Below are 71884 nucleotides of genomic sequence, written 5' to 3'. Positions count from 1 at the left end.
GAATGGCACCGTCGAAGCCAGAGGATGCTGCAGCTGCCCGGGCAAGCTTGCTGAAGTCGGGGGCACCCCCGATGTAGAGTGGTTCCTTCAAATTGAGCATGGTATGCGGCACCTGCAGAAGGCGCTGGATGAGGGTGTGCAGGGCCTACCCACTAGGCAGGGGCAGGTCTGAGTCCCAGACCAGGGTGCCCAACTGCCTGACACCCACACCCCAGCCCCTAGCTAACCAGCAGGCAGCATTAACCACACAGAAATGGTGGACAGGGGCCTTAATGGGGAGGAGCTACTCTAGGGTGGTGTCAGACAATGAGCGGTATGAGCAGCAGACAATACCTTGTGGGATTTCTGACATCCGGAGAGCATGGGGGTGCAGAGTAAGAGCCAGAGAGCAGGGCAGAGAGGAGACAGACCAGGCACAGGACAGACGAGAGAAAAGAGTTTTCTAAGAACTGGCATGGGGGCTGCCAAGCCCCCAGGAGGAGGAGGAGGAGGAGGCGGAGGAGCAGGGCAGGGTGGGGGGACACTTGGGCCCTCCGCACACCTCGGACAGTCACCGGGGACTCTCCCAGCACGCGGGGCCCATCACCCACACGCAGGGCACCCTTACGGCCATTTCTCTCCACCAAGACCCTAATCCAAGAGCCCAGGGCTATGGGTTCCTTGCTCCTGTGAGGAAGAGGCTGAGTGAGCAGGCTGTGGGCTCTGCCTACCCATTGAGTGACAATGTCAGGAGTCCCAACCTTACCCCTGTCCAGTCCCAGGCTTCCAGGCCCTCCCTGTGGGCAGCCCAGGACAGAGCCTCCAGCCCTCATGCTTGCCCACCTGATGACTGCTGCCCCTTTGCCCAGGTCATAGCAGAATTCCAGGTGCTGGTCATGCAGGGCCAGTGACACGAAGTCCCCTTTGCCATCGGTCTTTTGCCCATTGTACAGGAGCAGACCACTGGGTCCTCGGGCCAAGAACACCACCTCGAGGGCCATCTTCTCCCTGGGTCACGTGGGTCAGGGTGTCTCACTGCCCCTTCCCTACAGGCTGCCTCCCCTCCTCTGCCTCACCTACCCTACTGACCCCAGGTCTCTTTCAAAGGTGTGCAAGCCTCTCAGCTCCAGGTAGGAAAAGCCATGGAAGTCCGCCAGGAAGGGCTGGGCACTACCGTCCATCTCAGACACTGCAGAGGGAGGACAGGGCTCACTCAGGCCGTGTACCCCACTGTCCTGTCTAACTCGACCGAAACCCTCAGGACCCGAATCCCAGCTCTTCCTGGACCCGAAGACTGGGCCACAATTCAAACTGAACATTTGACCCTGACTTCTTGTCCCCTCCCGACAGCCTGGTGCCCCTACCTGTCTGGCAGAGCGTGCCTCTACGTCCTGCGGGGCACTCGCACTTGGCCCCGCCCTTGGGTAGCACGCGGCAGGGGGCTGCACCGTGGCAGGGGTTCGGCTGGCAGAGGCTCTTCTCTTCTGCACAGGTTGGGCCTGGAGGGAGATGGAGGTAAGTTCCAAGAAGGCAGGCCCCCTGACACCCGGTTCCTAGCCCTCACCCAGATCCCAGCCTGCCCTCACCAAAGCGGCCAGGTGGACACTGGCAGTGAAACATGTCGTCTCCCAGGGCCTGGCATGGTGCCCCACCATGGCAGGGGCTGGGCAAGCAGGTGTGCTCTCCACACTCTCCCACACCGGAGCTGCGGGACACAACCCCCTGCCAGGGGCCCAGCTCCAGGCGCTGATTGTTGACATCCAGCAGGCGGATCCAGCCCTTCAGGCCCACACCAACGGAGGTCCGCTCAGGGCCCTGCCACAGGAAGGGGTCAGAGTAAGCTCAGGCAGAGGCCTCCTTCTCGCGGCCAGAGTCACAGGGTTACAGTTAGGGTCAGAAGTCAGAGCTGCTCCATCCCATCACCCTTTAGACAAAGCGGCCAGTCCCACAAAGAGGACCAACCAGAGGGTGGGGCCGAGGTTAAAGGTTAGGACTGAAGGTAAGGGTCAGCCCAGGCCCTCCTCACTCTGGCACCAAAGGTAAGCCACCCAGATGAGACAGGGAAGGGCCAGGAGCCCCAGCTGAGCTCAGGGTCCTAGCCACACCCACACCATTCTTCTGTTCCTATTTGCTATCCAATGGAGGTTGCTCTTGTGGAGTCCCAGGCAAGATCAAGGTCAGAGACCCAGTTTGATGCATGCTCCACCCTCTTGCTCACACATCAGCCTGGTCCTCTGGGACTCCACCCACAAAGAGGTCGGTATCTAGGTTGAGGCCATCTGTGCCACTGGGGCTCTCGCCCAGAACTGGGGTCCCGCCATCCACAGACAGTGTGCCTTGGCGCCAATGCCGTGATAGTTCTAGGCGGTGCCACCGGCCTGGTTCCACAGGTACTGAGCTTGTCAGTATTGCTGGTCCAGAACCTGTGTCAAACCTGGAGACCCAAGCAGGTGCTTAGAGCACTGGCCTGGCTCCATCCACAGTCTGGTCAGGAACCACCCACAAATTCCTCCCTGGAAGGCCCTGGCCCCACCCACTGAGCATTAGCCCTGCCCACCCACCAGACAGTCAGGAGGCCCCACCCTCTCTGCACCTGAGCTAAAGGTGCCCACCGAGCAGCAGCGCCAGTGCCAGGAAGTCCTTGCGTTGCCATTGTATAGCAGCAGTCCCTGAGGCTACAGGGATCAGAATTCCAGCGCCAGGCGCAGCGTGTGATATGCACCGAGGGTGGGGAAGGCCAGAAAGGAGGTATCCCCAAAGGCAGGAACAGAGACAGAGGGGCGTAGCACTGCAGGGGATAGGGAGGGTGAGCTAGAAGAGTACCCAGGACCCTGCCCCTACCACCTCCTGCTGGTGGCTTATCTCTGCCCTCCCTCCTTGCCCCCATCAGCCTCCCTGTCCTTCCAGAGAGGTGGACAGAAGTGCCTACCGTCCTCAAAGAAGGTGCCTCCCCTGCCTGCCGGGCAGCTGCAGGTGAAGCCCCTGCCAGAGTCCTGGTCCTGGCAGGTCCCCCCATGCAGGCAGGGCTGAGAATCACAGGACCTTGGGTGTTGCTTGGGACTGGGGAGCAAAGGCTGGTGTCCAGCCACATGGCCGGGAGCTATGGTGGGGGGCCGGTGTGTGTGTTGGGGGGCCGTGGTCCTTCCAATGGGCCTGCTGGTGTGACTGGGGTGGACCCGAGGGGTCACAGAGGAAGGTGGTTGGCCCACAGTGGTAGCTCTGGCTGTGGCCACTGCAGCGGTGGCTCCTATGGTGGCTCCCATGAAGAATGCAGGAAACCAGTCTGTGGGGCAGGAAGTGGTCAGGGTCTGCAAGGAAAGGGGGCGGGGCAGTGGAGGATGGGAACAGACAAGGAGGCCCGGCCTGGTGCTCACCAAAGTCCATGAACCGCACGTGCTCTTGCAGAGGCCTCCTCACCACCAGGGCCCGGGGCCTGGAGGCCTGGATCTGCCGAAGCAGGGCCCAGCCCACGTCAGGTGCCCTGAAGGCTGTGGCTGGGGAAGAGGGGGTACTGAGCATGGCCTGGCCCTGTGCAGCCCCTACCCATCACCTCCTGGGAGAGACTTAGCGTGGGGATCTCACTGGGGTCAAAGTGCACATCCACAGTGGCATGGACTGCTCTGCCAGGCCCCAGGTCCCGCAGGTGGACACTCCGGAAGTCCTTTTTGAAGTCTGAGTTCCGGAAAAGGTCGTCCAACTGTGGGCAGGGAGTGAGTGAGGATACTGGGCACCGCTCAAAGCACTGAAATCGGTCCCCTTACACTGTGGGGTTCCTGCCCTGGCCCCCTCTGGGTCTGACCTGGGGGGACACCCCCACTTACAGTGCTCTCGATGCTCCTGGCTGTCTCCCCAAACAGCTCTGTCTTGGGGTCGGCCATTTTGGGTGTGTAGAACAGCTCTTGCCCCTCGACCCCCTCCAGCTCCAGCACGCCCTGGTACGCCTTGGTGGCTGTGGGAGAAGGGGCGGTGAGGCCCTGCCTGGTACCGGCCTGGTGCAGGCCCCTGGAGCAAGCCACATAGGGTACAGGGGCAGGTGGATGTTAGTCAGATGGTCATGAGGTTAGTGACCAGGGCTGGCGTCAGTTACCAGGCAGACTCCTCAGAGCAGTTGCCCCAGGCTTGCTTGCAAGGAGAGAGACGGGTTAGGTACACGGTCCTGGGCACGCACAAGTGTTAGGGCTGAGACCACACGTGTGCACATGGGTGCCGGATCCCCAAGATCTCATACACATTTGAGACCAAAGACCATAAAACCTGAACCCACCTGCTGCCAGTGGGTAGGAGCAGCACCCATGGCTGCCCAGGCTGCTCCTCAAGCTCCACCTGCCCTGCCACGCACTCACCAGGACAGTTGGAGCCCTCTGCGTCCAGTGAAGGTGTCTTGCCATCCGAATAGCAGCCCAAAGGTGAGTTGTAGCAGGAGGCTCTCTCAATGGGTGGTCCAGGTGTCACCACGCTGCTGTCCATGGAGAGTTCCAGTCCTAGGGATGCGAAGTCTGAGTCCAGCCACAGGTGGGAGCCTCTCTGGGCCGTGCCCCAACAAGCCCCTGCTCACTCCCCAGGCCTGTCCCATGTCCCAGAGCACCTGCTCACTCCCCAGGCCTGTCCCATGTCCCTGAGCCCCTACTCACCTCCCAGGCCTGCCCCACACCCCAGAGCCCTGCTCACCCCAGGCCCACCCATGTCCCCGAGCCCCTGCTCACCCCAGGCCCAACCATGTCCCCGAGCCCCTGCTCACCCCAGGCCCACCCATGTCCCCGAGCCCCTGCTCACCCCAGGCCCACCCATGTCCCTGAGCCCCTGCTCACCCCCAGAGCCCCCCCACTGGCCTCCTGGTCCCCACTTAGTTCCTCATCGCCACTCCCATCAGTGCTGCCAGATTCTCCAAAGGCAGACGCGGAGAGACTGGTTGCAGTGGAGGTTTCTATGAGGGGCATGGTCAGCGCGGGCCGAGCTGTGGTCTTGGGGAGGCTGGCTGTGGTCCGAGGTCGTAAGGTGGGTGGAGGGGTGGGCCGGCTCTGGGGGGTACTGCTGAGAGTCAGGGGGAGGGCACTGGGTGGAGGCAGCAGAGGCTCACTTGGCAAGTGCCCCGGGGCTGTCGTGGCCCTGGGGGTTGGGTGAGCGCCAGGAACAGCAGCCTCTGTAAGGAGAGGGAAGCTGGGGCTGGAGTCGGGGAGGGCAAGGCCCTCCTGTCAGTGCTGGGTGGTGGCTCCCAGACCCTACCCTGGCACGGGCCGAGGCTCTGGGTGAAGATGTCCAAGCCCTGGCGGCAGGCGATGGTCTTCAGTTGGCACTCGCTGCCGTAGGTGATGCCATCTGATCCATAGACCTGAGGCGCAAGGCAAGGGCACTCAGGCGGTTCCCCCACCCACTGCCCTTCACACTCTCCACCCTCACCTTGCTCACCTTGGTGGCACTGGCCTCTGGGCAGGTGAGGGCTGGGCAGATGCAGTGGGCAGAACCTGCCTCTTCCACACAGGAAGCGCCAAACTCACAGTGCATCTCCGCACAGGTCACCAGTGCTGAGGGATCTGGGGTGGACACAGAATCTCCACCAGCTCAGGCTGTCCCTCTGTACAGCAAACCCCAGGCCAGCCCAGATCTTGTCCTCACCTGCCTCACAGCCGGTGGGGTCCAGGGTGTGGCCATCAGGACACTGCCCACACTTGGGACCAGCAACGCCTGGCTTACAGGAGCACAGCCCAGTTATCTGCTCACAGTCATCCCGCATAGCGCCCCGGGGGTCACAGCTGCAGGCTGCGGGGAGGGGAGCCTGAGTCTGTACCTAGACAGTCTTCTCCACCTGCTGCAGAGCCTGCCAGGTGCAGTTCAGGCCAGGGTCTGAGCACAGGGATGGGGGTGGACAGGCAGGAGGACTTGACTGGCAGCCAGCCCTGGGGCCCTGTCACTCACAAGTATAGCCGCTCCGGCTGTCAGTGACAATGCCACGGAAGTTCCAGAAACCAGGCTCACATCGGTCGCACTTGAGGCCACCCACGCCTGGCCGGCAAGAGCACTGGCCTGTGGCTGGGTCACAGGTGCCTCCGTAGGAGCCGTGCGGGTTGCACTGGCAAGTGCCTGCAAGGGAAGGGGAGGGACAGGGTCAGCACAGTCACACAGCTGTGCCAGGCCAGGGGTGAGGGTACTCAGATACTCACTGGGGCAACCGGCCAGGCCCACACCCCGGGCAGCAGTGACATTATCCTGGCAGCATCCGTAGGGGGTCTGGGCACAGTGAGCAGCGGCTGCAGGCAGCAGTGGGGCCAAGGTGAGGCCTGCAGAGAGGGGTGTGGGGTCAGACTTGAGGCAGTGCTTATGCCCACCCCTCTGCCTCAACCTCCTCCACACCACCACTCAGCCTGACACCATACCCCTCAGGTCTGGAATCTGAGGCTAAGGCCCTGGGTGAGGCCACCATAATCATACAAGGACATGCAAGTGCCACATGTAGGACCCAGCACACAGGAAACATACAGGTCCACATACACACAGAATACCCAAAGTCACGGACACAGCCTGTGTGTACACAGAGCTATGGACACACAGATAAGTGTAAAGGCAGCACACACACATGAAGACGGACACGCACTCACATTCCTCCAAGCCATGAACATTTATATACAACTGTACAGACACATCTGTGAACGCGCATGAGCATACCGTGAGCACTCGTGTGTGACATGTGGCATTTACAGACCACTGTCAGTTCCTCCACAGAAGAGCAAAAGGGCCCAGAAGGTGCCCTGTGGTTTCCTGCTGCCTCCTGCATAGAAGCCTGGCCTGACCTGCAGTAGGTAGTTGGCATACGCTTGCTTTTATGAGGCAGGATCTCACTGCATGGCTCAGGCTGGGCTCAAACTCACAATCCTCCTGCCCACCCTCCTGAGTGTGGTGCATACTTTGACAGACGGACTTGTGTCCACAGTGCACGTATCAGTGCTTTATACTCAGAAGAACACACAAGACCACAAGCATACCACAGCACACATGGATGCCCACGTGCCTAAACCAGTGCAGGCATACACCTTTGAATATGCACACACAGAAGTGCAGAGGCTGCTGCACAAGCCTACAAGTATGTGCCCCGGCCCACTCACCACGGCAGGGTCCCTGAGCTGCGACGTACAACTCTCCTTGAGACTCGCACCTGGCCCTCTTCAGGTCACACTCACTGCCATAGGTGACCCCATCTGAGCCGCACACCTGGAGGGGTGGGGTCAGCGTGGGCAGCCTTGGCCCCTTCCTCACTGCCCCCCTACAGATGGGGGAGGTGGGGGCTCACTGGTCTCCTGAGAACACCCTGGCAGCTGAAATCGCAGATGCATGGTCCATCCTCTGAGTCCTCATCCCACACCCCGCCACACTGCCGACAGAGTTCCTGCTCACACTCGCTGTCCTCCCCAGAGCCGGAGCCTCCTGAGCCACACTCAGCTGTGGGGAAGAAGGGCAGTTCACCCACAGGTTCTCCCCTGAGGCTGGTGCCCCACAGCTCAGGCAGCTGCCCAAGCCTACCCTGCTCACAGGGCTCTGCCTGGGCTTCCTAAAGCTGTATCTGCTGCTGGCAGGCAGCCTCCCGTAGCTCACACGCACTGCGGTAGGTGACACCATCGCTGCCACACACGGGGCCAGGCCGGGGGCGCTCACAACGAAGACACACAGACTGCCTGGCTGAGCACACAGCCCCAAAGGCACACACTGTGTCTCCACAGGTCTCTGAAACATATGGAGCCAGCAGGGGTCAGCAGATTCAGCCGGAGAGCTGTGGGACCCTAGCCCGCTGGCCCCCATGGCCCCACTCACGACAGTGTCCAGCTGATGCCACATGCAGGCTTATCTGGTGCGTGCAGGCGTGGACATGCAGTTCACACTCGCTGGCATACGTGTGCCCATCAGAACCGCACACGGGTTGGGCTGAGGCCACACACTCAGAGGGGCACACACAGCGCCCGGTCTCGGCCTTGCACAGGGCTCCAAAACGGCACTGCCCGCATCGGTCTGGGGAGGGGGCTCTGTCACCACTGTGTCAGGAAGGCCATACCCCCCAGGCCTGCTTGTCCACTACTGACCACAGGGTCCTCTGCGGGCCACCCGGATATCCCGCCCAAGGGCACAGGCCATGGCCTCCAGCTCGCAGGTGCTGCCATAGGTGACGCCGTCACTGCCGCACACGGGGTCGTAGGCGCCTGCACACGCCTGCTGGCACTCGCATGCAGCCTCCCCATTCTTCACCGCACACGTCGCCCCGAATGCGCACTGCACCCCACGGCACGGGGACAGAGCCTGGTCTGGGAAGGACAGGGCACTCAGCCCACCTGCTACCCCCCATACTGGGCAGAGCCCCCAGCCCCACGCAGCAGGCCCTCTCCCAGGGTGGGGTGGTCAAGGAAGAGCTAGATGTGCAGGACATAGCAAAGAAAGGGACAGACACACGACAGAGGCAGATGGGGACACAGGAGCCTCCTGACTACCCACAGCAGGCCACTGACCCCGACCACCAGCAGCCCTGGGACACCCATGCATGTGGGGGCTCTCTCCAGGCTAAGAGGAGTCTGCACCCCAGAGTCACACCCAGGGCTGCACGGGGAGGAGGTGTCTGTCCACTTGCTCTGAGAACCACAAGGCCAGGCAGTAGCGAGCCACCCCCCCCAGCCGCACCAGGGGCAGACCTCGGGCTGTGGGCTCCTGGTGGGCAGGCGCGGCACCTCATCCTGCCAGCAGGTCAGGCTGGAAGACACAAGAGGAGGAGCCGAGAGGGAAGGACCGAGGAGAAGACAGACGCCGAAAGACAGACCAGAGAGATGGACAGAGGATTGACCCAGATGGTCACAGGGTCACTGCAGCCCTGGTCCCCATGGGACATGCTGGCCACTTCCCAGCTGCCTCCACCCTCCAGTGGCTCCTTGAAATCAACTGAGATCCTGCCTCTGAAGGGGCTGGTGACAGTCATGTCCCAAGAGTGAGGGACCCCGCCGCTGTATCCACTTCCTGCCCACCCAAGCAATCTGTACCCTCAGGCAGAACAGAGATGGGTGGGCAGACAGACTAGAGGACCTGCAGCCTGGACTTGCACAGCCAAGTGCAGGCCCATCTCTGACCGCCTCCCCACATATCCAGGCACCCTCTCGCAGCCTCTACCCTCCACACCCTGCACCCTCCCAGGGGACCCACCCTGGCTCAAGACCCTGGGAGGTGGGTGCCAAGGAATGAAGATGGCATGTGATGGTGGGCAAGGATTGATGGCAGGGACCACAGGGTGCTCACCACACGGGCCCTAGTGCCTGGGAGGGATGGCTCACTGCTGCCGGCACTCATCCTGCTGGCGCCAACAGTCGTTGTCATATGTGTGCCCATCCTGGGCACACACCGGTCTATGGCTCCATCACAGGTGACACGGTCGCAGGAGCAGCGGGGTCGGCCATGGCGGGACAGGCAAATGGCACTGAACTGGCAGTTCCCGGAGCACTGGTCTGGGGGTGGGCAAGGAGATCAGAGAGGCCAGAACCACACCAGCACCTCCACAGCAGGGACCCGACGGACACGAAGGCAGGGGACACACTGTGTGCAGGGGAAGCAGCCCACCTCCAGGCTGGCACTGGCCAGAGCGCACTTTCTGGAGGAGCAGACCGCGGATAGCCCCTGAGCGGCCCATGACGCAGTCGTTTGCATAGGTGACCCCATCATCCCCACACACAGGCAAATGCCAGGGAGGGCAGGTCTCTGGGCGCAGGAGCATCTCTGGACGGCAAGTGTGTGGGTTCACACGGCAGACGCGGTTCGTGTCAGCATGAGCTCCCTGGCAGGGGTCTGGGGGCGGACAGGCAGGAGTCAGGGTTATTGCCTCCACGCCCAAGGAGAGGAGCCCCACATGGGGCGGACACTCACCACAGGGGCCGTCGAACTTCCTAAAGATGTTCTCCTGGCGTGCACATGCCTGGCGCAGCAGCTGGCATTCACCGGGGTAGTCCATACCATCACTGCCACACACGGTGCCCTCCGGGGCCCCGCGGCAGGTCATGGGACACAGACAGGAGGCGGTCTGCCCATTGGCGGAGGGTGCTCAGGTACTGCCAAAGCTGCAGGTCACATTGGAGCAGGGGTCCGGGGAGCCTGTGGATGGCAGGGTGGGGTCACCCTGGCTGTCTGTCCACCTCCAACACCTGGCCCACCCCCCCGCCCACGCTGGGCACACTCCCTTACCACAGGGTCCGCGGCGGAGCAGGCGGATTCGCCGCTGCAGGCGGCACTGTGCACGCTGCAGCTCACACTCGTTGCTATAGGTGGAGGAATCTGAGCCACACACTGGCGCCACGACAGCAGGACAGGCGCTCTTCTTGCACACGCAGGAGGCCTGGCCTGGATCCTCTACACTGGGCTCACAGACCGTGCCAAAGCCACACAGCATTCCCCTGCAAACTGAGGTCGGGCACAGGAAGGGGTTGTTGAAGCCAGGTCCCAGGGCTGGGCACTGCTGCAACCCTCACAGGCACATCCACACCCGGGTGTGCAAGCATGTTCAAGCCCACGCATGGCCACAAGTGTCACGGACACTCTATTGTGTATGTTCACTGGGCCTGGCCCCCTGGATGGATCCCCTGCCAACCCAGGGACCTTTCCTCACTGGAGAACACTCTCTATACCCTCTACCAGGGGAGAGGGGCCTCCTGTCCCCACAACAGGACAAGCCACCCACTCCCATCCCACCTCAGCAGATTCCCCAACACACAATAGGAGAGGACCCCAGGCCAAGTCCGAAGCAAGCAGTCGAGGGCCCACTCTGCCCAAAGCCCTCTCCCACATCAGCCCCAGAGTCCATCTGGTTACCCCCACGCAGGCCAGGCTCATCCCAACTCAGGCCGTAAGTTTCTGGGGCCTCATCTGGGAGTGCCTGGGTGTTCCCCATGCCTGACCCAGCCTCTTGCCAGCTCCTAGCCTTCTCCCACAGCCCCTCCCAGGGCAGCTGCTCTGCAGAGCCTCACACAGCTGTTGGCACAGCTGGGCCTGTCATCGGAGTCTGCCATTTCAGCCCTTAGTTCTGCAGACAGCAGGGTGCAGCACACGCCCCATCACCATTAGGCCTCCACTGCGTCCCACCGTGTGGGCACAGGGAAAGGCTGGCCCTCTGTCACAGTGTACAAATAAAGAGAGCACGGGGAAACTGAAACCCAGAGTCATTAGGGATAGCCCCAAGTAGCCACCCTGAGCCCAGCACTGGGACTGGGGATAGGTTGGCTCCTTAGGTCAGTGTACCCATGGGGGAGGTGGGTCCATTAGGGGTTGCAGCTGCCTGGATCTAATAAATGTTTAATATGGCTCAATTATCATTAATAAGTCATGGTGTCAGGGCTCCCATCAACTCCCGCAGGTGGTGGAAATGTAGCAGAAGACCCCTCCCCATCTTCTAGGAGAGGTGCATAGCCCAGGAGCTAGAGCCAGCTGTTGCCATTCCAACAGCCCACCCCAGGCTTCCACCTGCCTGACCCAACCCTGGAAAGCTGAAAAAACAGAGGCCACAGCCTGCCTCCCCTGCCCCCACCCATGTTCCCATTCCCCCCACCTCACTATGCCTTAGTGTCCCTTTCTGTGAATGGGACAGTAGGACCTGCTTCCAAATGACTGCAAAGCTCAAGAGGCACCGGGCACAAGCACCAAGTGGAGGATGAGCTACACCTACAATAATGGATGGTCACCACCACTGGCCTCCTCTCTGTCCTGGCTCAATCTGCCTCAATCTATGTCTGCCAGTGTCCCCTCTTCATGCCAGGATGTAAGCTCCCTCCATTTCCCCTTCTCTCTCCTAGTGGCACATCCCTCTTTCTTGCCCAGGTTCCTTGTGACTCCCAAGCCAAGTCCAATAGGCCCATGCTAATGCCCAGCGGTGCTCTTGGGCTTCAGCTGGACCTGCTGATCAAGGTCTCCAGGGTTGAACCCCAGGGTCAAGGGCCCAGTCACCTCCCTGCCCCTGGGCTCCTTAGCTTCTGCTATCTGTGCCCTGGGCTTTCCCTCTCTCTGCACCAGGTCACCTGAGCCACCAGCTCTCTCCCAAGGTCCTGACCCCACAGCGGGGAAGAGCTGTTCTTGGGGAGCAGCACACTCCTCCCCACAACAACCTGGTTCTCACTCCACAGTCCATCAATGTTTCCACTATAAAGCCACAGTTAAGAGCACACCATGCTGGTCCCTACTTCTGTCCCCTGCCAGGACAAAGTAACTTCGCTTTTTCCTTGGTTTAAGGTACTGGGGATGGAACCCAGAGATACTTAGGCATTTTCACATTTCTTATTTTTGAGACAGTCTTGGTGAGCTGCCCAGGCTAGCCTTGAACTTGTGACCCTACCAAACTCCCCATAGCAGCTGGATCACATGTGTGACCAGCAGCTGGTCAGAGCAAAGTAACTTCTCAAGTTAATTCAGGAATCCCCACTTTCAGGATGGGCCCCACTTTGTCCCATGCTTAGGATGGGAGAGGGCCTGCTCCCTGGTCCCCTGTTGGTACCTATAGCATGACTGCCCCTTTATGTGTCTCCCTGGCCCATGGGACCAGGAGATCGGGAGGGCTGAAGATAAGTTTCTTGATTAAACTTTCTTGAGTCATAAACACAAAGTCGACCCACCCCCCCCACAGGCCCACCAGCAAGCACACACACAGGCACACCTGTGCACAGGTGCAGGCAGGGCCTGCCACAGCAGCCAGGCCCTCCTAGATGACCCACCCCCCCACAGGCCCACCAGCAAGCACACACAGAGGCACACCTGCGCACAGGTGCAGGCAGGGCCTGCCACAGCAGCCAGGCCCTCCTAGGCATACTCCTTCACACACATAATGCCCCTCCTCAAGCCCACTCAGCAGAAGAGAAAACTGAGGGCAGAGGTCTCCTGAAAGTCACTACTAAGGAATGGAAGAGCTGGACTCAAGACAAATTCAGGTGACATGGTTCCCTAGTGGGTCACCTCTGGGGGCCCCACCATGCATGCCCTGCTCATTCCCCAGTGGAAGCCTCTCCCTGGCCACTGAGCGTCCCACCGGAGCACCCTCTCGCTGCAGTGCGGAGGTGGAAGGACTTTTTATAGCCACAGATGCCGCTGATATATTTAAATCTCCTCCTGGTCTAGGGTGGGCTGGGGGATGGAACCACTGCCCAGAGCCCTGCTTGTGGCCACATGTGTGTCCTGATGGCTAGGGTGTGCACAGGGACTCAAGTGGGCAGCTTCGGGGAGGGTGGGTTAAATCGAGGGACTCAGGAGAGAGGCTGTAGACACTCAGGGCTCAGCCCCAGCCCAGTGCAGATTGGCTTCCTCCTTAGTCACCCCACTGGAGGACATGGAACCTTCCTGGAAGATGTGGGACCTGTCTGGGTCACAGCCTCCTGCCCCAGGCCAGAAGGGGGACAGTGGTCTGAGACAAATGGGATGTATCCACATCCACTTACCCCATCAGCCACTGGTCCCCACATTACATGCAAATACCAAGGGTCACATACCATGAAGGGGTGCTGCATTGCTCTGACCCCAAGGCTCCTGTGTCTCAGGAGAAGGACTGCAATCCCCCAGAAAGAGATACTTCAGAGGCCACAGACTCCCCTCCCACAGCCCAGGTGTAGTTGGACACAATACCTTTATTTTATATATTTATTTTTGTGAGATGCTGAGGATCAAACCCAGGGCCTTGCACATGCCAGGCGAGCGCTCTACAGCTGAGCCACAACCCCAGCCCAGTTTCATTTTCTTGAACTTATTTTTCCTTACAATGACTGTTTCATCTTTATATAGACCTTGATATTTTCAAAAGCTTTGGCAATCCGTAATTATTTAGGTAATTACTAGAGGCTCCTCCTTTTTCAAACTCGCCTACCATGAGATGACACCAAAATAGCGGCAGAGAACACCATTCTGCTGTTCATTTTGTGCCTAATAATTAATCTGCCTTGTTGGGTACAAGGGCACACATCTGTAATCCCCGCAACTTAGTTGGGAGGCTGAGGCAGGAGGATTGCAAATTGGAGGCAGCCTCAGCTACTTAGCAAGACCCTAAGCAGCTCAGTGAGACCCTGTCTCTAAACAAAACATAAAAAAGGCTGAGGACAGGGCTCAGGGGTTAAGCACGCCCTGGGTTCAATCCCTGGTACTAAAATAATAATAATAATAACAATAGTCATAATAATATAATACCTGCTTTAGTTGAGATCGCACCTGACTTAAAATTGCAGAATCACACACTTTGCATGACTGATTAGTATTTCCCTCTAGCACCTGCGATGTGTCACTTCATCATTCCAGGGACAGAAGGTGAGAGAAGAAGGAAGACAGGGGTGGAGAATGGGGGTATTAACCCAAACTCAGAAACAAAAAAAAAGGCCCATAAGAGAGGCTGAGGAATTAGAGGCTGAAAACACAAAGACACCCACACCCCAGGACCCAGGCTGCACAGTGGGGTCTCCCCTGTCCACCTCGGTGCCTGCAACCTTGCAGCCGGGCCCTGTGGGACTTCCACCATCAGGGACACGCCCACCTCCCCGTGATTGGCAGCTTTGAAATCCAGATCCTCCCCAAGGCCTGGGCTCGCGCCAGCCTGGGAGGTGGCCGGCGGCATCTGTCACGCAGCCCCCACAGCCTGGCGTCAGTCACAACAGAGACGGTCGGGTACTATCACCCAGCCTCGCTCGCACACCTCCACGGCTGCCTGCAGGACCCACCACGGTGCCTGTCGGGCCCGGAGGACAGGGAGCATGCGACAGGGAGCAGGCGACAGGGGAGGAGGGGACAGGCTTTTTTTTTTTTTTTCTTTTGGTCCCAAGGACTGAGCCCGAGGCACCAGACCCCTGAGCCTTGTCCCCAGCCCTTTTTTAGACTTTATTGAGAGACAGGGTCTCGCTGAGTGGCTCAGGGCCTCGCTATGGGGGCTGAGGCTGGCCTCCACCTGGCGATCCTCCTGCCTCAGCCTCCAGAGTCGCTGGGGGTCACAGGCGGCAGTGCCCACTGGAAGGAAGGCCCCCGGGGCCATCGAGGGAGCCCTGCCACCGTGCACACCCCCTGCCAGCACCTTCGCCTGGCTGCAGAGCAAGGAAGGTCCCCCCCTCTGGGGCTGACCACGTGGCCTTTCAGACACGTCCTGATGTGACCCAGCTCTGCGGACCGGCTCCTGTCCCTTGCTGAACCGCTGGCCCCCGCCAGCTGCCAGCGCCCGGGCGTCCCTTCCTCACACCGCGCCTCCGTGGTGTCCCGCCCCGCTGTCACCCGCCCACCCCGTCGTGCCCTGGGAGGCTGTGGATGGGGACCCCCGCCGTGGCCATGTCAGTGTCACCCCTGCCCGTGGGCTGGAGGACGGCGCTCGTGGGGCCTGCAGTCCCCCCACGCCCGCCCCGCGGACCCTCGCGAGTGGCCCCCTGCGTCCCGGCGTGAATGTCGCCGCGCGCTCCCGCCGCCCATGCACGCGCACACACGCCCCTCGGCCGCGACACGCGCACCTGTCACCTCCCGGGCGGGCGGCGCTCGGAGCGCTACAGGGGGGGGGGGCCAGGTTCCCGCGGCCCGGCCACCGCCCGCCGGCCCGCGCCACTGTCGCCGGAGGGGCGGGGACCCGGGGACACCGGCGCTTGTCACCGCACGCCCACCCCGCGCTGGGGGGGGGGTCGCCGTGGCCGCCCACGCCCTGTCCCCGGCGCGGGGAGGGCGGCCCGGAGGTACACGCGCGGCCTCGGCCCCGCCGCTCGCGCGGCGCCTTTGTTGGCGGCCCGCATCGCCGTCCCGCCCCGCCGCCCGCCCGTCCGCCCGCCGGCGCCCGCGCTCACCCGCGGCCAACAGCAGCAGCAGCGGCGGCAGCAGCAGCGGCGGCAGCAGCAGCAGCGGCAGCAGCCGGCCCATGGTGCAGCCATCGCTGCCCGCAGCCGCAGCAGCGCGGCGCCCGGGCCCGCGTCAGGGAACCGCGCTGGCGGCGGCGGCGGCGCGCGCTCTCCTCATTGGCCCGCGCGGCTGTCACTCACGCCTGGCCCCGCCTGGCCGCGAGCCGCGGGCGCGCCCCCGCCGAGACGAGGTGGGCGCGCGGGCGGCCGCCCCCCCCCTCCGCAGCGCCCCTGCGTCGGAGCGGCCAATCAGCGCCCGAGGAGGCTTCGGGGGGCGGGGCCTCGCCGGCTGGACCCGGGGCCGCGCACCTCGCCTGGCAGCTGAGCGTGCGCTGCTGCTGCTGCTGCTGCTGCTGCTGCTGCTGCCCTGGCTGCTCTGGGCAGGGGGACCTGGGGGGGTCCGGTCAGCACTAAAGGGAAGCTGGCACTGATGACAACGTGCAGGTGACCACCCATCCTGGGCTCTTGGATTGGGAGGACTCTGGGCCAAGGCCACAGCCAAGGACCAGACTTAGAGCCCAGAGGTTGAGTTTGCTTCTATTTTTTGGGGGGGGGGGAGTGGGTGGGTTCCAGGAATGGAACCCAGGGGTGCTCACCCTCTGAGCTCTGTCCCCAGCCCCTTTTTCTATTTTATTATGAGTTGCTTAGGGCCTTGCTAAGTGGCTGAGGCTGGCCTCCACCTTGCGATCCTCCTGTCTCGGCCTCCTGAGTCGCTGTGATGACAGGCGTGCACCACCTTGTGTCAAATGGGCTTGTGAAATGTGTCCTCAGCCCTCCCCGCGGTGTGTATCACGGGAGATAATCTCACACGAGTCTTGCAGGATAAATCCTGGGGAGAAATAGGATTGGCAGGAGCAGAGGTATAGAGGAGAGTGGGTTTCAGTCAAAGGAAGGGACGTGGGCATAAGGTGGCATCACATGACAGTGGAGGACACCTGTGTTGTGAGTATCAGGAGGCTCAAGGGACAGAAGGGAAAGAGAAACGACATTCTTGGTTATTCTGGACCAAGTAAGTAGACCCTTCTCCAGTTTCATCCATTTATCATCAAATGCCATTGTTTCATTCTTCTTGATGGCTGAGTAATATTCCACTGTGTATATGGACCACATTTTCTTTATCCATCCACCTATTGAAGGGCATCTAGGTTGGTTCCACAGTTTAGGTAGGAAAAAGTGGCAATGGATGGCAAGATGAAAACAGAGACTGTAAAATGAGAATTTACGCAGTAAAAAAGACATTCTTATAATTTAATTCATAGAACTCTATGGCTTCTTTTACCCTGGGGTCGACTTCAAACTCCGTGGCCCAGATGATTTGGTGGATCCTAGGCAGGTAGGCGAAGATCAGATAGTACAGGATCTCCAATGTCAGCATGACAAGTTTGGACGGGACCCAGAAGCAATTCATGTTTCCACTGGGGCATGATGGTTCACGCCTGTCATCCCAGTGGCTCAGGAGGCTGAGGCGGGAGGATCACAAGGTGGAGGCCAGCCTCAGCAACTTAGCAGAGCCCTAAAAAACTTTGCAAGACCCTGTCTCAAAATACAAAAGGAGAAGGGCTGGGGACGGGGCTCGGTGGTTAAGCACCCCTGGGTTCAATCCCTGGTACCAAAAAAAAAAGAAAAAAAAAAGGGTCATCTTCCACTCCTGTGGCTGGACCTGCTGTGGGGTGTCCCTGGTCGTGTGTTCCTATGTGAACATGGGAAAGGGACGTCCATTCATTCCCCTGTCTCTCCCAGTCCCCTCCCCTCCCATGTGTCTCATCCAGTGAATTGCTATTCTCTGCCCCCCTATTGTCAGTGTCCCCATATCAGAGGGGACACTCAGCCTTTGTTTTTTGGGCACTGGCTTATTTCACTCAGCGTGATCGTCCCCAGCTCCATCCATTGACCAGCAAATGCCGTCATTTCATTCTTTATGATGGCTGAGTAATATTCCACTGTGTATATGGACCCCAGTTTCTTTACCCATCCACCTGTTGAAGGGCACCTAGGTTGGCTCCACAGCTTAGCTATTGTGAACTGAGCTGCTATAAACACTGATGTGGCTGTGTCCCTGTCGTGTGCGGATTTCAAGTCCTTTGGGTATAAACTGAGGAGTGGGGAGGCTGGGTCCCATTCCCAGTTTTCTGAGGAATCTCTACCCTGCTCTCCAGTTCCTGGGAATGACAGGAACACCCCCCCCAAACAAAACAAAACAAAACAAAACAAAAAAAACAGTACAGCCAGATTAGCCTGTGGATCTGAAATGGTGATTGCTTGAAAAATAAAAAGCAAAAGAGATTGAATTGATGGAAGAGGAAATCATGATCCGAAATGCATGTTTCTAAACGACTCCAGGGTTAAAGAGCACATCATAATTTAAATTCAGTTGTGTTGAGAAATTCATGAAAAGAACATTGCTCACAAGGAACCATGAAATACGGCCAGGCGCGCGCCCTGTCATCCCAGTGGCTTGGGAGGCTGAGACAGGAGGATCGCAAGGTAGAGGCCAGCCTCAGCAACTCAGCAGAGAGACCCTGTCTCTAAATAAAATATAAAAAGGGCTAGGGACAGGGCTCAGGGATGAAGCTCCCCGAGTTCCATCCCTGGGAACAAAAAAAGTAGGAAAAAATAAAAGAACAGAGGCCAATAGATACCAAGGTTTCGATTTTATTCAACTTTATTAAAAATCTGAACTACAGAAAGAAAAAATTATGTACAAAGCATTGCGGGAACATAACCCGGGACAAGAATCCTATTAATTAATATAGGAGTAAAAGTGGTGAACAATCCATGTGCCCTGTGGCAGATTCCTCATGTCCCGCTGGGGGACAGAAGCCACACTATCACAGGAATCATAAGCACTCAAGTAGGAGCCGTGAGTCCTTCTACAACAGGACAGAATTCCAGGAAAAAATCTGCAGACAGGAGGTACCATGGGTAGGAACCTAAGCAGTCAAAGGCGCCCACTTAAAAAGTCTAACAGGCGCTGTGGCACATGCCCAGTATCTCAGCGACTCGGGAGGCTGAGGCAGGAGGATCTCAAGGTGGAGGCCAGCCTCAGCAAAAGGCACTAAGCAACTGTGACCACCTCTAAATAAAATACCCAATCGGGCTGGGGATGCCACTGAGTGGTCGAGGGCTCCCCGAGTCCCATCCCTGGTACCCCCCACCCCCTAAAAAGTGTTCCTGAAGCAAAAAAGCGAGGCCAGAAAAATAAATACCACCGGGGACGCTAGACATCCTGCCGCCAACCCCAACCCTAACCCCCTGAGTCTCCCAGGAGTTTGGGTTTCACGTGCACAAAGTGACTGAGCGCTTGGTCTGATTTCCCCTGAATACGGTGTGTCATCGGGGAGTCCCTCTCCGGGTGGGCCCCAGGGGGTGGGCCTCATAACTGCTGCAAGATCAATTTCCGCTTCACGTCGAGGCTGAACTTGTTCATCCTGAAAAGGCCACTGTCGTAGAAGGCAGAGAGGTTGTGGATGTTGATCTGCCGAGCCTAACAGGGGGGACAAAGGACAAGTGTGCGAGTCAGTGGACTTAACGGGCCCCGGAGGAGGCGATGTCCAGAATCCTTGCAGCCCGGGAGTCTGAGGCAGGAGGATCGTGAGTTGGAGGCCAGCCTCAACCAACTTCCGGCTGTCGCTCGAGGCCCATCCGCCAAGCCCCTGAGGATGACGGACGGCTCCCCAGGGAGCCAAGCCCCGGCCCGACCTCCCACGGGAGCCCGTACCTTGTCCACCAAGTCCTTCTCGGGCACTTCGATGGTGTCCTGCTGGGCTCCAAAGCGGTTACGCTGATAGGTCACCTGCTCGGCCACCAACTGCTTCAATATGAAGAGCAGCAGCTGATTGTTGTCGCGCTGGAAGGAAAGATAGCGGGCAAAGGTCTGCAGGAGGAAGGACAGGTCAGACACCACCCAGCGGGGACCATTTTGGGTCCCCCCCACCTCGGCTCCCAACAGCCAGGTGAGGGGCAGGGCCACACCCAGGTGGGACACCCACCCCCGCCAGTCCCCGGCTCTGCTCTTTTGAGACAGTCTTGCTCAGTTTCTTAGGGTCTCGGTAAATTGTAGAGGCTGGCCTCCACCTTGGGATCCTCCTGCCTCAGCCTCCTAAGCATGTGGGAGGCAGACCAGAGCCCCCAGGCCTGCTTCCCAGAGCTGGCCCTCCCGGCCACGCTGCACGGGGGGTACCCCGGGTGGGACGGCGCCCACCTTCCTCATGCTGCGCATCACGCTGAACTTCTGCGTGTCGATGAAGCTCTCCAGCATCACGCGGATGGCCATGTTGACGTCGTCCTCGATCACGTAGTGTAGTTCCGCAGGTGGATGCGAGCGTGGGCCTCGGCCATGCGGATCATGGACTCAATGTGCCGCACGGTGATGGGGATGCTGCCCGTGGCCTGCAGGGGGGGGAGGACAGGGCAGGCTCAGCGAGGGCGGAAGGAGCTGCCCAGTGAGCTCAGGGCCTCTTCCAACCGCAAACCGGTCTACTCCAGGGGCCGCTGTGCCTCCCGCTTGGTGCTAACGTTGGGCACCCGAGGGGACGGACCCCAGGATGCTGCCACCCCTGAGCCCCGTCCCCAGCCCCTTTTATATTTTTATTTAGAGACAGGCTCTTGCTGAGGGGCTGAGGCCGGCCTCCACCTTGCGATCCTCCTGCCTCAGCCTCCCGAGCCGGCGTGCACACAGCGGCGGCCCAAGTGCTCACCATGGACTCCTTCCTCAGGTCGCTGTACATCTTGGCCACCTTGTCCTGGTCCATCTGGTTGAGCTTGGGGTGCACCTTCTCCTTGGCGTAGATGATGTATTTCTTGAGTACTTCTTGGGGCAGCGGCTCCACGCCGTACGTGTTGGGCATGGCAGGCTCCGGAGCGCTGCTGTTGACCAGGCCCCCGTCCTCCTTGTTGCTGGGGTGATGACGCACGTGGCTGCCCACCACGAAGCGGGACAGCATCTCGTCCTACGGCAGCGGGGACAGGCCCTGAGCCTGGTGGGTCACACACATCCTGCCCACCGTGTTTAATTTATTGGTCCCAGGGATGGAACCCAGGGGCGCCTACCCCTTGAGTCCCGTCCCCAGCTCCTTCTGTATTTTATTTAGAGACAGGGTCTCGCCGAGTTGCTCAGGGTTTTGCTCAGTGGCTGAGGCTGGCCTCCACTTTGCGATCCTCCTGCCTCAGCCTCCTGAGCCGCTGGGATGTGATGGCGTGGGCCATCTGCTCTTATATTGTCTCCAGGCCGTTTTCAGAGCCCAGAACACGATGCTAAACCTGACAAAGTCTTCCCAGAGCTCACTGCCTGGTGAGAGAGAAGCTATCAACACACTCCAAGTGGGACACAGTGCCACACCCCTATAGGGCCAGCTGCACAAAAGTGCTATGGCCCAGGAGTGTGGGGTCAGCCTGGCCAGCACAGCAAGTCCCCGTTTCAGAACAAAAGACGACACGGCACCAGCCTGTCATCTAGCAATTTGGGAGGCTGAGGCAGGAGGATCGCAAGGTGGAGGCCAGCCTCAGCCACTTAGCGAGGCCCTGAGCAACTCAGCGAGACACTGTCTCTCAATAAAATAGAAAAAGGGCTGGGGACGAGGCTCCATGGTCAAGGGCCCCTGGTATTGAGGTGGCTAGGGAGGCAGATGGTCAGGGAGGGACCAGGGTGGAAAGCCAGATGACCAACCCCAGGGACAGCAGCCCCTGGACGAGGGGGACAGGAGCAGAGAGGAGCAGGGGACACAGGAACAGGCAGAGGACCGTGAAGGGCACTGGGGAGGGGGGAGCAGATGCGAAGGAAGGAGACTTCAGGACAACTTGGGGACAAGGGGACAAGGCTGGACCTCAGGCCGTGCCCGTGTGGTGCGGTGGTCCTGACCCTGGGCAGGCGAGGCCGTACCTGCACAGGGTCCACGGTGTCCCTCACCACACACAGGACGTCAAAGCGGGAAATGATGGGCTCTGTGAGGTCCACGTTCTCCGAGAAGGTCAGCGAAGGGTCGTAGCGGCCACCTGAAACCCCGAGGAGCCCCGGTTGGCATGCAGGACCCCACCCCGCTCCCCACCTGGAGAAGCTGCTCCCAGTCCCAGAATGGCTGCCTGGTGCCTGCCATCTGCTCTGGACCAGGAGACAGTAAAGGGATTCCTGGAGCAGAGTCCCAAAGAGCCCACGGTGTGGCAGAAAGCCATTCCCCAGGAAGGGCCGGGTGCGGTGGCACATGCCCATCATCACCAAAGAGGCTCGGAGGCTGAGGCAGGAGGATCGCAAGTTGGAGGCCAGCCTCAGCCACTCAGCGAAACCGTGTCTCTGAGCCTACCAATGGGGTTGGCGGCGGCGATGACGGTACAGCGGGCCTGCAGGGAGGTGACAATCCCGGCCTTGGAGATGGAGATGCTCTGCTGCTCCATAGCCTCGTGGATGCTGGTCCTGTCCTGGTCATTCATCTGTGAGAGACACAGAGGCCGGGGAGGCTGAGGCAGGAGGATCGCGAGTTGGAGGCCAGCCTCAGCCACTGAAGGAGGCCCTGAGCAACTCAGCGGAGACCCTGTCTCTAAATAAAATAGAAAAAGGGCTGGGGACGGGGCTCAGGGGTCGAGGGACCCTGGGTTCAATCCCTGGTACCAGGAAATAAATAAATAAATAAATGAAATAAAAAATTCCAATTCCTGGATCCTGCTGTCCCCGTGTCCTGGGACCCACCTTGTCAAACTCATCGATGAGACACACTCCTCGATCTGCCAGAACCAGGGCCCCAGCCTCTAGGGTCCACTCTCTGCTGACCGGATGCCGCTGGACGTAGGCCGTGAGGCCCACAGCCGAGGCCCCCTGCCCCGTGGTGAAGATGGCACGGCTCGACACCTTCTCGATGTATTTGAGGAACTGAGACTTTGCCGTCCCGGGGTCCCCACACAGGAGTACGTTGATGTCACCCCGCACTTTGTGTTTCCCGCCTAGAGACAGAGATGGGGGTGGACAGGTGGGTAAGGACCCCAGGATGCGGCTGGATCGTCCCCCAACCCTCCCCAAACCTATGCATTAGATCTTTCCTGATACATTCTTTGGGTGGCCTGGGGACTAAACCCTGAGCCAGGCAAGTGCTCCACCCCTGAGCCCCGTCCCCAGCCCTATTTTGAATTTTATTGAGAGACAGGGTCTCGTTGAGTGGCTCAGGGCCTCGCTCAGTGGCTGAGGCTGGCCTCCACCTTGCGATCCTCCTGCCTCAGCCTCCCCAGCCCCTGGGATCACACTGCACCTGGCTGATTTTAGTTCTTTTATGGAAAAAAATAAAGAATTAAAACGAGCCACTAGAGAGAGCCACCAGGAGAGGCACGTGGGACCCCTGGGGTGCTCACCTGGGTTCTTGGGCTCCCCACCAAACAGCACCAGGGCCAGGCCTCTCTTGATATCCTTGTGCTCGTAGATGGAGGGGGCGATACTGGCAAAGATCTGAGGAGAGCAGGGGACACGCAGGTGAACAGTCGCCCAGCACTGACCCCTCAGAAGGAAAAGAGTCACTACCCCCTTTTGGGGGGTGGGGGTAACCAGAGGTTGCTTAACCCCTGAGCCCCGTCCCCAGCCCCTTTTTCTATTTTATTTAGAGACAGGGTCTCGCTGAGTCGCTCAAGGTCTCGCTCAGTGGCTGAGGCTGGCCTCCACCTTGCGATCCTCCTGCCTCGGCCTCCCGAGCCCCTGGGGTGACAGGCGTGGGCCGCCGTGCCCAGCTATATGTACATGGATCATGTTCTCAACCTCCACAGCCCCCTGCCCTGCCAGGCTCTGCTTAGCAGCACCTGGGGACACCGCCGGCTCCTTCACACTGTCACCAAGAGTGACATATTCCACTCCTGTGTCTCAGCTTGTTCATGGGCACAGAGGAGACTCGCAGCCCAGGAGTCTGGGGGCTGTTTTGGGGGGAAATGAGGCCCGTGGGCAGCCGGCGATTCTCCTTCCATCCTTCCTCTGCCTGGGGACTGCCCGGGTGTCACTGGGCCGCAGAGATGGCCGGTCCCCGACACCGTCCCGCCCAGCCCCTCTGGCCTCCCGGGATGAGGTAATGTCTCTGCAGGACAGAGTCACCGGCCAGCTCTCGGCTTCCCATGCAAGACGGACGCCCCAGGCTCAGCTTCTCTTCAACCAAGCGACCAGTGCAGCTGGACGTCTGCCCTACGCCGCTGACCAAGGTCCTCCTAGAGGTAACAGGTCCTGGGGCCGAGTCCCATCTGGGGCCTGCACTTCCCGGGGATCATTTAATCCTAACAAGACCCTGGTTTCCTTCTGGTCTACAAAGGAGGGACACTGCCGGGCACCCCTGAGACCCCAGTGACCTGGGAGGCCGAAGCAGGAGGACCACAAGTTGGGAGGCCAGCCTCAACCCAGTGCTGAGCAACTCTGCGAGACCCTGTCTCTAAGATATGAAAAGGGCTGGGGACAGGGCTCAGGGGTTGAGGGCCTCTGGGGTCCATCTCTGGGACCCCCACCCCCCACATCCTGCCACACACACACAGAATTCAAGAGGCCGAACGAGAAGCGAGGCTGAGAACCCGGAGCCACGGGGGGGACAGGAAGGAGTGTGACCAGAGATGCCTGCTGACTCGGGTGTCACAGAAGGTGACCCTGACCTCTGACCCCAGGAACCCTGACCCAGGGCACAGGGAAGTCCTACTGCTGATCCCACTGCCAGTACTCAATATCAAAGTTGCTCCAGTTTGGCCACTGAGACTGAGGGGTGCCCAGGAAGCCCGGGGTCCCCGCTGCCACCTGCCTTCTCCCTGATCTGCTGGTCCTTGGAGAGGCTGGTGATCATCTTCACGTCCTCGTCTGTCAGCTCCCCGATGGCCACCTTGTTGTCCTTCTTGGCCACGTGGTTGGCCAGGATGACAGTGGCAAAGACGGGGAAGCCGTGGGCGGTGTTGAGGGACCCGTCGTAGTTGTTGTGGTAGATGCCGGTCAGCTCCTGGGGACAGCCAGAGGCCAAGTGGTCAGGGGGGACAGGGCCAAGCAACCCCGAGGCTGAAACCTCAGAAACCAACGTGAACCTTTTTTTTTCCTTATACGTTGATTATCTTGGTTGTTTTGTCACAGCAACGAAAGCTGACAGATACACAAACCATCGCAAACAGGAAAAGCTCTTTGCCCCAAGGACTTAGGACCTCATCTCAGGCCAAGTGTCCCTCCTACCAATGATTGCTGACCGCCCCCCAACAGGCGTGGTGGCTCACACCAGTTCCCTCTGGACCTCGGCCCCTTCCCCAGAGCATGCCTGGCCACTTACAATCTCGTCCCGTGGCTTGCAGCTGTCCACCAGATCGGCGAGGAGGATGGCGTCCTTGGAGCGGGGCAGCCGGCCCGTGGCCACTTTGCCCGGACTCTCCTGGATGCAGATGCGCTGGTAGTTCTGATAGATGGTCTGCGAGGGACACAGAGGAAGTCCTGGGGCTCATTCTCCCCACAGGCAAGACTTTCCTGTCCCTAAAGCGTCCCACTGGGGCCCAGTAGGCTGCAGCATGGACCTGCAGGGCCACCGTCCCCCGAGAACGCCCTCTATTGGCTACTTGGGTTCACGTTCTGGTGCTGGGACCTAAGCTGTGTGATCTTGGGCAAGTGAATCCCTCTCTCTGTGCCTTCACAGAATAGAGATGATCATATTGAAACCAAAAACTCAAGACAGGGATCAAATCAAGGAATGGATACGGAGCCCCTGGAGCCATGCCAGGATAGCAAGTGTCAATAAAGCCCCAAAGTGACAGGACCAGCCAGCTGTGCACAGAAAGTTCTCGACTTTCAGCCAAAATTAATCTTTCTGCATTATAACCTGGTTATCTCTAGTGTTTTGTTACAGTAACAGCTGGCAACGAATTAAGATAGTTGAAAGCGTAAAACTTGGATCAGCATATTTGCTTGAGCTTGGATCCTCCAGGCCACTTGGCTGGGTGGTCCCCTCAGCCGGTCACTTCTCTGAACACCCATTTCTCCCTCAGGAAAGCAGTGCCACCTGCTTCACGGGGCTTCCAGAAGATGTACATTCTGGGTTCCCAGGAAGCGGGGTCTGAACCTGCCCATGAGCAAGACACTTCAGGGGAAGGGCGGGACCCGTAAGGACCCCAGGGAAGGCCGGCGGACCTGGGGAGGTCCCTGGGCAATACCGGCTTGGGCCTTCCCACAGCAGGTCTTTGGCTGTGGGCAGTCACAGGCAGAAGTTCTAGAACCTTCCAGGCACTTCCTGGCCAGGTGAGTCTAGTTTGGACAACTTATAGGAACTGCAGAACCGCGAGAAAGGAATAGCCAAGCCCGACAGTGGACAGGCAGGGAAGGGGAGCCTGGCACCCTCCTTAAGAAACAGAAATCCTACCAGCTCGGAGGCTGAGGCAGGAGGATCGCAAGGTGGAGGCCAGTCTCAGCCACTTAGCAAGGCCCTAAGCAACTTAGTGAGACGCTGTCTCTAAATAAAATAAAAGCGGTGTGGTCACCCTGAGGCTGCACCCTGCCCACAGCCCACAGCAGGCCCGGGGCCTCTCACCTGTTCCATGTTGACCTCGAAGGGCCCAGCGGACTGGCACTCGGGACAGGAGCCCGGCTTCACCTCCTGGTTCTGGGACTGGCAGAAGGGACCCAGGACGAAGCTGCACTTGTTGCAATTGTACTTGACCATGCTCAGCTGGGGCAGGACGCCCGTGCAGCTGGTCACCACGCCGCTGGTGCGGATGAGCTGGTTTAGGTGCAGCTGCCTGCGGGGGAGGCCGAGGCGCATTAGAGGCCAGGAGGGGAGGCTGAGGTGCATTGGAGGCCAGGATGGGGAGGCCAGAGTCGTGGGGCACCTGGCACACCACCCCACCTGAATGCCCTGCGGTCATGACACCGCCCTGGAACCCAGGGTCCCCTCCCAAAGTCACCTCAGGGAGCGCAGCTCCTCCACCAGGGGCAGGTGGGAAATGCGGCCGTGGATGTGGCTGGCGATGCGGTCCTACTTGGGGTACATGGCTAGCACCACCTCCAGGGCCGCCTTGTCGAAGATCTGCAGCAACTGGGCGGGCGCCTCAGGCAGGAAGTAGGCCAGGACGTGCTCGCGGGCCGCCAGGTCCTCGTAGTTGACCACCAGGCTCTCCTTGTTCTCTGCAGGTGACAAGGGGGACGCTCGGCTCACAGCCCAGGAAGGGCCCCCCCCCAGCCCCCCCCCAGGCCCCCCCCCCCCCCCGCGGAGGTGGCTGTGGGACCTGGATAAGTGACACCTCCCCCATTCCCAGCTCCCCAGAGGGGCGAGACCCACAGGGACCAAGGCTGGAAAGGAAACTAGTAGCTCGGGAGGCTGCGGCAGGAGGATCGCTAAGGCTCCCGGCGGGAAGGCGGGGCGCGACGGGGCGGGGCGCGCGGCGCCATTGCTAAGGCGGGCGGCAGCGAGGGCTGTTGGCAACTGGCTGGGGCCCGCGCGCCTGGGATTTCCAGGGCGCGGGAGGAAGTGCCAGCGCGAGGCTGCGTGAGGCGGTGCGGTGCGGCGGGAGGAAGTGCCACCGCGAGGCTGCGTGAGGCGGCGCGGTGCGGCGGGAGGAAGTGCCAGCGCGAGGCTGCGTGAGGCGGTGCGGTGCGGCGGGAGGAAGTGCCACCGCGAGGCTGCGTGAGGCGGCGCGGTGGGGCGGGAGGAAGTGCCAGCGCGAGGCTGCGTGAGGCGGCGCGGTGCGGCGGGAGGAAGTGCCAGCGCGAGGCTGCGTGAGGTGGCGCGGTGCGGCGGCTGCCGCGTGCGCCAGCCGGTGGCAGCGCAGCAACGATTTTCCAGCCAGCGGCAGCGGTGGCCGCCGGCCCTTCCCCGCCCCCCGCCATGGGGCTGCCCAGGGAGCAGGATGCTGCGGCCAGCGGCGGAGGACGCCCCCGGCGCCCCTGAGCGGCCAGCGGCGGTGCGTCACGGGGTAAGGGGCGGTGGCGGCGGCGGCGGCTGTCCCGAGCGGCGCAGGCCCTGCCCGCAGCCGCCGCCGCTCGCCGTCCTGGCGCCGCAACTTGGGGAAACTTTGTGCGGAGGCCGCGGCCAGGCCGCGCCTCCGCCACCGCCGGGCAGCGGGCGCCAGGCCTCTCTGGCTGCGGCGAGGGAGGTGGGTTTCCTTTAAGCCGCTGCTGAAAAGTTAATACTGAATCATTCCTCTGCAGATGAATGATTCATAATCGGAGCTGCAGAGGCTGGCGGCGGGCGGTTCTGGGATCCGGCCAGTGTCTGTGGACTCCGCGTTTGAGGGGCGAGCTGGGCCTAGCTGGGCTAGAACCCCTGGCGCCGGCGCCTGCAGAGGGCCTGGGAAATGCTACAGCGCCCTCGGGGCAGGCAGTCTGGCCCCCAGCGTGCGCGTCATGACTCCAGCGAGAGGAAGTGCTTCTCCCCGGTGCTGGGACCTCACCATGGGGACACTTTAGCACCGGTGAAAATTATTTGGCCAGAGGAAAATAAGCCTTATCAGTGTGAAAACCGGAAAATACCCGCGAGGCGGGAGAGCTCTGTGAGTAAGGGCTCAGGACCGACCCTGCAGACCGCTGCGGATTCCAGCGTCACTAGCGAGAATCAGACCTTATGGTGGCTAAGGTTTAAGATGCAAGGTGTCTCACCCAGACGCCATTTGTTCAGCTGTCACAGCTAGAAAGCCAGGGACTCAGGGAGAGCTGGCCAGGGAGAATTCCAGCGTTGTTTTTTTTTTTTTTTTTTTTTTTTTTTTTTTTTTTTAAGATATATGAGTTTTCCTATGACAGGAAAGAAGACCAGTTATTTTTCTTTGGATGGTATCTGTTCTTTTTGTAGTTAGTAAGATGGCCTCAGTGAAAGGCTGCAAAGACGTTCCCCTGGAAGCAGGCAGCAGCAGTGGCCAGTTGGTGCAGATACCATCGTGCCATTTCCTTCTCTGATTGTGCCTTGGAGAGAGTCCTTCCTGTAACTAAACATCTGAGCTGCTGCTGCTTTTCCCCTGTGTTTGGGCCTTCTATAAACATCCCTGCTAGACTTCCTTGGATTTTTGAGTGTGCAAATCAAGAAGGACGTTCTCAGGTATTGTCAGGATATGTATGCTAATGAGCTGAAAGATGAGAGTGATTTATCATTCTTTAAAACCCTTTTTTAAGATGCTGAAGCTCTGCTTAAAGAAAGATAAAACTGTCACTGTGGTGTTGTAAGCTGCAGCTAGCTCACATACACAAAGGAAATTGCATTAGATTTACCCATCTCTATTTTCTCATCTTGTATAGCAAGATTCTTCAAACAGCAAGTGATCTAACCTGTCAAATATTATGCAATAGATGAATTTCCTGTCATTGGTCAGTTCAGGAACTATTAACAGAGAAGTCCCATGACCAGGGACCTCTGCATTTATTCTATGGAATCAGGACCCCTTGCATTCTTTGCAAGTGTTCATAGAGGAAGAAAAATAATTTTTTTTCAGGTATCTGTCTTCAGATACAGACAGAAACTGGCAAGAGAGCTATAGTAAGAAAGGAGGAGAGGCCAGAGGATTTGGAAGCTGACAAGGGAGAGGTAGCTGAGGCCTGAATGTGCAGGATGATGCTTAGGCTTGGGTAGGAGGAATGGGAGTCAAAGGGTGAGAGATGCCCAGAGGCCAGCAGGCAAGAGGGCAGTAGAGAGAGGTAGAAGATGTTTTTTTTTTTTTTTTTTTTTTTTTTTTTTGCGGGGGGGGCATCTGTGTAGTCTCTAAGGAGCTAGTGGAAAGAGAAGAAAATTCAGATTCACACAGGAAAAAAAAGTAGTGCCTGTGTTATTTCTGTTATTTATAATTAACAACAAATACAAGATGACTTTTTTTTAAAGAGAGAGGGAGAGAGAGAGAGAATTTTTAATATTTATTTTTTCTTTTTTGTTTTCGGCAGACACAACATCTTTGTATGTGGTGCTGAGGATCGAACCCAGGCCGCACGCATGCCAGGCAAGTGTGCTACTGCTTGAGCCACATCCCCAACCCAAGGTGACTTTTTTACTTTGGAAAGCTAGCTTTTATTGACTAAGGTCTGCACAACAGTGTTCCAGGAAAGGGTGTGGGAGGGGAGAAACCAGTGTAGAAAGGAGAAGGCAGGACTTCTAGCACTCAGGGTCAACCCTCCCCTTTTCTTGGTCTGTGGGTTAAGGTGGCAGGTAGTGTGGTGTCATGAATGTGGGCAATTGCTGGCTTCTGCCCTTTCAGGAGTCGGGTGGGATTCCTGTTGCATTCTGTGTTCCTTGAGATAAGTGGATCAGCTGGGTCTTGGGAGTCTTTTTTCATTTAATTAATGCTCAGTTAATGTGCCCAAGTTCCCATGATATTATGTTTACTATGCCAGGATGAGAGAGGCATGGCGTCTGCCTTCATGGGAGATCTGGGGCATTTTGGCCCCTGTGCATGATGATGGGAGTTGCTAGAGGTCAGCAGATACTGGATTGTGACCCTGGGACAGGAGCCTGGTAGGAAGAGTGAGGAAAAAGGAAATTTCACCATCCTGCATGGAAGAAGTTGTACCCACCAGGAGGAAACTAGAAGACAGCTGTGGTGGCACATGCCTGTAATTCTGATTACTCAGGAGGCTGAGGCTGGAGGATTGCAAGTTGGAGGCCAACCTTAGCTCAAAAAAAAGACTGGGAAATGTAGCTCAGTGCCCCTGGGTTCAATCCCCAGTGCCAAAGAGGAAAAAAAAATGGAAATCTCTTGACTGGTTAGGGTGGTCATAGGGTAGTACTTCTGCGAGTACCATGGAGCTGAGCCCAATGGTGGGAGGTCTCTGGCACAGTGGCTCCATCTGGGCTCACTTGGAGGACCCTGAGGATAGCAATAAGAATTTTGCCTCCCCAATTTCTTTTGGTAAGATGTGATCTGAGTGTTGTTGTCCTTTTCTTCTTTGCCAGTACATGTGGTGCTAGGGATGCTGTTGGTCATTGGGTTCCCATTTGAGATGCTTCCTGTGCTTCCCTATGGCTCTTGCAAGGCCCTTGACTACAGGAGCTCAAATGGGTCTGGTAGGCTGTTGCTGTGAAGAGCATGATCTGTAGAGGGGAATGGGCAGTGGGTCCCATTACACTGCTGTCCCTACTGTTTTTGTGGGTATAAAATCTCCAAAAGTAGTGGTGGTTTAAGGGGTGTAAAGGTTTAAAAACAAAAAAGACCCTTTTAGTGAGAACATTAGGGTAGAGAAAGGAAATTGGGAGGGAGAAGAGGAGGACAGAGGGAATCCTGGAGAGTGAAATTGATCAAATGATGTTCAGGTCAGAATTTGACACAATGAAAACCACTGTACTGTATCAAACACACACACACACACACACACACACACACACACACACACACACGGCCCCTTCTTCCAAACCTGTCTTCCTTGCTAATACAACCTAAAATCTTAATTCACAAAAAACAAGAAGTCAGGTCTTTAATTTTCTCTCTTGGTTTACTTTTTTCTAGGATTTAATCCATATTGATTTTATTAAAACAATTAAATAGAGGCTATTTGGTAGCTGTTTTTTTTTTTTTTTGTACCAGGATTAAGCCCAGGGGCACTTAACTACTGAGCCTCATCCCCATCCCTTTTTGATATTTTATTTAGAGACTGGGTCTTGCTGAGTTCCTTAGGACCTTGCCAAGTTGTTGAAGCTGGCAAATGTACCACTGTACCCAGATACTTGGTAATTTCTTATAAAGCCATTCTGTACAGAAAGATTTTAGGATTTGCTGTTTTGATATCCTAATTGGCTATTCAGTTGAAACAATTCTGTGGCAAAGCTCAAAAGCATATTTATTAGAAACTTGATTTCTTTTTTTTAAGTTGTATTTTATTTATTCATTTATTTATCTTTATGTGTTGCTGAGGATCGAACCCAGGGCCTCACACTTGCTAGGCAAGTGCTCTACCACTGAGCCACAACCCTAGCCCATGGAAACTTGATTTCTTTAATTGGAGAGAAAAGATAAACCAAGTAACCAAATAGGATAACAGAATTTTTTTTATATATACTGGGGATTGAACCCAGGGGTGTTATACTACTGAGCCAAAATTTATTTTTGTCTTTTGAGACAGGGTCTTGCTAAGTTGCTGAGGGCTTTGATTTTGAATTCAGCCTCCTGAGTTGCTGGGATGACAGATGTACACCACCACGTCTGGCTCTTTTTCTTTCTCATTTAGGGAGAGCATCTTGCTAAGTTGCCCAAGCTAGCCTGGAACTTGCCATCTTCCTGCCTCAATTCCCAAATAACTGGGATTACAGACATGCACCACTGTACCCGGCAGGTAATAGAATCTTGAGGACAGCAGTGGAGTCTGAGGTGAAATGCGAGTGCCTATAAAGTCAGTGTTCCTTAGGCCTGCATACATGTGAGGTGCCGTGGTTCTTGTTAGGCCTCCCCTCTTTCTGACTGCTAGGCACTTAGTAAGTAAGGCTTTTTTAGTGTTTGCATCTATATGCTGCAAGTTGGGTGTTCCCTGTGTCTTGGGGTCTGTGTCTGCAGTTGGGAAGTCCTTGAGGGCCTCCTTTGACTGTTTTCCTGGTGGGGGCGGGCAAACCTGTCCTGATGTTCTGTTACATGGGGAGGCATGATGGGAAGCTCATTTGCCACTGCAACCCTTAGCTTTCCTGGGTGCTTTTCATGACTTAAAAGCTGAAAGAACAGGCACATTTAAACCCTCCCTTGCCACTAATGCCCAGAAGTCATAACTATACTGGAAATTAAGAAATTAAGTAACCTCATTTTTGTATTACTGTAGCCTGCTGTTTTCAACCTTATTAAAGGGTAAATTAAGTTTATAGATTTCAGAAGGCTTTTCTATGTGACTTCTTCCTTAGTGGGAGTGGGGACAAGCCTGTTTTATCTTAAAATTTAATGTAAATTTTATCTTGTACTTGGTAATGTTTCCGACTCTCTTAACATAAGCACCTCTGTCTTATGTGTGTGTGTGTGCAAATATATATATATATATATATATATATATATATATATATATATATGATGTTTTAATTGTGTTGTTTAATTTTTTGTTGTTGAGTTTTGTTGTTGAGCATTACTGTGGAAACAGCAGCAATGAAAGGTGCCACAAAGAATGGTGGTAGTATAGAACATGCAGTGGTAGTGTAGATCATGCAGCCAGTGGAAGTGTTCAGGAGGACGTTGATCAAGGTGGGTTTGGAAGACAATGAGAAGCTTGCCAAATAAACAAGAAGGGGGATCACCAGGGCAGAAGAACAACGAATGGTCTGTCTCTTAAGAAGATTTGGAGCTAAGAACCAAATCCAGAGACTGGGTGTATTTTGCTTCAGTTCCACCTTATACCTGCCTGTCATGTGACCTGGTTTCTTTGCTTTTACTAAGGGAAAGAAATGGAAATCCCCATGTCTCCCTTTTGTTCGGCATAGAAAGCTGAAATGTCTAAAATTGTGATCTTGGCCTAAGATTATTTAGTAATCATCTAATCATCAGTGATAGAGTATTGTCCACAATAAACAAGGCACTGAGTTCCATCCCTGGCAATAGGGGTGGGGTTAGGGAGAATTGTGATTGTGTCTAACTTGGATAATAAAACTTATAGAGCCTGAGATAGATGTACACGATTAGTTTAGTGACAGATATAGGGTCAAATAAGACATTCACATTGGTCAGGTTCCATTTCAGTTGCTCAACATTTGAGTCATTACTTTTTTTGCCCCCTTGCTGGGTTCATTGCTTCTCATTTATTAATTCAGTGCTTACTGAGTTGGTTCTAAACAGCTGTGCAGTCTAACAGAAGTACAATTTTTTTCCTGTCCGGAGCTTAAAGCCTTAAAACGTGAATTAACTTTGGAAAATATAGGCTGGTATCAGTTTATGAAGAGCTAGTCTAAGAAGTTAGGACTTAATAATTTGCACCCCCAACCCAGGGAGAATGCCAATGAGTTCTTGGAATTTATAGCCTAAGGCAAATCCTTTTTTATTCCCCTGTTCTTTGACTTTATTTATTACAGGAGGATAATGCCTTAATATGTTTGAGTAAATTTTGAAAATGTATTCATAAAGGTAGTTTTATAAGCTTTGCATTGTGTGAGAGAGTAGTTTGTAAAAATGTGGACTCAGGGAGCAAAAGAGCATGGTATCTCCATTATTTATGAGCTGTATGATCTTTGGCTATTAAACTAGGAGTATCTCCTTATATGGAAAATGATAATTTAAATCATTGTCACATAAAAATTACTATAAGGAATAATGAACAAATTCAAACAAAAGTATACAAGTAGGTCGCCTTACACATAGTATTATCCACAATTGGATTGTCTGGTGACCTCCTTTAGTGGGTCTGATTTTTCTAATGCCCTGAACATTGCTGCTGTTTCTGTAAATTTGTGCATCAAAATCATTGAGAGGGCATCTTAAAAATATACATCTCTAAGGGTTCTAGTTCTGCAAAGAGTGTTAGCCTCATTCTTTCCTTTAAACTTTTTCCCCTTAAGGTCTTTTTCCTTAAACTAAAAACCTTGAACATGACACAACAAAAAAGCACATGAAAGGTAGAAAGAATCCAGACTGTCTACGACTTAGGGACTTGAGAAAAGGCATGACGGTGAATCCTCTGGATTTCCTTAATGATGCCTAAGGACACAAAACTCATAAATTGTGTAGTTTTAGAATGGGTATTGTGGGAACTTCTGATCAGTAATGGCTACAGTTATAGGAACTCCCCTCCTGCCCTGCTTCCCTATCCAAAAAAACAAAAAAAACTTAAATGTCTGTTTCCCTACTGTATCCAATACCAAGGGGAAAACCATATCCCATACACCTAAAGCTACAGCAGGGCAGAGCAAAAAAATTGATCTTCGCACTCTGCTTGTTGGAAGCAGGCAGTGTTCATCAATACCCCTGCCAGGTGGTGTCAACAGCAGGGTGCTGATCTTCCATTCCATGATTGACAGAACTAGGTGGTAGTCTAGAAGAGTACCAGGGAATATAAGTAGGGGTGGGGGTTGGGGAGTCCAGGCTGATACTGAGCTTCCATTCCCATCTTTCTGCAACAAAGTGGTAGAATCATCCCTCATCTCCCCTTCCCCTGGGTGCCAGTGGGGCTGAGAGGAACCTGATCTTACACCCTCAACTGGCAGAAATGAGGCAGTGCCAGTGAGTGCATATTTTCTTTGGAAAGGTGTAAGCAGGGAGGTGAACTTGCTCCTTGCCATCTGTAACAGGCAGTGAGACTCATGCATTCTTTTTCCACTCTAGCATTTGGTGGGTCCCAGAGGGAAACAGAATCTACACCCTGCCTCCCCATCCCCCATGCTACATTTCAACATGCCTACTAACTAAAGACATCTGGAATAAAATGAAAAGAATCAGGAAAATCAAACACGATGGAGAATAGCCAGTAGCACATGTCAGCACTGAGATGAATTAGATATTAGAATTATGAGAGGAATTTAATACTTCAACAAGGAATTTATTTAAACAATTAAAAAACATGAAATCTTAGGAAAAAGTCTTGTGGACGTAACAGGAGATCAGTTTTGATGTTCACAGCGTGATGGAGATGTTGTAGATCTTGGTTGTGGATACTACACCAAACAGTGTACTTACAATAGGTATTTTTTTCCTGGATCTAAAGTTTTAATTTTAAATAACCAAACTTTATATTTTTATATATGATCCAATACAATATTAATAAAATTAGCATTTCAGCCTCCAAGAATTGGTATGTGATGGAGATAGTCTTGAAACCAGAATGGGTGCTTTTATTTGAAGTAAATTATACCTTAATAAAGTTGATTTATAAAAAATGCATGGGGCCAGTAATTCAAATGTAGAGCTTCTGGTTCAGTAGTTCTACGACAGAGTCCAAGCATATATATTTTTTTATTTTAATAACTCATCACATGATTTGAAGGCAGCTGGAGGCTCTGAGGAATACAGATTTCTCCAGAGGAATCTAGGCTAGTTGTGAATTCATTAGAATATAAATCTGTTAGCAATCTGTACAAATAGAAACTTGTTCTGGTAAATTATGAATTACCGGATAAGTACCTGCAGAATAAACAGAAAACATAATTACAAACGGTTAAGTGTATTATCCCCATATGGAAGTTATTTTTGTCTGTTTCTTTTATTGGGCAATGTTGTGAAAAATGTTATGTGGTCACCGAATTGGATGGGGGGTGGGGGGAGCCGGGGGAAGCAATTTGGGGTGGGAATGGGAAAGATAGTAGAATGAATTGGATATAACTTTCCTATGTTCAGATATGAATACATGACCAGTGTTACTCCACATCAAGTACAACCACAAGAATGGGAAGTTTTACTCCATGTATGTATGATATGTCAAAATACATTCTATTGTCACATATAACTAAAAAGAACAAATAAAAAAAAGTTATGTGGTATTCCTCGAAGCTGTCAATTATGGTGCTAAGTCATAAAAAAGCTGCATTGTGGTATGTCAGGTGACTAATTAGAGAGGAGATTAGATAGAGTTATATATTCTAATCCTATTGGCTTTGTGTTAGGGGAACTATTTGTGGGGGAAAAATAAACATTTGGAATTTTCAGCCTATATTATAGGTGATAACACTTAAAAATTTGTGTATGTATTTGTCTTCAAATCTGTATGATTTCTAAGATGGGGTAGCTTTTTTTTTTCTTTCCTAATGTAGAACCATGACTGAATTAGAAGGCAAATACAGTATTATTCTGTTTTAGGAACAGCACTCTGGTAACATTTTGAAAAATGTAAATAAGTCTTATGTAAGTGAAGATATTCAAGAAGTTCTGGGTGTGGCACAGAAGGGATGGGTACTGGGGAACCTCTAAGAATATTTTAAAGTTTCATTTTCTGCTGTTCTTTAAAAGACAATAAGCCATGAATACAACTGTGGAACCATAAGAAATACTCATAAAAAGTGATTTCTGCTGGGTGTGGTGGTGCACACCTGTAATAACAGCAGCTCAGGAATCTGAGGCAGGAGGATCGAGAATTCAAAGCCAGACTCAGCAAAAAGCAAGGCACTAAACAACTCAGTGAGACTTTGTCTCTAAATAAGATACAAATAGGGCTGAGGATGTGGCTCAGCGGTTCAGTGCCCCTGAGTGCAATTCCAGTATCTCCCCTGTCTCCCAAAGTGATTTCTATATGTGCTGGTATCCCTGGCTATGGATCTAATGTGCTTGTTTGTTTAGCAAACCTAGGAGTTAATAATGAGGAGTCATTTTTGTTTCCTTAGGTGGCTCTGGGATCTATGAGATAACAAGAAATACCATGGTATGTGCTTATCTCTGTGTCTCTTGCCCTTTCTATGGAGATTCCTAACTTTTCAGGCTCCCTGTTACCTGTCTGTGTTTGACAGCATGATTTTTAACCATGTGTAGTATGTACAGCCACTTTCAGCATCACCATTCTTTGACCTGGGGAGCAACACAGCCAGTTTGCTAATCATTAATCCCTGACTGTGGAAAGCAGTTTACTCAAGAGTGCATCCTGATTCCTACTCGAGATGAAGCTTCTTTTATTGAGAGCAAAAATAAACTCAAAGTGGTTTTTCTTTGGGGGTAGGGGTGGGAGTAGGGTTACCAGGGGTTGAACTCAGGGCCATTCGACCACTGAGTCATATCCCCAGTCCTATTTTGTATTTTTTAAATTTAAATTTTAAAGAAAGGGTCTCACTGATTCGCTTGGTGCCTTGCTTTTGCTAAGGCTAGCTTTGAACTCAAAAGTGGTTTTTGAAGTAACCATCATAACCACTTTTCCCGCTTGGTGCCTGTACTTGCCCTTCTATGGTGAGAACAACTTAATATGTTTGGAAAATAATAAAGGCATTGTATCTAAAGGGAACTTTAGAATTACATGACTTTCCTTAATTCTTGGGCAGTCTCAGGTAATCTCAGAAAGCGTGGTAACAATAAATCAGCGGAGGCTATCATAAATGGAGGAAATCTATCCCATTATGCCTGCCCCATGCCATTTTCTTATCTGTCACTTAGGATTTCTAGACTACTAAAGTTTTCTGGTTGTATTAATGGAATGGTTGTATTTATTTCAAGCTCTGTTACTGAAGCAACTTTCTAATAGTCATTTGTACACTTTGTAGTTCTGAGAACACACTTTGCTTTAATTGAAGGTCTTGCACCCATATTCTTATGGGAGCAACTAACATTTTTTGAGCAATTCCTGTGAATGCTTCCCTTTATGTAGATGATTCTCAGAAAGCTAGGTTTTAGAATAATTCCCTATAGGTGCTACTATTTTACTCTAAGGCCTTTGAGATTTGATGTTTTTTTAAGGTTTCAAGTATTGAACCCAGGGGTGCTTAACCACTGAGCCAGGTCCCCAGCTCTTTTATTTTTTGAGATAGGGTCTCACTAAGTTGCTGAGGCTGACTTTGAACTTGGAATCCTCCTATTTCAACGGCATGCACCATTGCATCTGGTCTGAGCTTTGATTTCTTAGAAATAGTGGAATCTTTAATGAAGTCCAATGAAGTGTTTTTTATTCAATAAATGATTATTATTGATTTTAATATAAAATCATTCCCCAATAATTTTTCTTTCTTTCTTTTAAAAACAGACTTTGAAGAAAAATTTCTTCTTCAGGATAATTTTTTCCAAATTTCTTCTTGTAACTCTTGATTAAAAGAAGAGGATTTTTGGATAGTATGGGAACAGCTGACTCCTGTAGGTTTAGAAGGAATTGGCATTTAATCAAGTTTCTGGGGACAGACCACTCATGCCAATTTATATTGGCATAGAGCCCTCCCTTTTTTCTGTGGAGCGTGTGGCTTATGATTCCACATATAGGCTGACTAAATGATAAGCCATTAAACATTAACAAAGCACCTACCTGTGTAAGGCACAGTACTGGGTATAGGGATATTTAGAAGGTTCATTTTCTCCTTTTGAGGACTTTATTTTTTTTTAAAGAGAGAGTGAGAGAGAGAGAGAGAATTTTTTTTAATATTTATTTTTTTATTTTAGTAATCGGCGGACACAACATCTTTGTATGTGGTGCTAAGGATCGAACCCGGGCCACACGCATGCCAGGCGAGCACGCTACCGCTTGAGCCACATCCCCAGCCCTTTTGAGGACTTTATTATCTAATTGTAAAGGTAAGATGTAAATGCCTTAAAAATGAATCAACAGTACAGTAATTCTTAAATATTTTTAGGTTTTCTAGTGTAGTGGTTCTTGGATGTTAATGTGCCTCAGAATCACTTGGAAGCCTTGCTGAAATACCGATAGTCGCCATGTGCCGTAGCCCACACTGTAATTCCAGTTAATTAGGAGGCAGAGGCCAAGAGAATCTCAAATTTGAGGTCAGTTTGTACAACTTAGACCGTGTCCCCTCCCCTCATTATCTCTCCTTCCTTCTTTCTTATTCTTATCATTTTTTCTCACCACCTCCCTTTTGTGGTTCTGGGGATCAAACCCAGGTTCTTTACTGATGAGCTACACACTCAACTCTGAATTTCTAAGAAGTTCCCAGATGCCACTGGTGTTCCTGGTCCAGAGACCACACTTAATGAAGCGCTAGCCATGTGCATTAGAATCATCCAGGGACTTTAAAACACACACACACACACACACACACACACACACACACACACACACACTCAAGACCAGGTAAACGAGGATTGCTGTATGATGGGACTTTCAATGTATTTTTCTTTTTTTAAAGCTCTCAGTTATTTGTAGTAAGCAGTCAGATTAGGGAGTTAGTCGTCTCACATGTAAGGGGCATAATTTTAGATTTAGAGTACATGATATTCCTGAGAAGTTATTGATTCTGATCTTAAAGAATGGTAAGAGAAAAGAAAGGTATGTTTTATGTTCTTATAAAACTAACACTGAGAATAAGTCAACTAGTTTTCTAGTGGTTTCTTGGGGGTAGGCAGAGGGGCTTATGAGGCAGCAAGGGGCCAGTGGGTAGGATTGAGGTGCATGCTACCACTAGCAGTAAGGAGCATTTGCTAACTGCCTTCTGAACTTCCTCTTAAATAGGCTAGTACTTACCCTAACAGACTTTCTTGTATGTCCTTTTGGAGTGAGGCATGGCTGTGGACTATGAAATAGTGATAGGCTGAACTTTGAAAAATGACTGTCATTTTTACATTTCATTTAAACTATATTTATTCATGTATAAAATAAGGTACTGCATATAGTTGCTATAGTTCAGTGTGTGTGTTTGTGTGTGTGTGTGTGTGTATAACAATTTTAGAAACATTGTTTTTTACATGTTGATCCCTTAAGTTCTAGCTGTGGGTCCTACATACAGTGTGTGCTCAATAAATCCATGTTTTTTAAATGAATTGGAAAGGCTATCTTTTTGCATTAAGTGCCCCTACATTTGGAAGGACAGAGAACACTTGTTTCTGAGCTTTACAAAACAAACAAGCCCCTGCCGTTTTAGGTTTCCTAACCTAGGCAAGAAGTCTCATAATTAAAGGAAATAATTAATAATGGAAATACATTTTCTCTATGTGTACCAGTCATAAGCTGCCTGTCATCTTTCGAGTTCTTTTCCTTTTCAGTCCCCATTAATATTTAATCATGTAAAATTTAGGTAATATTTTTAGATTTTTGTTTTTGACTCTATTAAGTTAAATTGATTATAAAATAATAGAATATTTTGTGTTTAATTTCTTGGAAATAGAACTTTTGTTATAAATTTCGTAGGGCTCAAAACTTACAAAATAAATATTGGAGATTTGGTATTAAAATTTTGACCTTTTCTGTTTTAAGTCATTTGAAATGCTGTGGTGAAGTGGCCATCCTGTGTTGGCATCAGGTCTTTTCTCCACCCATCAAGGGAAATGTGACACACAGCAGCATCTGGATTTTGGGCCCAGGGCGAAGAGGAGGAGAGATAGTAAAGAAACCTGATCAGATCATTTGATGCTAATTTCACAGGTGGCTGGTCACTGTGTAGGGCCTGGCTGTTGCTATTTATAGAGCTGTAAGTGGATGTAGGTACACACTGGGACCTGAAAGGATGGTCTCACTCAGAGTGGTAAAAGTGGGAAAGTAGAATCTAGGGATAAATGGTCATTGTTGAGTGTCATTGCTAGAGTTAAATGAGACTCAAGTGGCTGTCATGATTTCCACTCTGAATTCATTGCCATTCTTGAATACTTTTGAAAGCAAAAAACAAAACAGATCTAAGCAATCACTGATAGGCTCTGCTTTCAAAAAAATTTCGTTGATATTATAATCAGGTAGACTTGATTTCAATTTCAATTAAAAGAGCTATCTACAGAGCTATAAATTAATTCAATTTCAAAAGGACTTGATCATTTTCAATGCTTCCGTCTCCGATTCCTTATCTTTCTGATGGGGAAACAGATCTAGCAGGGTCATATAACCAGCTTAGTTTCACAGCATTGAAACTGGAGCAGGAATCTGGATCTTGAACCTCTTAGTTAACTTTTTTGCTGTTTCATTCTCCTTCCCATCCTTTTTCTTCCCACTTCTTTTGCTGGATATTGAACCCAGGTGTGCTCTACCACTGATATACATCCTCAGCCCTTTTAGTTTATACTTTAAATTTTGAGATAGGTTCTAATTATGTGGCCCAGGTTGGCCTCCAACTTGGCAATTCTCCTATCCCACCTCAGCCTTCAGATTCATGCCTGGCTCAGTTTTTCTTTTTCTACTCTGTTAGTTCTATAAGATTATCCTTTGGTGTGATATTTTCTCAGAATTATTTCATTAGTTGAAAATGTCTCTGTTGTTTTTATTACTTAAAATGAAAAATACAAACTTCTTTAATTGATAATACATCTGCTTAATGCCAGCATTATTAGTAATAGTCACAGTACCTCTTGGGAGAAAAGGGGGGGTTGACTAGGTATGGGGGCCAGTGAGGAGCACACAGCATTAGTTAACTGTTGTCCATAGACTGGTGGTACCTGAGATAATGCCTGGAGGGGTAGTTACTTTGAATTACATCTTGGTCTTGACCTCAGATTTGGAGACCAGCTCTCCTAAGAAAACTCTTCTTCTGTTCTGCCTTCAGCAGCCTTGCAGAGAAGTAGAATAACTTATTGTTTAAATAATTGTTTGTTTAAAGTTTTACTAGCTAGTTCTTCTGCACAGAATTGACTGGCATCTCTGTGAGAATATTTCTAGTCTATTAAAGGCTCTTCACCACATTACTTGTAATCTAATTTCAGTGCAGAATGTAATGATAGGTTTCTGTTTTTTTTCTCCTTCCCTTTCCACTTGTTTCAAAGGCCACACACCAAGCTCTGGAGAGGGAGATGCCTGTGGGCTGGAAGTTGGCTGCCCTTACTCTGGCTGGCTATATGTGGCTGCTGAAACAAGTGCCTTTGGGTCATTCATTCTCAGGTCACAAAGTTCTAATGTGAAGGCCTGAACATGGACTCTCTCCTGAATGATTTATTAGTTCCCCATCTGTAATTGGAGGGAAAGAGATGAACTTAGTGTTTCTTGAACTTCAAAATAACCCCAGGGAACTAATTAACAGCACATGCTCCTGGATGCTACCTCTGGGAGTTCAGGTTCAGGTCTAAGATTAGGGCCATATTTTAGAACCATGATTGCTCTGAGTGTGAGGATCTCATTTAGTCCTGATGATTTTTTTTCGTACCTACCAGTGGAAGAATGATTTTAGGCCACAGAAATTTTTTTTGTAGTTATAGTCAATTCTCAAGGATTTACCTCATAGATGTCTTTAATCACATAAACCTTAGCTTGGGAAGGTCTCAGGTTATATTTTCAGGCAACCTTTTTGGTATGTACCCAGATACTGAAAGATATATATGTATTTTTTTTTTATTTTCAGAACTAATTTGGATGGGAAATCTGCCATTTGAAAAAAGTTCTACCTTCTGTTACTGTAGTCAAGTACAACTGTTGGAATTCTCTATTGGAAAAGAGCAGTATGATATGTTGCCTTGTGTTTGGCCAGTTTATTAGGGTCAGCCAGTATAGTAGCTCTTAACATTTGGGCCATGTTAAGAGTAAATTTGATTTTTAACTGACTTTTTCTAACTCTACTGTAACTTTAGAATACAAATTCTTAGGGACACATACATATGCAGCGTTTAATACAGCATAATATATGTAGATTTTGAAATGTCCTCTTAATAGTATATTTTAAATATTTCAGCATGTCATTATTTTAGGAGCTTTCTGTGGAGTAGGTATGTCTTTCTGTCTTCTCTCCAGACATCTTTTTCCCTAACTCCTTTCCTCCCTGAATTCTTTCCCTTATTCCTCATGCTCACGGGAGAAAAATGAAAGCACACTGTTATCATTATATGGTTGGATCTGCTGAGGGAAATATATAGTTAAAAATAAATGAGATTTTGCCTTCCATTTAATAATAGGTGTTGATAATTAAGGTGCCTCTTTGGTTATACATCTGTCTACTGGTTTTTAAAATGTTCCTACTCAGAGCAATTTGCCAAGCAATATTAGTGAATTTTTCTGGACTATAAAGGAAAATTAAAGAGAGTGTAATGTAAAGGTAGGCTATGTTCTCCAACAGAAAAGCTAGTAGCCACATGTATTTCAATTTGAATTAATCCAAATGACATAAAATTAAAAATTCAGTTTCCCAAGTACATTAGTCCAGTTCAAGTGCTCAGTAGCCACGTTGCACAAGTAGCTATAGAGCATTTCAGCCTCACAGCAAGTTTTGTTGGCTGGCCTTGAATGGTATCTATAGGTGATACCTGTTTATTTTTATTTATTTTATTAGAATTTTAAAATGATTTTATTCCCTGGATATTATAAATACTAATTTTTAGAAACAAGGAATAGCTCAAAATTATTTCACGTGTATATATCTTTTTTAACTTTTCTCCCAACTTAATTTTTAAGATTTTAAGACTAGTGAAATAAAACATGTATCAACCTGGGATTGCCAGCATTTTGCAATTCTTGAAGAACATTTAGAAAATTCTTGATAATAGTACAAAGTCCAGGGATGGGGAGGTGAGGGTGTGGGCTATTATCTTACTTGGTGCTTACCCAGAAGATGATGGAGGAGGAACTGTTTGTTTTTATAAGACACTCAGAAGAAGCAGAGTCAGTTTCTTTGGAGAATATAATTTTAGGGTATAATTACAGTATTAATCCAGGAAAACTGGGAACCATCAGAAAGAAGAGATAAGGGAGAAGGATGGAGAAGAGCCAGCATAATCTTTTTAGTTGTTGGGGACCTTCACTATTCCTTGCCATCTCTCTCCTGAGTCCTTTCCATTCCCTGTGTACAGGTCACGTTCACTCAGCACTGAAAGCACCCAGTGAGGAACAGAGGCTCTCGACTTGTTGGTCTGAGAGGCAGGAAAGTGGGTGATTAAGAGCTCTGATGCGGAGCCAGATGGCTGGAGCTTGAGAGTCCAGTTCTGGCTTTTTTACTGTCTGCGAGAGTGTAGCAAGTTATTTAACTCCTATCTGTTTATCTGTAAAGTGAGACAATTTTACTATCTACCTCTTCATGTTCCCATAATGGAAAAGGAATGAAGAGATAAAACTCATTAAAAACTATATTGTTAGTATTGCTAACGACTGTTATATAGGTAACTTACGTTGGTAAGTGCCCAATAAGTATACGCTTCTATATTTATTATATCAGGGAAGAAGACATTTAAACAAGTAATTGCAGTAAAGCTGGATGAGTTTTATAACAGGCTAAGTTCAGTGTTCCATGATCATATATGTCAAAATGACCTAATTCTTGATAATTATTTAACCAAATTTAGCTTAGCTTTTAGTATGGCTGGTTTTTGTTTCAAACTATACTTTAATAGTTTCTTAAATCAGATCTTATTATTTTTATGGTTTTTGTTATTTAAAATTTGTTTATTACCTCAATGTGATAAATGTTTGAAGGCTCCAAGATATTAAGTAAAAATGTTGTCCTGATCATTCTGGTAATATCATAACTGTCACAGTTCTTGCCCGGATGCTTTACATTATATACCAGGTTGCCAAAAACGTAATAAAATCCTCTCTTAGCAATAGCCTCTGGCTAATTAAAATAAAATCTGTCTTCCAGACTTTTACAGGGGAGTTTGGTTAGCTTCGAGTATAATTAAAAAGCATATTATTTGATACCTATTAAAGACAGGAAATTGTGAGGTGCAACTGGTTTTCGTATATTGTGGGACATTTTCTTTAACTAAATATAGAAGCTGCTAAAGTGAGTTTTCAAGTAAAAAATATGAAGTACACCTATGTAAGAGCTGAAATAGATTAAACTTAAGTACCAACAGGTACACCTTTATCGAAGCATCATTTACTTCTCAACTTTCTAGTATGAGATTTTCTTAAGGACTCAGTTTTCCTCATGAAGCATTAAAATAGATTCTTGCCTTTGTGTTTCTTGGGTCACAATGATAGGAAATGAAGGGCTAAATTCCTTTTAGTTAATATAAGTTACATGTTTTGTAATATGGAGAAATGTCTGTAGTTATGAGGAATCTCTTTGTTTCATTGAAATCTGAATTTGGGGTAAAGGTTAGGGAGTTCAAAAATAAATGAGCAATAGGTAACAGGAACAGAGTGCTTGGTAAGGTGTTTCTGGACTTGATACCCAGGTATTCATCACACCAATTGCTGATTCTTGGTGGCTCCTACGTGCCAACCTCTCATATAGTGTTGCTGCAGACTTATTGCTTTGTTTTACTTATGTTTTAAGGAAAATAAATTACAAATAATACGTGAGGTATCCAAGCTATATATTTTAGAAATTATAGAGCTTTAGAAACCTGACATGTTTATTCAGGAGGAAAACCTAAGGTTTAATTTCTATGTGGGTCGGTCCTATTTAATGACGATGCTTTTCTATTTCACTCCACATAGTAAATATTGGATCACAGTAATAGATGAATTTTGTATACATATGTGCCACCTTTAGGTTTATTTAAACACATGGCTATAGAAAAAAGTCCAAGGAATCCAATTCTATGTACAGTTGTAAAAATATTTAAATATCTGTGATTGTTTACTAGCAGGTAAGCTCACATTTGTTTGATTTTCTTCCAGATTCATGAAAAACTCCACTACTATGAGAAGCAGAGCCCGGTGCCCATTCTCCATGGTGCGGCGGCCTTGGCCAATGACGTAAGTGTGCCTTTCTGAGCTCACGGGACGTGTCTGCCGCAGGCCTGGCAGAGGTGGAACTCATCCTAGTGCAGACAGATGTGTGTGATCCTACGAGTGAAAACCAGAAGAAGTTGCAAATGTTTCCAAAAGCCCTGTCATCACTGAGCTTATGCTGATATTATGTTGATTTTCATTCACTTTCCTGTTCTAAAAATTGTGCATGCAGCTACCCCTGTGTTCTGCCTTAGTAACGACGTAATAGAAATTTTAGGCTTCAAACTCTATGGAGAGAAAGAAACTGTCAGGCATTGTGTTCTGAGAAAGTCACAGACAAGGGGAAAGCTTTGGAGAAATAAAGACAAATGAGATAGTTATATTGCTGACAGTACTAAAAAATGACAGGTACTAGGATAGGAGTGAGGCATATGAAATACATAAAAAGAATTGTTTTTAAAATGGATTATAAAGCACAGTGATGATTTATGGATATTAGACCTTTCCAAATTATCTTCATAACCAAAAAATAAATTTTAGAAGCAGTTAGCATTGATGGAGTAGTTAATTTCCTGTAGCTATAATTTTATTTTAAGCCTGGGGGAGGGGAAACAAACTTGCTGATTCCTACTGTTAACTTTAGGATTCGGATGAATTGAGAGCACACCTGGATAGACTATAAAGGACACTCAGCTAGACGAGAAATGTGTTTAGTGTGTGGTAGTGATATCCTGTAACTTATTTGTTGCTCTTAATTTTTTTCCTGTATCACCATAAGGCAAACTGTAATTCAGTTTAGTAAAATGCCAGGACCATAATATAGTAAGAAAAAAAGAATTGAACATCTTCAGAAGTTCATTTTCTTTGATGTTTTGTATCCTAATTTAGAAATTAAAACATATGTAATAACAATCCAGTTATGTGTATTGGTTTAGTCCTCAAATATTTTCCATTCTATATTTTTATCTCCAGACATATGTTTCAATATATGTGTTTAATGAGGAAGCTTGCTTCTGCATTGTAAAACTAAAACTTTTGAAACAAAGGTGAATAAAAGTATATATATATAGTTACATAATTAAGCTGCAGCTAACATTTGAAAAAGGCTTTAAAACCAGTTTTCAAACAACTACTGCTGAGGGTTTTAGGAAAAAATTGTGTAGAGACCTATGTAATTGAGCCCCAAGCATAGTACATAGTAATTTTTTTTTTTTAAATTAGAATATGAGATTGAGAATAGAACTCAGGGGTAGAGCACTTGCCTAACATATGGGAGGCCCTAGAGTTGATTGCTAGCACTGCAGAAAAAGTAAAATAAAATAAAATAGTAGACCTTACTATTAAATATGATCAACACAGTATTTTAATTCACTATGCATTGCAATTTATATAACATATATAGAGCATGTTTTTTTCATATCTCTGGTTGTTTACACAGTATATTCACACCATTCATGTCTTCATATGTGTACTTTGGATAATAGTGTCCATCACATTCTATCATCATTTCTAACCCCATGCCCCCTCCCTTCCCCTCCCACCCCTCTCCCCTTTCTAGAGTTTGTCTATTCCTCCAATGCTCTCCCTCCCTACCCCACTAAGAATCAGCCTCCTTATATCAAAGAAAACATTCAGTATTTGGATTTTTGGAATTGGCTAACTTCACTTAGCATTATTCTCCAGCTCCATCCATTTATCTGCAAATGCCATGATTTTATTCTCTTTTATTGCTGAGTAATATTTCATTGTGTATGTTTGCCACATTTTTTAATCCATTCATCTACTGAAGGGCATCTAGGTTGGCTCCACAGTTTAACTATTGTGAATTGTGCTGCTATAAACATTGATGTGGCTGTGTTCCTGTAGTATGCTGTTTTTAAGTCCTTTGAGTATAGACTGAGGCGTGGGATAGCTGGGTCAGTTGGTAGTTCCATTCCCAGCTTTCCAAGGAATCTCCATACTGCTTTCCATATTGGCTACACCAATTGCAGTCCCACCAGCAGTGTACCTTTCCCCCCACATCCTCGCCAGCACTTATTGTTGTTTGTATCCATAATAGCTGCCATTCTGATTGGAGTGAGATGAAATCTTAGAGTACTTTTGGTTTTTATGTCTCTAATTGCTAGCGATGATGAACATTTTTTTTCATATATTTGTTGACTGATTGTATATCATCTTCTGAGAAGTGTCTGTTCAGGTCCTTGGCCTATTTATTGATTGGTTTGGTTATGTATTTATTTATTTATTTATTTTAGTGTTTAGCTTTTTGAGTTCTTTATATACCCTGAAGATTAGTGCTCTGTCTGATATGTGAGGGGTAAAGATTTGCTCCCAAGATGTACACTCTCACAAATTGTTTCTTTTGCTGAGAAGAAACATTTTAGTTTGAATATGCCCCATTTATTGATTCTTGATTTTAATTCTGGCACCAAAGGAGTCTTATTAAGGAAGTTAGGGCCTACTTTTTCTTCTATTAGATCAGGGTCTCTGGTTTTATTCCCAGGTCCTTGATCCATTTTGACTCGAGTTTTGTGCACGGTGAGAGATAGGGGTTTATTTCATTTTGCACATGGATTTTCAGTTTTACCAGCACCATTTGTTGAAGAGTTTATCTTTTCTCCAGTGTGTGTTTTTGGCACCTTTGTCTAATATCAGATAATTGCAATTTTGTGGCTTAGTCTCTGTGCCCTCTATTCTGGTCTACCAGTCTGTTTTGGTGCCAATACCATGTTGTTTTTGTTACTATTGCTCTGTAGTATAGTTTAAGGTCTGGTATAGTGATGCCCCGTGCTTCACTCTTCCTGCTAAGGATTGCTTTAGCTATTCTGGGTCTCTTATCTTAGCAGATGAATTTCATGATTGCTTTTTTGTTTCTATGAAGAATGCCATTGGGATTTTGATTGGAATTGCATTAAATCTGTATACTGCTTTTGGTAGTATGGTCATTTTGATAAAATATTAATTCTGCCTATCCTACAGTGAGGTAGATCTTTCCATCTTCTAAGGCCTTCTTTGATTTCTTTCTTTAGGGTTCTATAATTTTCTTTATACAGATCTTTTACCTCTTTCCTTAAGTGGATTCCCAAGTTTTTTTGTGTGTGTTCTGGGGTTTTTGTTTTGTTTTATTTTTGTTGTTCAGGTTTTGAGGTTATTGTGAATGAGATAGTTTTTCTCATTTCTTTCCAGAGGCTTTGTCACTGATATACAGAAATGCTTTTGACTTATGGGTGTTGATTTTGTATCCTGCTATATTCATTTACTTACTAGTTCTGGAAGTTTTCTGGTGGAACTTTTAGGGTCTTCTAGGTGTTGAATCGTATCATCATCAAATAATGCCAATTTGAGTTGTTTTCCTATATGTATCCCTTTTGTTTCTTTCGTCTAATTGCTCTGGCCAGTGTTTCATGTACTGTGTTAAATAGAAGTGGTAAAAGGGGGCATCCCTGTCTTGTTCCAGCTTTTAGAGGCAATGCCTTCAATTTTTCTTCATTTAGAATGATGTTGGCCTGGGGCTTAGCGTAGAGAGCCTTTATGATTTTGAGATATGTTCCTGTTATCTTTAGTTTTTCTAGTGTTTTGAACATGAAGGAGTGCTGTATTTTGTCATATGCTTTTTCTGCATCTATTGAGATGATCATATGATTCTTATCTTTAAGTCTATTGATGTGATGACTTACATTTATTGATTTCTGTTATGTTGAACCAACCTTGCATCCCTGGGATGAATCCCAGTTGATCATGGTGCACAATCTTTTTGATGTTTTTGTATTCCATTTGCCAGAATTTTATGAGAATTTTTGTATCTTGTTCATTAGAGATACTGGTCTGAAGTTTTCTTTTTTTGATATGTCTTTGCCTGGTTTTGGAATCAGGGTGATATTAGCCTCATAAAATGAGTTTGGAAGTCCTCCCTCTTTTTCTGTTTCCTGAAATAAATTAAGAGTATTGGTATTAGTTCTTCTTTAAAGGTCTTGTAGAACTTGGCTGTGTGTTCATCCAGTCCTTGGCTTTTCTTGGTTGGTAGACTTCTGATAGCATTTTCTATTTCGTCATTTGAAATTTTTTTTTTTAAAGAGAGAGGGAGAGAATTTTAATATTTATTTTTCAGTTCTCGGCAGACACAACATCTTTGGATCGAACCCGGGCCACAAGCAAGCCAGGCGAGCGCGATACCACTTGAGCCACATCTGCAGCCCATCATCATTTGAAATTGATCTGTTTAAATTGTGTATTTCATCCTGATTCAATTTAGGCAAATCATATGACTCTAGAAATTTGTCGATGCCTTTGAGGTTTTCTATTTTATTGGAGTACAAGTTTTCAACATCATTTCTGATTATCTTCCTGTATGTCTGAGTGTCTGTCGTGGTATTGGAAAGAAGGCTTCCTTTTTGTAGGCCAGCTTTTACACAGACGTTTGTTTTAATTTTTGAAGTATTGTCCTTCCTTACCTGCTTTTTTGTTTGACACACTTAGTTTTACAAGTGCAAAAATAATGCAGTGGGATTAAATAATGTTTAACAATAAAATTAAAAACTTAAAAGTCTTAAAACGCCCACTTTATTATCTTTTGCATGATTTTCACATTTTTAAAAGGATATTCAATATTTATACCTTTTTCATTATTGTATTTTGCAGCTACTATTTATCATTTTATCACCTATTATTAGTTAGTTTATTTTCATTTTTTGCTATTTCAGTTGTGTTCTCTCCTTTAGTCCTCCCATGCTCTAGTTATTCTGATATGGAAAAACTAGCTGAAATGCCCAACCGGTCTCTAAATCTGTGACACTTTTTCATTAAGCCTAAAGTCAGTTTACAATTGCTACAGTCATACTAAATACACTTCTTTGTTGGGAGTTTAAAAGATATTTCCATCAGCTGGATGACAAGTACCTAGAACTCCCATTCTTGTTTATGTAATAGTGGCTTCATCAGATTAAATGCTGTTCTCTGGAATAACATAAAATAGGAATAATTTACTCATAAGATTCCTAAGTAAACCATCTTTATTTACAAAATACTATCTTAAGAATTATTGTTTCATTGAGCTCCAATTGGAGCCAAAGTATAGTCAATTACTGAAGTAAAAGCAGTTACCTAAAAACTAAAAATGAGAGATAAGTCAAATTACATTTGAAGAGAGAGCAACAGCATGAGGTTTCTTGTTTGGTTCTGGATGTTGAGTAACAGGCTCATTTGCAGGTGGAAGGAACCCTTCAGGGAACTCACTTGTACTTTCAGAATGGGGGTGTAGAGGGCTGAATTCCAGCTCCTGGGGGAAGATTTTGTGAGGAAAACCCCCTCCCTGCATAGACACTTCGCATTGGAAATGGAGTGGGTGGCGGGTCAGGTGGAAAATAATCTCCGGGTTCCCAGACAAGTTTCCTGGGAGAGGTGGAGGAACAAAAAGGTCCTGTTCTCATGAACTGACTCTTTGGGTCAACTGGAAACAAGGCAGCTCTGACTGGAGGGAAAGGTGCCCAACACAGAGCCAGAGCCAGTTGCTTGGTTTTCAGCATGGAGAGGTGAACCAGGCACATCAGAGTCCAAAGGAGGCATATTAGGAATTCTGTGTTCTGCTGGTCCCGATGCTCTACCACAATTTGAGTAAAACCTATCTTGCCTTTGTAGAGGAAGACGTGCATCAGAAGAATATGGTTGGCCTGGCGGAGGGATCATCAGCCTGCTGGCCTGTTCCCCTGGAGGAGAGAGGGGCCCAGTCTGAGAAGGTGCTCTCTGAAAATCAGTGAACTTATGACAGCTGGATTCTCTTGCTTTACTGCTAGTCGCATGGTCCAGAGGATTCTCCAGGGCCCCTTGACCCTCTTCCTCCTCCCACTGGAGTGAAAGGTGAGAGTGTGAGTGGACCACTCTTTTCAAAATGAGGAGGTCTCCTTTCAGATGAAGGGTGACCTATTGGTGAGGGCCCATTTGGAGAAGGCTTTCTGCCCATTGCTGAGTTGGAAACATCCAGTGCATCATAGGGATCTTTTTCTACAAGTTCAAATCTAAGCTCCTTCTCAGTTAATTTCTGTCTGTTGCGTGCATTTTGTTTCCTGAAATAACTGAGGTTTCTTTCAGCAATCCGAGCTGCCAACTCACTAGCATGTGCTTCTTTCTCAGAGGAAATAATCTTCCCCAGACAGGAACGAATGGTACTCTGCAATTGTTCTTCAAGATATTGGGCTCTCTTTCTGTAGGTCTCCAGCTCTTTTATTGTGTGGCTCATCTTTTCTTCGACTTTGGAAAGTTTCTCCTCTTGCTCCACACGGTAGTTTTCCTCCACTCTTAATTTCCTGTGCAGTTCCATCATATTTTCTTGATAGCGTTCCATCATGACTTTAAAGTTCTTCTGTAGGGTCTCATTCTCACTTTGCAGCTGTGCATTTTCTGACTGCAAGGATGCCTGTTCAGTCTGCAGACTTTTAAGGTGTTCTGTAAGGTCTTCCGTGGTTTTCTCCACTTCAGATGAGAAAGTACATTTTTGATTTCTTCCTCCTTCCAAGATTTCTAAGGAGGCCTTTAGCTTATCACCATAAACCAGGTTCCTCAAAGCTCCTTTGGACTCATCCTCCAAGTGAGCACCAATTTCGGGTTCACTCGTCTTTCCCAGTTCCAGGTGACCACCATCCCTTTGGGCTCCCAGGCTTGGAGAAGATCTATCCTTCATCTTCAGCAAGCATTCACTCAGAGACTCCATGTGATTTTCTGTGTCCCTTAGAACTTGTTCTCCAGCTACTTTAGAGTCCTCTAATATGATTTTTGCTTTATATTGGACACCTCCTTGTTCCCTCTGTGCTTCAGCTTCTCCTTGTATTGTTGGTCTCTGCGTTTGCGGAAGTAGGGATCCTTCATTCAAAACCTCTTTGTTTGCCAGCTTCAGTTCTTCCTCATTCACTTGAAAGAGTCTCCAGTTTGTTTTAGCTTCAGCTATTTGTGATCTGAGGGATTCAGATTCACCTTGGAGGGACTGTATCCTTCTTGATAGATGCGCCATCGTTTCATCCTGTTGACCATGTTGAGCCTTCTGTGCTTTGAGCTCTTCTTCTAGAAAGAGCATTTCAACGCCATGGCTGGATTCGGACCTATGCAGCTTTTCGTCGGTTGCCTCCAGCTGTTGTGCTTCTCTTGAACCCTTCTCAAACCTGCAATCCTTTAAAGATGATTCTAAGCCTTCATGTTCTTTTTCAACAAGGCTCACCTTTTCAAGAAGTCCACATTTTGCCTCAGTAAGTCCAGCAAGATTTAGAGCCAGCCTTTTTTCTCTTCCCACGTAAAGCCTGCTACGAACCGACTGAAAGCCTCTCCAGAAAAGTGAGAGAACAGCAAAAAAATCCAAGAGCTGTGCACATCACCAACTCCCAAGGAAAGCCATAAGGAAGATGGCCTGGCTTCATGTCTTCGGACAATGCTGCCACAACCCTGGGTGCTTCTTCCAGAACCACCCACTAGTATGGCTGAGAGGCAGCCCTTGGCTCCTCCATCACGCCAAGACAGCTTTGGCTCTTGCCACCACAACCACAGCCTGCCCAGGCGGGCCAACACAGGCTGCGGACACTCAGGTGTTTGGTCAGGAACTCCAACCTGCACCAGGCAACGGAGCAGACCACTGTGATCCCCTTCAGGGGCTGAGCGTATGGTGGGTGGTGGGCGTATGGCGGTGGGAGCCATGATCAAAGGCTCCCAGGAGCCTTGTTGTGCTCAACTGCCCATCAGGGGAGTCTTCTTCCCTTCCCTACCCAGTGCATCCTCAAGTGCCACAGGTTTAGGTCCCTCCCACTCCAGCCAGAGAGAATTCCTCTCCATGCCACCCACCCCTTGATTTGGTGTAGGCCAGGCCAAGGCGGGGTTAGTAGGAAGATTCCATCCAGTCATAATAACATTCAGTTTGATGTCACTCAAATTCTAAAGCTGACGAAACTGTTCAAACAGCTTTTATGGCCTATGTTGGTCTTTGTGTCCCTTGCCTTGTGTTGGAGTGACTCAGTCCTTTCCCTGCCCTGGTGCTCTCCCTATTTCCTACCTTCCTTGCTTCCTTCCTCCCTTCCTGGATTTTCTCCTTTTCTTCTTCCTTCTTTTCTACCTCCCTCCATCCCTCCAACTTTGCCTTCCTCCCTTCCAACTTTCTCTCTCCCTTCCCTCCCTTTTCTTTTCTTGCAAGTGTTTGGGGTGAAAGTCCATGGCAGGCCAGCCCCAAGCTAGGCAAGGTCACTTCCACTGAGCTACAACATAACATTAGGCACAGCTAATGTTCTTCAAAAGAAGGAGTTGAAAACTTAATTGGTTTTCAGGTCAGCATTTCTAGACTAGTACAAACCCTCCTAATCCTGATCTCTCCTTAGTCCTCTGATTTCTTTAAGTGTCCCCTTTGCTCCTGTTCATGGAGTCATGTGTACAGAAATTATACCTGGTTCTATTGAACTCTACTTAATTCTTTCTCACCTCTGTGCTCCTTTTGCCAAGTCACTCCTCAACACTTACTGTAACCCTTTCAATTTTTTGTCCATTTTCATTTAAAAAACTCTTTCAAAAATTGAACCATTTCGCATGCAGACACAGTCTTCTTGATCTGCTATTAATCCCCCACTACTGACATTGTAAGTTATTGAAATGTACACTTCCAGACCGTTTTCAGATTTTTGATTTCTGGATATCTATCTGTCTATCTATTTACAAACATAACATGGTATTCTGAAAGAATCGTTCTGCTTTTGGAGCTCTACATTGTGTTTTTCAGAAGCAGGCCTATCACACAGAGATGAATCCATGTTACCTAGATTGACTTCAAACCGGAATGTGCACTCTGATTCCCATTATATTGTTCTACCTACGAATGGACAGTTCAGTTATATCCAGACCTCACCACCTCCCCCATTAAGTAAAACCCTTGTGAAGAGACTTGTAGATGCCTTTATGAACATATTGACAATTTTTTAATGGCAGTGTTTTCCAAAAACCAGTTAGTAAAATCAATTTATTCCTTTGCAGCCTGAAATGACCTTCATTCCAGTTTACTGGTATAAGAACCGCAGTATATCAGCAACAACTCTCCAATAGTAGTTCAGGCAGAAGTCACTCTAGATAACAAGCAGTGCCGGATCCTCCATGTATTTTACACAGCCCATGACAGGGGACATCCGTCCACTCGTTTAGAACAACTGATGTTTTATGCTGGCAATTTAGGTTTATTTAAAGGAGTGATTAGAAAACAGGTGAGACAGACTGATTAGATTCAGTATGTATGTTGGCTTTGTTTTTCTAGGCCTGAAGTTTTCACATTTCAATTAATTGTAGGTTAAGTATCAGGCAGATTCTTCACTGGGCTTCAAATGTGATAAAGTTGCTTCTTATTTTTAAGAAGGCCGTTGCAATCCTGCATTTATTTTACACCTCAGTGCTTGTTTTACACACAAGCACACACACCCACACACCACACACATCAACAAACACACAAACACATAATTAGAGCACATTTAACACTCAAATAAAGCTTTACCTACTAATTCATAACTAGGGTATTTTTTTAATAAGTATTGTGTCTTGGTCTCTACTGGGGAAACATTGTTCAATGTGAGTTCTCTGGTTTGTTGTAGGGCAGTGAACGTTCACTTGTTGGCAATGATATAGAAATGGGGAGTAAGGGTTTAAAAGTTTTTACAGTAGGTAGGCAGAGTCAGAGTATGGAATCTAAGAATAAGAAATTGGGGAATTTCCTCTTTGTTTCTTCATTTCAATCTCCTAATAATTCATGTATATTTTCCAAATGTCTCCCAGAAAACAAGGACTAGGTCAATCCACGTATCAGTGAACCATAGCAGAATGCGATTCTGAATTTCATATAAACAGTCATGAAATCAAAAAGACAGGTGCTGGGGTTTTGGCTCAGCACTAGAGTGCTGGCTTCCCACTTTCAAAGGTCCTGAGTTGGTTCCCCAACACCATATGTGAAAGGAATGAATGAACCAATGCATGAGTGTATGATGAATGAATTAAAGGTATAAGGAGGAGGAGGAGGAGAAATAGAAGACGATGATGAGTAATTTGACAGAAGGGAAAAAGGGGAGGAGAGTGAGTTTAAAGTGTGGTTTCCAATTCCCAAATGTTAAATTACAGCAGACGGGATAGAGAGAGAAGATGGGAGGGTAGGAGAGGGGGGATAGTAGAGGCTAGAAAAGGTAGCAGAATACAACAGTTACTAATATGGCATTTTGTAAAAACGTGGATGTGTAAACAATGTGACTGTGCAATCTGTATATGGGGTCAAAATGGGAGTTCATAACTCACTTGAATCTAATGTAGGAAATATGGTATCTCAAGAGCTATGTAAGGTTTTAAGCAACCAATATAAAAAAGAGGTCTTCATTTTTCTTTGTAGTTCAGATCTCCTGTTTCCGTGACATGTTTAGTTGTGTTCTCTCCTTTAGTCCTCCCATGCTCTAGTTATTCTGATATGGAAAAACTAGCTGAAATGCCCAACCGGTCTCTAAATCTGTGACACTTTTTCATTAAGCCTAAAGTCAGTTTACAATTGCTACAGTCATACTAAATACACTTCTTTGTTGGGAGTTTAAAAGATATTTCCATCAGCTGGATGACAAGTACCTAGAACTCCCATTCTTGTTTATGTAATAGTGGCTTCATCAGATTAAATGCTGTTCTCTGGAATAACATAAAATAGGAATAATTTACTCATAAGATTCCTAAGTAAACCATCTTTATTTACAAAATACTATCTTAAGAATTATTGTTTCATTGAGCTCCAATTGGAGCCAAAGTATAGTCAATTACTGAAGTAAAAGCAGTTACCTAAAAACTAAAAATGAGAGATAAGTCAAATTACATTTGAAGAGAGAGCAACAGCATGAGGTTTCTTGTTTGGTTCTGGATGTTGAGTAACAGGCTCATTTGCAGGTGGAAGGAACCCTTCAGGGAACTCACTTGTACTTTCAGAATGGGGGTGTAGAGGGCTGAATTCCAGCTCCTGGGGGAAGATTTTGTGAGGAAAACCCCCTCCCTGCATAGACACTTCGCATTGGAAATGGAGTGGGTGGCGGGTCAGGTGGAAAATAATCTCCGGGTTCCCAGACAAGTTTCCTGGGAGAGGTGGAGGAACAAAAAGGTCCTGTTCTCATGAACTGACTCTTTGGGTCAACTGGAAACAAGGCAGCTCTGACTGGAGGGAAAGGTGCCCAACACAGAGCCAGAGCCAGTTGCTTGGTTTTCAGCATGGAGAGGTGAACCAGGCACATCAGAGTCCAAAGGAGGCATATTAGGAATTCTGTGTTCTGCTGGTCCCGATGCTCTACCACAATTTGAGTAAAACCTATCTTGCCTTTGTAGAGGAAGACGTGCATCAGAAGAATATGGTTGGCCTGGCGGAGGGATCATCAGCCTGCTGGCCTGTTCCCCTGGAGGAGAGAGGGGCCCAGTCTGAGAAGGTGCTCTCTGAAAATCAGTGAACTTATGACAGCTGGATTCTCTTGCTTTACTGCTAGTCGCATGGTCCAGAGGATTCTCCAGGGCCCCTTGACCCTCTTCCTCCTCCCACTGGAGTGAAAGGTGAGAGTGTGAGTGGACCACTCTTTTCAAAATGAGGAGGTCTCCTTTCAGATGAAGGGTGACCTATTGGTGAGGGCCCATTTGGAGAAGGCTTTCTGCCCATTGCTGAGTTGGAAACATCCAGTGCATCATAGGGATCTTTTTCTACAAGTTCAAATCTAAGCTCCTTCTCAGTTAATTTCTGTCTGTTGCGTGCATTTTGTTTCCTGAAATAACTGAGGTTTCTTTCAGCAATCCGAGCTGCCAACTCACTAGCATGTGCTTCTTTCTCAGAGGAAATAATCTTCCCCAGACAGGAACGAATGGTACTCTGCAATTGTTCTTCAAGATATTGGGCTCTCTTTCTGTAGGTCTCCAGCTCTTTTATTGTGTGGCTCATCTTTTCTTCGACTTTGGAAAGTTTCTCCTCTTGCTCCACACGGTAGTTTTCCTCCACTCTTAATTTCCTGTGCAGTTCCATCATATTTTCTTGATAGCGTTCCATCATGACTTTAAAGTTCTTCTGTAGGGTCTCATTCTCACTTTGCAGCTGTGCATTTTCTGACTGCAAGGATGCCTGTTCAGTCTGCAGACTTTTAAGGTGTTCTGTAAGGTCTTCCGTGGTTTTCTCCACTTCAGATGAGAAAGTACATTTTTGATTTCTTCCTCCTTCCAAGATTTCTAAGGAGGCCTTTAGCTTATCACCATAAACCAGGTTCCTCAAAGCTCCTTTGGACTCATCCTCCAAGTGAGCACCAATTTCGGGTTCACTCGTCTTTCCCAGTTCCAGGTGACCACCATCCCTTTGGGCTCCCAGGCTTGGAGAAGATCTATCCTTCATCTTCAGCAAGCATTCACTCAGAGACTCCATGTGATTTTCTGTGTCCCTTAGAACTTGTTCTCCAGCTACTTTAGAGTCCTCTAATATGATTTTTGCTTTATATTGGACACCTCCTTGTTCCCTCTGTGCTTCAGCTTCTCCTTGTATTGTTGGTCTCTGCGTTTGCGGAAGTAGGGATCCTTCATTCAAAACCTCTTTGATTGCCAGCTTCAGTTCTTCCTCATTCACTTGAAAGAGTCTCCAGTTTGTTTTAGCTTCAGCTATTTGTGATCTGAGGGATTCAGATTCACCTTGGAGGGACTGTATCCTTCTTGATAGATGCGCCATCGTTTCATCCTGTTGACCATGTTGAGCCTTCTGTGCTTTGAGCTCTTCTTCTAGAAAGAGCATTTCAACGCCATGGCTGGATTCGGACCTATGCAGCTTTTCGTCGGTTGCCTCCAGCTGTTGTGCTTCTCTTGAACCCTTCTCAAACCTGCAATCCTTTAAAGATGATTCTAAGCCTTCATGTTCTTTTTCAACAAGGCTCACCTTTTCAAGAAGTCCACATTTTGCCTCAGTAAGTCCAGCAAGATTTAGAGCCAGCCTTTTTTCTCTTCCCACGTAAAGCCTGCTACGAACCGACTGAAAGCCTCTCCAGAAAAGTGAGAGAACAGCAAAAAAATCCAAGAGCTGTACACATCACCAACTCCCAAGGAAAGCCATAAGGAAGATGGCCTGGCTTCATGTCTTCGGACAATGCTGCCACAACCCTGGGTGCTTCTTCCAGAACCACCCACTAGTATGGCTGAGAGGCAGCCCTTGGCTCCTCCATCACGCCAAGACAGCTTTGGCTCTTGCCACCACAACCACAGCCTGCCCAGGCGGGCCAACACAGGCTGCGGACACTCAGGTGTTTGGTCAGGAACTCCAACCTGCACCAGGCAACGGAGCAGACCACTGTGATCCCCTTCAGGGGCTGAGCGTATGGTGGGTGGTGGGCGTATGGCGGTGGGAGCCATGATCAAAGGCTCCCAGGAGCCTTGTTGTGCTCAACTGCCCATCAGGGGAGTCTTCTTCCCTTCCCTACCCAGTGCATCCTCAAGTGCCACAGGTTTAGGTCCCTCCCACTCCAGCCAGAGAGAATTCCTCTCCATGCCACCCACCCCTTGATTTGGTGTAGGCCAGGCCAAGGCGGGGTTAGTAGGAAGATTCCATCCAGTCATAATAACATTCAGTTTGATGTCACTCAAATTCTAAAGCTGACGAAACTGTTCAAACAGCTTTTATGGCCTATGTTGGTCTTTGTGTCCCTTGCCTTGTGTTGGAGTGACTCAGTCCTTTCCCTGCCCTGGTGCTCTCCCTATTTCCTACCTTCCTTGCTTCCTTCCTCCCTTCCTGGATTTTCTCCTTTTCTTCTTCCTTCTTTTCTACCTCCCTCCATCCCTCCAACTTTGCCTTCCTCCCTTCCAACTTTCTCTCTCCCTTCCCTCCCTTTTCTTTTCTTGCAAGTGTTTGGGGTGAAAGTCCATGGCAGGCCAGCCCCAAGCTAGGCAAGGTCACTGCCACTGAGCTACAACATCCCCAGACCTGCTGCCACTTCCTATGCAAGTAATCTGAATTATCTCTAAAGAGAAACTCTCACATTAGTCTACTTTCAAAATAATTTCAGAAGAGTTGCTAACATGGGCATAAATCAGTTATGACAAGTCATTTTTGAAAAGCACGGCACAGCTAATGTTCCTCAAAAGAAGGAGTTGAAAACTTAAATGGTTTTCAGGTCAGCATTTCTAGACTAGTACAAACCCTCCTAATCCTGATCTCTCCTTAGTCCTCTGATTTCTTTAAGTGTCCCCTTTGCTCCTGTTCATGGAGTCATGTGTACAGAAATTATACCTGGTTCTATTGAACTCTACTTAATTCTTTCTCACCTCTGTGCTCCTTTTGCCAAGTCACTCCTCAACACTTACTGTAACCCTTTCAATTTTTTGTCCATTTTCATTTAAAAAACTCTTTCAAAAATTGAACCATTTCGCATGCAGACACAGTCTTCTTGATCTGCTATTAATCCCCCACTACTGACATTGTAAGTTATTGAAATGTACACTTCCAGACCGTTTTCAGATTTTTGATTTCTGGATATCTATCTGTCTATCTATTTACAAACATAACATGGTATTCTGAAAGAATCGTTCTGCTTTTGGAGCTCTACATTGTGTTTTTCAGAAGCAGGCCTATCACACAGAGATGAATCCATGTTACCTAGATTGAGTTCAAACCGGAATGTGCACTCTGATTCCCATTATATTGTTCTACCTACGAATGGACAGTTCAGTTATATCCAGACCTCACCACCTCCCCCATTAAGTAAAACCCTTGTGAAGAGACTTGTAGATGCCTTTATGAACATATTGACAATTTTTTAATGGCAGTGTTTTCCAAAAACCAGTTAGTAAAATCAATTTATTCCTTTGCAGCCTGAAATGACCTTCATTCCAGTTTACTGGTATAAGAACCGCAGTATATCAGCAACAACTCTCCAATAGTAGTTCAGGCAGAAGTCACTCTAGATAACAAGCAGTGCCGGATCCTCCATGTATTTTACACAGCCCATGACAGGGGACATCCGTCCACTCGTTTAGAACAACTGATGTTTTATGCTGGCAATTTAGGTTTATTTAAAGGAGTGATTAGAAAACAGGTGAGACAGACTGATTAGATTCAGTATGTATGTTGGCTTTGTTTTTCTAGGCCTGAAGTTTTCACATTTCAATTAATTGTAGGTTAAGTATCAGGCAGATTCTTCACTGGGCTTCAAATGTGATAAAGTTGCTTCTTATTTTTAAGAAGGCCGTTGCAATCCTGCATTTATTTTACACCTCAGTGCTTGTTTTACACACAAGCACACACACCCACACACCACACACATCAACAAACACACAAACACATAATTAGAGCACATTTAACACTCAAATAAAGCTTTACCTACTAATTCATAACTAGGGTATTTTTTTAATAAGTATTGTGTCTTGGTCTCTACTGGGGAAACATTGTTCAATGTGAGTTCTCTGGTTTGTTGTAGGGCAGTGAACGTTCACTTGTTGGCAATGATATAGAAATGGGGAGTAAGGGTTTAAAAGTTTTTACAGTAGGTAGGCAGAGTCAGAGTATGGAATCTAAGAATAAGAAATTGGGGAATTTCCTCTTTGTTTCTTCATTTCAATCTCCTAATAATTCATGTATATTTTCCAAATGTCTCCCAGAAAACAAGGACTAGGTCAATCCACGTATCAGTGAACCATAGCAGAATGCGATTCTGAATTTCATATAAACAGTCATGAAATCAAAAAGACAGGTGCTGGGGTTTTGGCTCAGCACTAGAGTGCTGGCTTCCCACTTTCAAAGGTCCTGAGTTGGTTCCCCAACACCATATGTGAAAGGAATGAATGAACCAATGCATGAGTGTATGATGAATGAATTAAAGGTATAAGGAGGAGGAGGAGGAGAAATAGAAGACGATGATGAGTAATTTGACAGAAGGGAAAAAGGGGAGGAGAGTGAGTTTAAAGTGTGGTTTCCAATTCCCAAATGTTAAATTACAGCAGACGGGATAGAGAGAGAAGATGGGAGGGTAGGAGAGGGGGGATAGTAGAGGCTAGAAAAGGTAGCAGAATACAACAGTTACTAATATGGCATTTTGTAAAAACGTGGATGTGTAAACAATGTGACTGTGCAATCTGTATATGGGGTCAAAATGGGAGTTCATAACTCACTTGAATCTAATGTAGGAAATATGGTATCTCAAGAGCTATGTAAGGTTTTAAGCAACCAATATAAAAAAGAGGTCTTCATTTTTCTTTGTAGTTCAGATCTCCTGTTTCCGTGACATGTTTAGTTGTGTTCTCTCCTTTAGTCCTCCCATGCTCTAGTTATTCTGATATGGAAAAACTAGCTGAAATGCCCAACCGGTCTCTAAATCTGTGACACTTTTTCATTAAGCCTAAAGTCAGTTTACAATTGCTACAGTCATACTAAATACACTTCTTTGTTGGGAGTTTAAAAGATATTTCCATCAGCTGGATGACAAGTACCTAGAACTCCCATTCTTGTTTATGTAATAGTGGCTTCATCAGATTAAATGCTGTTCTCTGGAATAACATAAAATAGGAATAATTTACTCATAAGATTCCTAAGTAAACCATCTTTATTTACAAAATACTATCTTAAGAATTATTGTTTCATTGAGCTCCAATTGGAGCCAAAGTATAGTCAATTACTGAAGTAAAAGCAGTTACCTAAAAACTAAAAATGAGAGATAAGTCAAATTACATTTGAAGAGAGAGCAACAGCATGAGGTTTCTTGTTTGGTTCTGGATGTTGAGTAACAGGCTCATTTGCAGGTGGAAGGAACCCTTCAGGGAACTCACTTGTACTTTCAGAATGGGGGTGTAGAGGGCTGAATTCCAGCTCTTGGGGGAAGATTTTGTGAGGAAAACCCCCTCCCTGCATAGACACTTCGCATTGGAAATGGAGTGGGTGGCGGGTCAGGTGGAAAATAATCTCCGGGTTCCCAGACAAGTTTCCTGGGAGAGGTGGAGGAACAAAAAGGTCCTGTTCTCATGAACTGACTCTTTGGGTCAACTGGAAACAAGGCAGCTCTGACTGGAGGGAAAGGTGCCCAACACAGAGCCAGAGCCAGTTGCTTGGTTTTCAGCATGGAGAGGTGAACCAGGCACATCAGAGTCCAAAGGAGGCATATTAGGAATTCTGTGTTCTGCTGGTCCCGATGCTCTACCACAATTTGAGTAAAACCTATCTTGCCTTTGTAGAGGAAGACGTGCATCAGAAGAATATGGTTGGCCTGGCGGAGGGATCATCAGCCTGCTGGCCTGTTCCCCTGGAGGAGAGAGGGGCCCAGTCTGAGAAGGTGCTCTCTGAAAATCAGTGAACTTATGACAGCTGGATTCTCTTGCTTTACTGCTAGTCGCATGGTCCAGAGGATTCTCCAGGGCCCCTTGACCCTCTTCCTCCTCCCACTGGAGTGAAAGGTGAGAGTGTGAGTGGACCACTCTTTTTAAAATGAGGAGGTCTCCTTTCAGATGAAGGGTGACCTATTGGTGAGGGCCCATTTGGAGAAGGCTTTCTGCCCATTGCTGAGTTGGAAACATCCAGTGCATCATATGGATCTTTTTCTACAAGTTCAAATCTAAGCTCCTTCTCAGTTAATTTCTGTCTGTTGCGTGCATTTTGTTTCCTGAAATAACTGAGGTTTCTTTCAGCAATCCGAGCTGCCAACTCACTAGCATGTGCTTCTTTCTCAGAGGAAATAATCTTCCCCAGACAGGAAAGAATGGTACTCTGCAATTGTTCTTCAAGATATTGGGCTCTCTTTCTGTAGCTCTCTTTCAGCTCTTTTATTGTGTGGCTCATCTTTTCTTCGACTTTGGAAAGTTTCTCCTCTTGCTCCACACGGTAGTTTTCCTCCACTCTTAATTTCCTGTGCAGTTTCATCATATTTTCTTGATAGCGTTCCATCATGACTTTAAAGTTCTTCTGTAGGGTCTCATTCTCACTTTGCAGCTGTGCATTTTCTGACTGCAAGGATGCCTGTTCAGTCTGCAGACTTTTAAGGTGTTCTGTAAGGTCTTCCGTGGTTTTCTCCACTTCAGATGAGAAAGTACATTTTTGATTTCTTCCTCCTTCCAAGATTTCTAAGGAGGCCTTTAGCTTATCACCATAAACCAGGTTCCTCAAAGCTCCTTTGGACTCATCCTCCAAGTGAGCACCAATTTCGGGTTCACTCGTCTTTCCCAGTTCCAGGTGACCACCATCCCTTTGGGCTCCCAGGCTTGGAGAAGATCTATCCTTCATCTTCAGCAAGCATTCACTCAGAGACTCCATGTGATTTTCTGTGTCCCTTAGAACTTGTTCTCCAGCTACTTTAGAGTCCTCTAATATGATTTTTGCTTTATATTGGACACCTCCTTGTTCCCTCTGTGCTTCAGCTTCTCCTTGTATTGTTGGTCTCTGCGTTTGCGGAAGTAGGGATCCTTCATTCAAAACCTCTTTGATTGCCAGCTTCAGTTCTTCCTCATTCACTTGAAAGAGTCTCCAGTTTGTTTTAGCTTCAGCTATTTGTGATCTGAGGGATTCAGATTCACCTTGGAGGGACTGTATCCTTCTTGATAGATGCGCCATCGTTTCATCCTGTTGACCATGTTGAGCCTTCTGTGCTTTGAGCTCTTCTTCTAGAAAGAGCATTTCAACGCCATGGCTGGATTCGGACCTATGCAGCTTTTCGTCGGTTGCCTCCAGCTGTTGTGCTTCTCTTGAACCCTTCTCAAACCTGCAATCCTTTAAAGATGATTCTAAGCCTTCATGTTCTTTTTCAACAAGGCTCACCTTTTCAAGAAGTCCACATTTTGCCTCAGTAAGTCCAGCAAGATTTAGAGCCAGCCTTTTTTCTCTTCCCACGTAAAGCCTGCTACGAACCGACTGAAAGCCTCTCCAGAAAAGTGAGAGAACAGCAAAAAAATCCAAGAGCTGTACACATCACCAACTCCCAAGGAAAGCCATAAGGAAGATGGCCTGGCTTCATGTCTTCGGACAATGCTGCCACAACCCTGGGTGCTTCTTCCAGAACCACCCACTAGTATGGCTGAGAGGCAGCCCTTGGCTCCTCCATCACGCCAAGACAGCTTTGGCTCTTGCCACCACAACCACAGCCTGCCCAGGCGGGCCAACACAGGCTGCGGACACTCAGGTGTTTGGTCAGGAACTCCAACCTGCACCAGGCAACGGAGCAGACCACTGTGATCCCCTTCAGGGGCTGAGCGTATGGTGGGTGGTGGGCGTATGGCGGTGGGAGCCATGATCAAAGGCTCCCAGGAGCCTTGTTGTGCTCAACTGCCCATCAGGGGAGTCTTCTTCCCTTCCCTACCCAGTGCATCCTCAAGTGCCACAGGTTTAGGTCCCTCCCACTCCAGCCAGAGAGAATTCCTCTCCATGCCACCCACCCCTTGATTTGGTGTAGGCCAGGCCAAGGCGGGGTTAGTAGGAAGATTCCATCCAGTCATAATAACATTCAGTTTGATGTCACTCAAATTCTAAAGCTGACGAAACTGTTCAAACAGCTTTTATGGCCTATGTTGGTCTTTGTGTCCCTTGCCTTGTGTTGGAGTGACTCAGTCCTTTCCCTGCCCTGGTGCTCTCCCTATTTCCTACCTTCCTTGCTTCCTTCCTCCCTTCCTGGATTTTCTCCTTTTCTTCTTCCTTCTTTTCTACCTCCCTCCATCCCTCCAACTTTGCCTTCCTCCCTTCCAACTTTCTCTCTCCCTTCCCTCCCTTTTCTTTTCTTGCAAGTGTTTGGGGTGAAAGTCCATGGCAGGCCAGCCCCAAGCTAGGCAAGGTCACTGCCACTGAGCTACAACATCCCCAGACCTGCTGCCACTTCCTATGCAAGTAATCTGAATTATCTCTAAAGAGAAACTCTCACATTAGTCTACTTTCAAAATAATTTCAGAAGAGTTGCTAACATGGGCATAAATCAGTTATGACAAGTCATTTTTGAAAAGCACGGCACAGCTAATGTTCCTCAAAAGAAGGAGTTGAAAACTTAAATGGTTTTCAGGTCAGCATTTCTAGACTAGTACAAACCCTCCTAATCCTGATCTCTCCTTAGTCCTCTGATTTCTTTAAGTGTCCCCTTTGCTCCTGTTCATGGAGTCATGTGTACAGAAATTATACCTGGTTCTATTGAACTCTACTTAATTCTTTCTCACCTCTGTGCTCCTTTTGCCAAGTCACTCCTCAACACTTACTGTAACCCTTTCAATTTTTTGTCCATTTTCATTTAAAAAACTCTTTCAAAAATTGAACCATTTCGCATGCAGACACAGTCTTCTTGATCTGCTATTAATCCCCCACTACTGACATTGTAAGTTATTGAAATGTACACTTCCAGACCGTTTTCAGATTTTTGATTTCTGGATATCTATCTGTCTATCTATTTACAAACATAACATGGTATTCTGAAAGAATCGTTCTGCTTTTGGAGCTCTACATTGTGTTTTTCAGAAGCAGGCCTATCACACAGAGATGAATCCATGTTACCTAGATTGAGTTCAAACCGGAATGTGCACTCTGATTCCCATTATATTGTTCTACCTACGAATGGACAGTTCAGTTATATCCAGACCTCACCACCTCCCCCATTAAGTAAAACCCTTGTGAAGAGACTTGTAGATGCCTTTATGAACATATTGACAATTTTTTAATGGCAGTGTTTTCCAAAAACCAGTTAGTAAAATCAATTTATTCCTTTGCAGCCTGAAATTACCTTCATTCCAGTTTACTGGTATAAGAACCGCAGTATATCAGCAACAACTCTCCAATAGTAGTTCAGGCAGAAGTCACTCTAGATAACAAGCAGTGCCGGATCCTCCATGTATTTTACACAGCCCATGACAGGGGACATCCGTCCACTCGTTTAGAACAACTGATGTTTTATGCTGGCAATTTAGGTTTATTTAAAGGAGTGATTAGAAAACAGGTGAGACAGACTGATTAGATTCAGTATGTATGTTGGCTTTGTTTTTCTAGGCCTGAAGTTTTCACATTTCAATTAATTGTAGGTTAAGTATCAGGCAGATTCTTCACTGGGCTTCAAATGTGATAAAGTTGCTTCTTATTTTTAAGAAGGCCGTTGCAATCCTGCATTTATTTTACACCTCAGTGCTTGTTTTACACACAAGCACACACACCCACACACCACACACATCAACAAACACACAAACACATAATTAGAGCACATTTAACACTCAAATAAAGCTTTACCTACTAATTCATAACTAGGGTATTTTTTTAATAAGTATTGTGTCTTGGTCTCTACTGGGGAAACATTGTTCAATGTGAGTTCTCTGGTTTGTTGTAGGGCAGTGAACGTTCACTTGTTGGCAATGATATAGAAATGGGGAGTAAGGGTTTAAAAGTTTTTACAGTAGGTAGGCAGAGTCAGAGTATGGAATCTAAGAATAAGAAATTGGGGAATTTCCTCTTTGTTTCTTCATTTCAATCTCCTAATAATTCATGTATATTTTCCAAATGTCTCCCAGAAAACAAGGACTAGGTCAATCCACGTATCAGTGAACCATAGCAGAATGCGATTCTGAATTTCATATAAACAGTCATGAAATCAGAAAGACAGGTGCTGGGGTTTTGGCTCAGCACTAGAGTGCTGGCTTCCCACTTTCAAAGGTCCTGAGTTGGTTCCCCAACACCATATGTGAAAGGAATGAATGAACCAATGCATGAGTGTATGATGAATGAATTAAAGGTATAAGGAGGAGGAGGAGGAGAAATAGAAGACGATGATGAGTAATTTGACAGAAGGGAAAAAGGGGAGGAGAGTGAGTTTAAAGTGTGGTTTCCAATTCCCAAATGTTAAATTACAGCAGACGGGATAGAGAGAGAAGATGGGAGGGTAGGAGAGGGGGGATAGTAGAGGCTAGAAAAGGTAGCAGAATACAACAGTTACTAATATGGCATTTTGTAAAAACGTGGATGTGTAAACAATGTGACTGTGCAATCTGTATATGGGGTCAAAATGGGAGTTCATAACTCACTTGAATCTAATGTAGGAAATATGGTATCTCAAGAGCTATGTAAGGTTTTAAGCAACCAATATAAAAAAGAGGTCTTCATTTTTCTTTGTAGTTCAGATCTCCTGTTTCCGTGACATGTTTAGTTGTGTTCTCTCCTTTAGTCCTCCCATGCTCTAGTTATTCTGATATGGAAAAACTAGCTGAAATGCCCAACCGGTCTCTAAATCTGTGACACTTTTTCATTAAGCCTAAAGTCAGTTTACAATTGCTACAGTCATACTAAATACACTTCTTTGTTGGGAGTTTAAAAGATATTTCCATCAGCTGGATGACAAGTACCTAGAACTCCCATTCTTGTTTATGTAATAGTGGCTTCATCAGATTAAATGCTGTTCTCTGGAATAACATAAAATAGGAATAATTTACTCATAAGATTCCTAAGTAAACCATCTTTATTTACAAAATACTATCTTAAGAATTATTGTTTCATTGAGCTCCAATTGGAGCCAAAGTATAGTCAATTACTGAAGTAAAAGCAGTTACCTAAAAACTAAAAATGAGAGATAAGTCAAATTACATTTGAAGAGAGAGCAACAGCATGAGGTTTCTTGTTTGGTTCTGGATGTTGAGTAACAGGCTCATTTGCAGGTGGAAGGAACCCTTCAGGGAACTCACTTGTACTTTCAGAATGGGGGTGTAGAGGGCTGAATTCCAGCTCTTGGGGGAAGATTTTGTGAGGAAAACCCCCTCCCTGCATAGACACTTCGCATTGGAAATGGAGTGGGTGGCGGGTCAGGTGGAAAATAATCTCCGGGTTCCCAGACAAGTTTCCTGGGAGAGGTGGAGGAACAAAAATGTCCTGTTCTCATGAACTGACTCTTTGGGTCAACTGGAAACAAGGCAGCTCTGACTGGAGGGAAAGGTGCCCAACACAGAGCCAGAGCCAGTTGCTTGGTTTTCAGCATGGAGAGGTGAACCAGGCACATCAGAGTCCAAAGGAGGCATATTAGGAATTCTGTGTTCTGCTGGTCCCGATGCTCTACCACAATTTGAGTAAAACCTATCTTGCCTTTGTAGAGGAAGACGTGCATCAGAAGAATATGGTTGGCCTGGCGGAGGGATCATCAGCCTGCTGGCCTGTTCCCCTGGAGGAGAGAGGGGCCCAGTCTGAGAAGGTGCTCTCTGAAAATCAGTGAACTTATGACAGCTGGATTCTCTTGCTTTACTGCTAGTCGCATGGTCCAGAGGATTCTCCAGGGCCCCTTGACCCTCTTCCTCCTCCCACTGGAGTGAAAGGTGAGAGTGTGAGTGGACCACTCTTTTCAAAATGAGGAGGTCTCCTTTCAGATGAAGGGTGACCTATTGGTGAGGGCCCATTTGGAGAAGGCTTTCTGCCCATTGCTGAGTTGGAAACATCCAGTGCATCATAGGGATCTTTTTCTACAAGTTCAAATCTAAGCTCCTTCTCAGTTAATTTCTGTCTGTTGCGTGCATTTTGTTTCCTGAAATAACTGAGGTTTCTTTCAGCAATCCGAGCTGCCAACTCACTAGCATGTGCTTCTTTCTCAGAGGAAATAATCTTCCCCAGACAGGAAAGAATGGTACTCTGCAATTGTTCTTCAAGATATTGGACTCTCTTTCTGTAGCTCTCTTTCAGCTCTTTTATTGTGTGGCTCATCTTTTCTTCGACTTTGGAAAGTTTCTCCTCTTGCTCCACACGGTAGTTTTCCTCCACTCTTAATTTCCTGTGCAGTTTCATCATATTTTCTTGATAGCGTTCCATCATGACTTTAAAGTTCTTCTGTAGGGTCTCATTCTCACTTTGCAGCTGTGCATTTTCTGACTGCAAGGATGCCTGTTCAGTCTGCAGACTTTTAAGGTGTTCTGTAAGGTCTTCCGTGGTTTTCTCCACTTCAGATGAGAAAGTACATTTTTGATTTCTTCCTCCTTCCAAGATTTCTAAGGAGGCCTTTAGCTTATCACCATAAACCAGGTTCCTCAAAGCTCCTTTGGACTCATCCTCCAAGTGAGCACCAATTTCGGGTTCACTCGTCTTTCCCAGTTCCAGGTGACCACCATCCCTTTGGGCTCCCAGGCTTGGAGAAGATCTATCCTTCATCTTCAGCAAGCATTCACTCAGAGACTCCATGTGATTTTCTGTGTCCCTTAGAACTTGTTCTCCAGCTACTTTAGAGTCCTCTAATATGATTTTTGCTTTATATTGGACACCTCCTTGTTCCCTCTGTGCTTCAGCTTCTCCTTGTATTGTTGGTCTCTGCGTTTGCGGAAGTAGGGATCCTTCATTCAAAACCTCTTTGATTGCCAGCTTCAGTTCTTCCTCATTCACTTGAAAGAGTCTCCAGTTTGTTTTAGCTTCAGCTATTAGTGATCTGAGGGATTCAGTTTCACCTTGGAGGGACTGTATCCTTCTTGATAGATGCGCCATCGTTTCATCCTGTTGACCATGTTGAGCCTTCTGTGCTTTGAGCTCTTCTTCTAGAAAGAGCATTTCAACGCCATGGCTGGATTCGGACCTATGCAGCTTTTCGTCGGTTGCCTCCAGCTGTTGTGCTTCTCTTGAACCCTTCTCAAACCTGCAATCCTTTAAAGATGATTCTAAGCCTTCATGTTCTTTTTCAACAAGGCTCACCTTTTCAAGAAGTCCACATTTTGCCTCAGTAAGTCCAGCAAGATTTAGAGCCAGCCTTTTTTCTCTTCCCACGTAAAGCCTGCTACAAACCGACTGAAAGCCTCTCCAGAAAAGTGAGAGAACAGCAAAAAAATCCAAGAGCTGTACACATCACCAACTCCCAAGGAAAGCCATAAGGAAGATGGCCTGGCTTCATGTCTTCGGACAATGCTGCCACAACCCTGGGTGCTTCTTCCAGAACCACCCACTAGTATGGCTGAGAGGCAGCCCTTGGCTCCTCCATCACGCCAAGACAGCTTTGGCTCTTGCCACCACAACCACAGCCTGCCCAGGCGGGCCAACACAGGCTGCGGACACTCAGGTGTTTGGTCAGGAACTCCAACCTGCACCAGGCAACGGAGCAGACCACTGTGATCCCCTTCAGGGGCTGAGCGTATGGTGGGTGGTGGGCGTATGGCGGTGGGAGCCATGATCAAAGGCTCCCAGGAGCCTTGTTGTGCTCAACTGCCCATCAGGGGAGTCTTCTTCCCTTCCCTACCCAGTGCATCCTCAAGTGCCACAGGTTTAGGTCCCTCCCACTCCAGCCAGAGAGAATTCCTCTCCATGCCACCCACCCCTTGATTTGGTGTAGGCCAGGCCAAGGCGGGGTTAGTAGGAAGATTCCATCCAGTCATAATAACATTCAGTTTGATGTCACTCAAATTCTAAAGCTGACGAAACTGTTCAAACAGCTTTTATGGCCTATGTTGGTCTTTGTGTCCCTTGCCTTGTGTTGGAGTGACTCAGTCCTTTCCCTGCCCTGGTGCTCTCCCTATTTCCTACCTTCCTTGCTTCCTTCCTCCCTTCCTGGATTTTCTCCTTTTCTTCTTCCTTCTTTTCTACCTCCCTCCATCCCTCCAACTTTGCCTTCCTCCCTTCCAACTTTCTCTCTCCCTTCCCTCCCTTTTCTTTTCTTGCAAGTGTTTGGGGTGAAAGTCCATGGCAGGCCAGCCCCAAGCTAGGCAAGGTCACTGCCACTGAGCTACAACATCCCCAGACCTGCTGCCACTTCCTATGCAAGTAATCTGAATTATCTCTAAAGAGAAACTCTCACATTAGTCTACTTTCAAAATAATTTCAGAAGAGTTGCTAACATGGGCATAAATCAGTTATGACAAGTCATTTTTGAAAAGCACGGCACAGCTAATGTTCCTCAAAAGAAGGAGTTGAAAACTTAAATGGTTTTCAGGTCAGCATTTCTAGACTAGTACAAACCCTCCTAATCCTGATCTCTCCTTAGTCCTCTGATTTCTTTAAGTGTCCCCTTTGCTCCTGTTCATGGAGTCATGTGTACAGAAATTATACCTGGTTCTATTGAACTCTACTTAATTCTTTCTCACCTCTGTGCTCCTTTTGCCAAGTCACTCCTCAACACTTACTGTAACCCTTTCAATTTTTTGTCCATTTTCATTTAAAAAACTCTTTCAAAAATTG

At 48.3% G+C, this 71884-nt stretch overlaps 1 pseudogene; it reads right to left on the bottom strand.

Moving 5' to 3' along the window:
• Positions 1 to 19188: 19188 nt before the first annotated feature.
• On the bottom strand, positions 19189 to 27606 carry LOC143388210 (DNA replication licensing factor MCM2-like; annotated as a pseudogene).
• Between the last annotated feature and the right edge of the window lie 44278 nt (positions 27607 to 71884).

This window comes from Callospermophilus lateralis, chromosome 11 (genome assembly GCF_048772815.1).
Source record: "Callospermophilus lateralis isolate mCalLat2 chromosome 11, mCalLat2.hap1, whole genome shotgun sequence".
Classification (NCBI taxonomy): domain Eukaryota; kingdom Metazoa; phylum Chordata; class Mammalia; order Rodentia; family Sciuridae; genus Callospermophilus; species Callospermophilus lateralis.
Note: the sequence above shows the minus strand (reverse complement) of the source record. Positions and strands in the feature narration are given on the sequence as shown.